Source organism: Tenrec ecaudatus, chromosome 3, assembly GCF_050624435.1.
Source record: "Tenrec ecaudatus isolate mTenEca1 chromosome 3, mTenEca1.hap1, whole genome shotgun sequence".
Classification (NCBI taxonomy): domain Eukaryota; kingdom Metazoa; phylum Chordata; class Mammalia; order Afrosoricida; family Tenrecidae; genus Tenrec; species Tenrec ecaudatus.
Genome location: NC_134532.1, coordinates 89943611 through 90015699, shown reverse-complemented (window position 1 = coordinate 90015699; position 72089 = coordinate 89943611). Strand labels below are relative to the sequence as shown.

Sequence of the window (72089 nt, the reverse complement as noted above, 5' to 3'; positions counted from 1 at the left end):
GAGTCATGCCCTAACTGCCTTGGTCAGAGGGTCCTGGATCAATCTGATAGGCTTCTCTGTCTAACAGTAATGTGCATATTCCAATCATGCTCCTGTTCCTGATTCTTTAGTCCCACCTGTAACTGTGACAGTTTTCTTTATCCTCTCATGTCCATTTTTTTGCTAAATGTTTCCCTCATCCCGATGATATATTGTTGTCTTTGTCTTGTTTACAGCCTTAAAACATGTTTACCTTGAGCCTTGGTGGTGTAGTGGATTGCAATCCACACGGTCAGCACCTTGAGTCCGCCAGCAAGTCCTCATGAGAACGACTGGGCTGTCTACTCTGGCATACAGTTATGGTCTTGGAAATCCACAGAGCTGCTATGACTCAGCACTCACTTGATGGCAGTGAATTTGGTTTTGTGTTTTTGTACCCCGTAACAATCAGCACTATTTTTCAAAAATATTTTTTCCAGAAGTGCTCACATTGTGTCACTGCATCGTCATATTTTGGTAGTTCTCCAAACTTTTCATAGTGCTATTAAACACTTAATATAGTATATTGAAAACACAACTTAAAAAAAAGTTTTATTAGCACTTCATCCACATGTCAAACAACTCAATTCAATCATATTGAGAAGAGTTGTATGATTATCACTACAGTCAATTATAGAACATTTTTTTCTTCCTGAACTCATGGTTATTCATTGTTTTCTAATTGTGGCAAAAATATACACAACAAAACATTCTGCAATTCAACAACTTCTACATGTATAACTCAGTGTCATTGATTATATTATTTCTGTTGTACAACCATTATTGATATTCTTTCTAAATTATTCCACCACCGTTAACATAGACCATGGTAACCATTGGACAAGTTTAGTTTTTTTTTTAAGTAGTTTTCTTGATATAGTATTCACATATCATACACTTTCTTTTTTTTTATATCATACACTTTCATGGTTAAATTGCTTTTGAAAAGAGTTTGTGTGTGTGTGTGTGTGTATAAACCACAATCAGTTCTAATGCTCCCTCCCAACACAAAAGTTTGTGTGACTTATTTTATTGTGATATTCCACTTTATTGTGGTGTTCTGGGTCTGAATCCACAGTGTCTTCAAGGTACAGATGTTTTTGATTTTCTTCCCCAGAGCCCCGATGAGTCCCAAGAGCTGCTCAAATAAAACCTCTCACCAGTTGTTTTCCTGCCTAACCTCTTTTCTTTTTATCCAAGCAATATGCCTACCCTGACCCTACACTCCAACAAGGGCTCTTTTGAACTTTTAATGCTACAGTTCTTATGAGAATCCCTCCCCATTCTTTTTGCCACATTTTTTCCATATAAAAATTCTTCTTAACAGTAACTTGAACAAATATGTACTTAATATCAAACACCTTTTCAGATATTTCCCAAAACAATGATTAAGGCAACCTTTGCCATTGAGAAATTCACAAATGGGGGAAAGGAAGAAAATCTCTTACACAACCTACTATGGTACATCACTACATCCCACATCCTGCCAAATCTTACTTTGTGGGAACATGGAATATAGAGCCATCAAGGACTACTACACAAGTCTTACATACATCACTAATTTCTAATTCTAAAAGCGTTGTCTTTTCTAGCTCTCAAAACAAGCTGGGGATGGTACTGGTATTCTTGGTTTCAGCCAATGAAGTTGAGATGCAACAAAATAAAAATAGAAGTTTTGGAGGTCCCTGATGGAGATTTAGAAGGAACCCTGGTGGCAGACTAGTGAAAGACTTTGTGGAAAAAACAAAATGGTTTCAATCCAGCAGCCACTCCTCTGGTGACAGCCTGCTCCCAACAAGTTCTAGTCTCAGGGCAGCTCTGCGGTGAATCAACATTGACTGGATAGCAACCTGTCAGATATGAGTTGGGCAGGTGGGTTTGAATTCTGGCCCTACTTCTGACTGAGTAAAATCTTGAGCAATTTCATTAATTGCACTAATATTCCATTTCCTTATGCAAAAGCATTACGTTAACAGTACCGACCCACATAGGATCACTGTGAAGATGAAATGAAAAAAGTCTATAAAGGTTTTCTCCATGGAACCTGGTAAATAAGAATTCAATGTTCATGGGCTCTCTATCCTCTTCTTAAAATCCACAGCCTTCACAAAGTTTCAGCCACGTGAGCCTTTCTCCCCCTTTCCAACCAACTTTTCTGGACAGTTATGCGTATTTCCATATCTCTGTAAAGCACCTGACTATCACTTATGCTTGTCTTGTCCTGAAACCCTTTCTCTTAGTGTTCCACTGTTGGCAAGATCTGAAGAAATGTCTGCTTGGTTAGATTGGTCCACCCTGCCCCCCTAGAGGCATAATGCAGCTTCTGGATACATTGCTTAAACATCAGCTTGACATATTGAGCTATTTCCATGTACACATATAGGAAAGGGCTACATTAGAAATAGCGCTGCATAAGGAGACCGAGATCAGGGTTCTTATTCCAATTCTGTTGTTACCATTAGGTGCCATTAAGTCAATTTCAACTCATAGTACCCCTATGAACAACAGAATGAAACACTGCCCTGTCCTATGCCATCCTCACAATTATGTTTGAGCCCATTGTTGCAGCCACTGTGTCATCCTACCTCACTGAGGATTTCCTCTTTTCCCCTGCAATTTACCAAACATGTTATCCTTTTTTGGGATCTAGTCTCTCCTAATAACACATCCAAATTTTGTGAGGCAAAGGCTCACCATCTGGCTGTACTTCTTCAAGACAGATGTTTTTATTCTTCTGGAAGTCCATGTACTATGAATATTCTTCACTAGCACTATATTCAAAAGCATCAATACTTCTTTGGTCTTTGAGGTAGGTAGTTTATTGTGCCAACCTGGCCGATAAGCACATATGCGGGTAATTGAAGGGTGGAGGGATAAATGGCTCGGTGAACCTCGCCTTTCTAGTTCTCAGATCTCTTGCTTTGTAATGATCGGACCAGGTTGCAGCTGCCTTAGCCAGTTTCCTGCTTCAGCTGGCAAGGCTCACTTTCTGCAAGACATGCCTGAGAAAAAGCCACATGGACCAATCATGATGTCCTTTTTCAGGAACTGGCCCATCTAGATGACGTGTTCAAAGTATGGTAGACAAAATCTTGCCATCTTTGCTTCCAAGGAGCATTCTGGTTGTACTTCTAAGACAGATTTGTTGGTACTTCTGGCAGTCCTTGGTATTTTCAAAATTCTTCAGCACTATAACTTAAAGACATCAATTCTTCTTCTTCATTCTTCTTTATTTGGTCCAGTTTTTACACACACACACACACACACACACAGACACACACACACACATATATAATGATTAAAAATACTAGGGCTTGAGTTAGATAAACCTTGGTCTTCAAAGTGACATCTTTGCTTTATACCACTTTAAAGATGCCTTTTGAACCAGACTTGTCCAACAGGATATGTTGACTGATTTCTTTCTTTCTTTTTAAAATCATTTTATTGGGGGCTCATACAACCCTTCTCACAACCCATACATCCATTGTGTCAAGCACATTTGAACATATGTTGCCATCATCATTTTCAAAGCATTTGCTTTCTACTTGAGCCCTTGGTATCAGCTCCTCATTTTTTCTTCCTCCCTCCTCCTCCCTCTCTCATGAACCCTTGATAATTTAGAAATTATTATTAATTTTTATGTCTTTCACTGTCTGATGTCTCCCTTTACCCCTTTTCTGTTGTCCATCCCCCTGGGAGGGGGATATAGGTAGGTCATTGTGATGAGTTACCTTTTTTTCCCTCACCTTACCCTTACCCTTCTGGCATGGCTATTCTCAATATTGGTTCCGAGGAGTTTATCTGTCCTAGATTCCATGTGTTTCCAACTGTTATACGTACCCATGTACATGCTCTGGCCAACTAGATTTGTAAGGTAGAATTAGGGTCACGATAGTGGTGGGGGGTGGGGGAGGATGCATTAAAGAACAGAGGAAAGCTGTATATTTTATCCATGCTATACTGCACCCTGACTCGCCTATCTTCTCCCCACAACCCTTCTGTAAGGAGATGTCCAATTGCTTACAGATTGGCTCTGGGCCTCCACTCCACACTCCCCCACTCATTCACATTATGATATTTTTGTTCTGGGTCTCTGATGCCTGGTACCTGATCCTATCAACACCTCATGATCACACAGGCTGGTGTGCTTCTTCCATGTGAGCTTTGTTGCTTCTCAGCTAGATGGCTGCTTATTATCTTCAAGCCTTTAAGACCCTAAATGCTATATCTTTCGGTAGCCAGGCACCATCAGCTTTCTTCATCACATTTGGTTATGCACCAACTTTGTCTTCAGTGAGTGTGTCGGGAAGATGAACATCTCAGAGTGCCAGATTATTAGAACAAAGTGTTCTTGTGTTGAAGGAGTACTTGAGTAGAGGCCTAATGTCCATCTGCTTTCTTAATACTAAACCCATAAATATATGTACATAGATCTATTTCCCCATAGTCATATATAAATATATTTACATATGCACATGCCTGTATTTAGATCTCTATAAATGCTCTTTGCCTCCTAGTTCTTCCCTCTATTTCCTTTTACTCTCCTCTTGTCCCACTATCGTGTTCAGCCTTTGGGTTTCAGTAATTCTTCTCAGTTACATTGCCCTTGATCAAGCTCTACTAGGCCTCCTACACCCTCCTCACCATCAGTTTTCAATCATTTGTTGTTTCCTTGTCCATGGGTTTGTTAACACCCACTTCCTTTCCCCCACCTCCCCCTCTCCCATGTCTCCCCAGAACAGTCATCCTGTTGTTCTTTCTTCTGGCTTGTTTATCCCGCCGATACCATCCAGATAGACATGCAGAGACAACAATATGCACAGACACAAGACCGAGCTAAACAAAGCCATAGTAGAACATAAAGCAATAGCTACAACAACAACAAAAAGCCAACAACAACGAGTGTTTTCCAGTCCAGTCTGATGAGGGCACCACCCCCTAGCACCACAGTCTATTTTTGATGTTCCCTGGGGACTCCATTGCTCTGCTCCCCTTGCTGCTCTGCTGCACGCCCTCAGCATCTCTCCTTGGTGTGGTGGGGTCAGGATGGGCACAGTTACTGCAGTGTGTCCCCAATGGGTCAGTGAGGAACGCTGTGTCCCGTGGTGGGGCCGGATTGTTCTCAGGGTTGATGGGCCAGGATGTGCTTCACACTTTTTTCTTCCTCCCTCGTTTGCTCCTGTGTGCTCTGATCAGACATGTCCCTCTCCCTGAGCTGCAGATTCAGTGCTGTCCTCTGAAATGAATTCTTCTGGGGGGGAGGGGCAGGTGTCCACCTAATAGTTGGGATTGGGCCTGGCCCCCCAGACCTCTCCACTGGTTCCCTACTCCACGCGGCATGTTGCATTCACATCTTGGAGCACCGGGTTGAAGTCTGGCCCCTCTTTCCCTGTGGAGATCTCAGCAACACCCTCCCCTGGGGTGGGTTAGGGCCCTGTGCCCCGGGCCACCCACAACTGACTGATTTCTTGACTGCTGCTTCCATGGGCATTGATTGTGGCTCCATTTAAAAGAAAATGCTTGATAATTCAATCTTTACTCCCGTTAAAGAGGCAGTGCTCCGTAACAGGCTGCTTTAACCTGTCTGTTTCATGCCACCGGATGTGAAAATGGAAGCCTACTCTGGGGTGGGGTGGGGTGGGGACATGAGCCTCACAAGCATCTGGGAAAATCTCTCATCTGTTGAATCTGGAAGAAAACATGCTGCTGCCTACTCCTGTTGGTGTTTGCCTTTGCTGGTGACAGAGCAGGGGCCCGCACAGCAGGGGGCCACTTAAGGAGCACAAGCCGTGGGGAAATAACAAAAGCCCTCCCTCCCCATTAGCCCCTCCCTCCCCATTAGCGGCTGGTTGCACTCAGAGGCAAGTCCTTTGGGGTCCCTCTTGACAGGATTCACATGCCATGTATAGAGGGTACAAAGAACTCCCCTCATCCCTGCATGTTAATTAAGGAGGACAGATGGCCCTGTGATTATTCAACCATATGTAGGTCAAGACTAAATGAATTAATAAGCAACTTAATTCTCAGCCGCCTCCAGAGCTTATGGGGCATCTATGGACACACAATTGCCGTAGTTTCCTGGGAAGCCAGTGTTGGGGAAAGGGAGAGAGTAAATCACCCTCCTCACACCCTGTGCTTCAGGCAGGGACTTTGCAGCCCTGCCAGCCCCTCTGGCTTCCAGGCGGGTGTGTGTTGCTCACATGAGCCTGACAGCAATAAACCCTGGTTTCCCAGTTACAAATTGCATCAGGTCTCCATTTTGAAAAGTTACACTTTCCTTAATGGACTTCACTGAAGGAAGAAACACAGGAAGTAGAGCCTGGAGTCATAATGAGACAGGCAACACTCAGGGCTCCTGAAGCAAAGAAGGCTCAGAGGAGCGGGAAGCCACTGCAGACAGCAACCTGGAGGGGGCAGTCATCACACCAGTATCATCAGAGCCGACCGCTGGTGCAGGGAAGGATGAGGGGTCAGCTGGCCCTGGGGCGGAGGGCAGGCAGTGTTCTGGATGGCAGCGATGCTGGAAACCAGTGTTGGCTGATGGAGGAACCAACCAGTGTGCACACCTTCCAGACCCCTCCGGGCATTTATACTGGGGAAACGGTCTCCCACCTGTGCACCCCACTTTCCCCCAGGGGTCACTGACTGGTACAGCTGCCCTGATCTTCCCTCTCCCCCTTTCTCCCACTGGCCTGAACTCCTGAAGAACCACACCATTCCCCTTCCTCCTCTTCTAAGTGGTGGGTCTCTGAGGAGAGCACCCACTGCCTGCCTTCATCCCCGCTGCTTGTGAGACTGGGCCAGTATGTATCATTCTCTAGGGAAAGGGTGGATCTGAAACACGCTAGTTGAATCCAGCACAGCTAGTAAGGGCGATTTGAAAAGTCCAGAAGACTTTATATATATATATATATATATATATATATATATATATATACACACACACACACAAACACACACACACATACTATACATATACACACATTATATATATATGTACACACACTATATACACTACACACCCACATATATACATTAGAGATACAATACTATTTGTTTTTATAGAGATTGAATTTACTCCAGCACACATTATCTTCTCATGGCATTTGGGAAATTAAAATAAGGCAAGAATTATTAATCCTCATTGCTTGTGAAGTTTGGAAACTTAAAACAATTTTTTTCTTACGGAAAAATAAAAACAAAAATACATACTTACAGTACAAAAGGATAAACTGTCAGTCGTTCTCCCACATAATCTCCACTTCTCCAGTTCTCTATAAAACCAGACCCACTGCCATCAAGTTGATTCTGACTTAAAGTGACCCTGTATCAGAGATTCTGAGATTGTAAATCTTTAGGGGAGCAAGTGCCTAATCTATCTCCAGGAGCAGCTGCCAGGTTTGAACTGCTGGCCTTGGGAGTTAGCAGTCCAATACTCCAGAGCGCCTCTCTGTAGGTAACCATTATTGTTACTTTCTTGTTTATCCTTCTAGGGCTATTTTATTCATATACAATCATTGTTGTTAAGTATTGTTAGGTTGTTTCCAACAGATAGCCACTCTTTCGTACAATGGAATGAAAACTGCCTGATCCGGCACCATCCTCGCAATGATTCTGTTTGAGTTGAGTGTTACAGCTCCTGAGTCAGTGTGTCTCCTGGAGGCTCTTCTTTCTGAATATCTTGAATTCAGACTTCTAGCCTTCTACACGGTGAGAAAAGAAATTTCTGTTGATCAAAGCTACCCTCTGTGGTATTTCTGCTAAAGTCACATTAGATAACTAAGACAGTAAATGAGATGAAGTCTAAGGAGTAGTCTACCTGTGCTTTTCCCCCAAGGCAGATGTGTTCATTTTGGCACACTATAGTGTTCTCAATAGTCTTCCCTCACACTACTACTCAAAGGTATCCATTCTTTGGCAGGCCTTAGCCGACGTGTGCAGCTTACGCGGGCATGCGAGGTGACTGAAAATGCAATAGCTTGGGTCAGTGTACCTTAGTCCTCAAAGGGGCATCTTAGAGAGCCGGAAGAGAAGGAGGTGCCAACACACACACACACACACACACACACACACACACACACACACCCCTCTCAAAACAAAACAACCCCATAACTTAAATAAACCAAGCTCCTGGAGCCCAAGCTCCCAGTGTCTCTATTTTCCTAAATAGAGTTTTCAAGAGATTCAAGAGGGAAACTCTGAGCTACATAAATAGTTAATCATATTTACATTGTGATCATAACCCAACACAGAAAATAAATCTTCCTAAGCCCGTACTCACGCAAATAAATGACCGTGGAAACAAATAAAAGGAGAAAATGAGATAAATCTGTGCAGAAGAATGCTAAATAACATATAAATACTCGACCCAAGTAGAGGGAGCATAAATCCCCTCTCCTTAAGTGTGAGTCACCCTTAGTGAGTACCTTCTGAAGAGTCCCATTCAAAAATCCAACTCACTGCTGTTGAGTAGGTGCTGACTCATAGCAAGCCTATAGGATAGGGTAGAGTTGTCCGTGTGACTTTCTGAGACTGCAACTCTTCACGGGCGTAGAAAGCCCCATCTTTCTCCCCTAGAGTGGCTAGTGGCTTGAACTGCCAACATTACATATCACAGCCCAACATGAACCACTATGCTACCAGCATTCCTTTACAAAGAGTATGTTCTTCATAGGGGACAATGGAAGTGGCACTTTACCTCCGTGATCTTCCCGTCTAGTTAGGAGCATGCGACTAAGTACCTGCTCAGTACTCTTCGACAGTGTCAGACAACAAAGACAACGACAACCACCAATTCATTTTAGGAGACAAGCCCTAATATTGCAAAGACAAAAGCTTTATAAGGAAGGAAAACTACAGACTGATAATACTCATGAACACAGAGTCAAAAATGTTTTAAAAAGTAAACAAATCTAACAACATATACAAAGAAATTATATCATTAACAAATGAGTCAAGGTGAAGATTAGCTTTGCTTAACATCTGCTTATTTTTCCACATTAATATATATCAACACATTAAGGAACAAAACTGTTAGGCAGATAGGCAGGGATGGGATGTCAATTGACGCATGCCCAGGACAGTCAAGCATAGAACAAAAGCCCAGGTGAGTATGGATGGGCGTTAAACCTGCATCAGCCCACCTGGGCCAGGTGATTGCAATTCAGTCAATAGGGTCAATCTGGGGTCATCCACCCCCCCCCCCCCCCTGCAGTCCTTGAAAAGGCAGGAGCCAGGAGGAGAGATAAAAGAAACTGGAGGAACTGGGGAGAGAACTTGGGAGAGAGATCTTTGCGTGACCCCAGCAATCTCTGCCAGGCCGCATGGTCATAGGAATCCTATGGGTGCCTCGTAAAACCTGAAGCTTCTTTTAACTCTCATTAAATTCACTTGCATCACGAGCCCGGCTTCGGCGTGAATTCTTTCTCATGCGGAGCCAAGGACCGAGATGTAACCCTAGCCCGGAGAGAGATATCTTACAAAACTATGTAATGGTCTCAATGGATGCAGAAACAGTAGCTGACAGAATTGAACATTCATTCATAATACCACTCCTCAGCAAATAGGGAACGAAAGAGGATGGCCTCCACCAGATAAAGGGGAGGGACCGGAGCAAACCTGAAAGACAGCCCTGCTTTCCATGTCATGTTGGGAATACGGTAAGGATGTATGCTCTCTGTACTTTGTCAGGGGAAGCCAGCCCCTAATACATCATTACGGGTCTGGTAGGCGCAATTGTACAGTGATAATAAGTAAAAATCATAGTAAAGTTATAGAGAGCATGAGAGATAGAAGTATTGAAATAAATGGAGTCAGACACATTTCATGGTAGCATGCTCACCTCAGCCCCGCGTGGAGGGAGAGAGCGATATTTAATGCTAGCCCAGGCTTTTTATCTTCTCTGGGGACATGCTAACCCCCTAATTACAGGTGAAGACATACGTCACAGGAAGGGGTTGTGCTATAGGTAATACAGTAATGGGAGGGGGTTATCTAGGGGTTTCCACGTAATAGGAAGAGGAGGGATTGGGGGTATACATGTGGCAAGATGGGTGGATCCTAGATTTAGGATGGCAACTTAACTTTTTGGGTGTCACAGTGCCGGTTTGGCCTGTTCCCTGGCGCAACTGATAGAGACCATTATTGGTAGGGTGTGAAAGCTTGGTCGCAGGCCTCAGGGAGAAATAGTTCATTGTCCCCAGCAGCAGGGAGCAAGGCCTACCCTGTAGTTTGGTGACTAACTGCCCTCAGGGAGGATGTCGGTAAGCGGCTGACCTCCCCCCACAGAACTTGAGCTGAACTTTGTACTTAAGGGCCATTCATGCCATCGAGTGGATGCTGGATTATATAGCCCCCTGGAGTTTCTGAGACACTTACTCTTCACAGAAGTAGAGAGCCCCGTGTTTCTCCTGTGGAGCAGCAGATGGTTTGAGCTGCTGACCTAGCACCTGGCAGCCCAACTGTGACCACTATGCCACCAGGGCTCCTGTACTGTAGGTCCCAGTCAGTGCAATAAAGCGAGGAAAACAAACAAGAATAATCCAGACTGGAAGAAGCATAACTGTATTTGTAGACGACATATTTGTTTACATAGGAAACACTAAGGCATCAGAGCAACGACAAGAACGACTTAGTACTGTATAATGAATTTACAAAGATTTCAATATATGTACAAGGTTAGTATAAAAATTGTAATGGTACAATTAAATGTTAATTCAAATATTTAAATGTATTATATATTTTAATGTAACATGAAAAACAAAGCAAAAAAATTTCAAACTACATTGAAAGATACAAACTATAAAATGTTGCTGAGAAAACTTAATGAAGATCTACATATAACATAAACTATATCATGTGATAGAGTAAAAGACTAAATATTGTTAAGATTATGATTTTTCTCAAATTGATTCAAATCAATCCCAGGTGAACTCAGAGAAGGCTTTTTGGAGAAGGTGAGATGATGACTGTAAAATTTCTGTAAAAATGTAATGGCAGAACAATTTTGAAAATTACTAAGATTTTATTTAGAGACCTTTAATAAAGCTATAGTAATTATGATAGTGTGGTATAAGCATAGGAAAGATGTAGATTAATGAAACAGAATAGAGAGTCCAGAAAGAGATCAATATATATATGTCCAATTAATCTTTGACAAAGTTACCATGGTATTTCAGTGGGTGAAAAACAGCCTTTTCAACAAATGGAACTGGTGCTACTGAACATGCCCAAGAAAAGCACAACAAAAATACAAAAAAAGTGCCCCACCTCACCCTGGTCTTCTACTAAACACTAAAGTAACTCAAAATATGCCAAAAAATTCATGTAAAACTTTCTATCCTCTGAAAGAAAACATCTGAGAATATCATCAAAATTTGGGGGCAAAAATTTCTTGGATAGGAGTCAAAAAGCATGAACCATAAAAGAAAATAATTTTTAAATTGGAATTGACAAGGTTAAATTTTTTGCAGGCTGGAAGATGCCATTAAGACAAAACAAAGAGACCACAAACTGGGAGAAGCATCTGCAATACATGAATCTAACAGCTGACTTGTATTCAACTTGTAAAAAAGACATCTCTTTTATTGCAGTGGTTCTCAACCTTTCTAATGCCGTGACCCTTTAATACAGCTCCTCATGTGGTGACCCCCCAACCATAAAGTTATTTTCATTGATACTTCATAACTGCAATTTTGTTACTGTTCTGAATCGGATGACCCCTGTGAAAGGGTCATTCGACCCCCAAAGGGGTTGCAACTGCTGTTATATTGGCTCATAATCCACATATCATATCATTCAATAGTTAACCATGATTGTGGTATCATTAATAGTAGGCCCAAACAAGAAACAACACAGATGAAAGAACAAACAAGTTGTAGCATATTTGTACAATGGAATACTAGTCAATAATAACAAGCAATAAACTATGAATCATGAAAATATATATTATGTTAAAACCAGATATGAATATATATATAAAGTTAAGAAAAGGCAGATCAGATGAGAAGCAGATCTCTCATTGAGGGAACTTTTTTTTATAAAGATCATTTTATTGGGGGCTCTTACATCTCATAACAATCCATACATTAATTGTAACAAGCTTATTTATACATATGTTGCCATCATTATTTTCAAAACATTTACATTATATTTGAGCCCTTGGTATCAGCTCGTCTTTTTACCCTCTCTCCTCCCCTCCCTCCTTTGTGACCTCTTGATAAACTATAAATTATTATTATTTTTATGTCTTACATTGACTGTAGTCTCCCTTCCCCCACAGTTTCTTCCCCCCCTCCTCTTCTTACCTTCCTTCTACCCTTCTGGTATGCTATTCCCATTTCTGTTCCTGAGAGGTTTATCTGACCTGGATTCTGTGCATCCTGAGCTATCTGTACCTGTGTACCTGAAAGGCAGGACTGGCTCATGATAGTGGGGCATGAGGGAGCCTGAAAGAACCAGTGTGTTTCATTGGAGCTATACTGCACCCTGGTTGACTCGTCCCTTCCTTGTGACCTTTCTATGAGAGGATGTCCCAATGTCTACAGATGGGTCTCTGTTCCCACCACACTCATTCTCAACAACATATTTTTTGTTTGTTTATTTAGGGTCTTCTGATGCCTGTTATCTGATCCTGTCGACACTTCATGATCACACAGGCTGATGTGCTTCTTCCATGTGAGTTTTGTTGCTTCTCTGTTAGATGGCTGCTTGTTTAACTTCAAGCCTTTAAAACCCCAGATGCTATATCTTTTTTTTTTTTTTTAACATTTTATTAGGGACTCATACAACTCTTATCACAATCCATACATACATCAATTGTATAAAGCACATCTGTACATGCTTTGCCCTAATCGTTTTCAAAGCATTTGCTCTCCACTTAAGCCCTTTGCATCAAGTCTAGATGCTATATCTTTTGATAGCTGGGCACCATTAACTTTCTTTACCACATTTACTTGCGGATGCATTTTGTCTTCAGGGATCCTGCTGGGAGGGTTGTTAGAACAAAGTGTTCTGGGTTGTTAGAACAAAGTGTTCTTCTGTTGATGGAGGGCTTGAGCTGAGGCCCAAAGTGTCCACTTCATCAATGTATTGCTGTATAAATATATGTACCTATGCCTATACCTCTATTTTTATGGATTAATATATTTACATAAGTGTATACCTATGTTTAAACCTCTATGCATAGCTTTACTTCCTGGATTTCCCCTCTGTTTCCTTTTACCTTTCTTCCTTCCCACCCTCACACTCTCCCTTCTTCTATCTCTTAGAATTCCTTTCAGCTAGATTGCTGTTGCTCCAACACCCTCCCAGGGTCTCTATATCCTTCTCATTGTTGGTTTTAATTCCCTAGTTGTTCCCCTGTCTATGGTGTTGTTTACTCATCACTCCCTTGGCTCGCCTACCTCCAGAACCTAAGTCCGTTGCTTTCTCCTCAGGCTTGCTTCCCATTCCTATCTTACATAGGTAGGCAAACAAACAATAATTCAGATAATACAAAATGAAAACAAAAAATTGAATAAAGTGCGGGAAAAAGATAGAAAACATATATAACATAATAATAACTAGCAAAAAAAAATCCCCTGAAAAAGCATAGCTAATTCCAGGTCTGTTTGCTGACCTTTCTGACTATGGCCCCACTGGTCCTTTGGGTCTGGGAACTGTCCTTCCTAGCCTGAAGTCTATTTTGGGGGCTCCTCAGGGGCTTTGTGGCTTTGCTTTGCTCCCGTTGCTGATCTGTTATGTGCCCTTCTTGGTTTGCCCCTCTGTGGGGGGTCAGACTGGACTCACTTCCTGCCGTGTGTCCCCAGGATTGTCCTCTGTCACATTATGCTCCTGTGAAGGGACATTATGTCTCCAGTTGTTGGCTTTACAGTCCTGGTTGAGGTTAAGGGTGATAAAAAATATTCTCTAGATTGTTGTGATGGTTTTATGGATATATATTTTTGTTAAACACCATGGAAACATGGCCTTAAAATTGATACATTTGTTGTATGTAAATTATATCTTCAAAAGTTGATTTAAACATATAGAGTTTTGAAATTCAAGAAAGAGGCAGTCTACTTGAGATAATGAAAAAGGAATTTGAATCATAAAAGCTTGGGTCTTTTGATTACTGAAAGCTGACATTTTGGTCCAAACAAGAGGCATGAAAGAATAAATTAGGAAAGAAGATCTGCTGGGCTTGGGAAGGTAGGAGAGATTAGATAGGAGAGAAAGATCGTGAACTATTAGTTGGGATCCCAAATGAAAGGTTCTATATCCTTTTTCTCCTAGCCAACCCATATCAGTTTATGGATGTAAGAATAGAGGGATCCAGCTGCCTTAAGAGATAGCATACCCATAGGCATTCCTGAAACCATCATGGCAGCAAAGATCAGAGGGGACTATGGAACCCAGTATTATTGGAAGCAACCAAGAATGGTCAAGAGTAGCTGATTAGATCCTGAGAAACAGAAGACCTAGAATGAGCGAATACCAGCACTGGGTGCATCATAGGCCGCGTGGATGGGGATAATAGTGTACAGTGAGTAACAGTGGAGACCCAAGCAAGAATTTCATGTTGTCAGATGTCAATGTAATGAGACTTAAAATTTCTGGATACCAAGATCTCACAGGAACTCTGCAACTTAAATGCCATTCAGGAAGAAGACAGTGGCTGGAGAAATTCTGAATTGATTAAATTCATGCTAAATCCAGTTCCTAAGATTGACTAAGGTTATGTTTTCTATGGAATCTTGGTGGCATAGTGGTTATGCATTGGGTTATGATCCGTAAGGTCAGCAGCTTGAAGCCACCAGCCCAATGCACGACAAGATTTTGTACTCCCGTATAGAGTTACAGTCTCAGAAATCCACAGGGGGCAGTTCTACCCTGAGCTCTGGGGCTGCCATGAATTGGAAGGGATTCAATGGCAGTGAGTTTGGTTTGGGTTTTAGGCTTTCAATCACCAAGTGTTAACTATTGCTGCACAACAAACCACCCCAAAAGTTAATAGTTAAAAAATTAGCACTATTCATTTGCTCATTAAAAAATCATTTTATTGGGGGCTCATACAACTCTTATCATAGTCCATACATACATCAATTGTGTCAAGCACATTTGTACATTTGTTGCCAGCATCATTCTCAAAATATTTTCTTTCTACTCGAGTCCTTGGTATCAGCTCCTCTCCCTCCCTGCCCCCCCTTCACAAACCCTTGATGATTTATAAATTATTATGAATATTTTGTCACGTGTTACATGTCCGACATTTCCCTTTACCTACTTTTCTGTTCTCTGTTCCCCAGGGAGAGGGTTATATGTAGATCCTTGTAATTGGTTCCCCCTTTCAACTCCACCCTCCCTTCACCCTCTCAGTATCACCATTCTCACTACTGGTCCTAAGGGGTTCATCGGTCCTGAATTCCCTGTGTTTCCAGTTCCTATCTGTACCAGTGTACATCCTCTGGTCTAGCCAGATTTGTAACGTAGATGTGGGATCATGATAGTGGGGGCGGGGGGGGGGGAAGCATTTAAGAACTAGAGGAAAGTTGTATGTTTCATCATTGCTACACTGCACTCTGACTGGCTTGTCTCCTTCTCCCGACCCTTCTGTAAGGAGATGTCCAGTTTCCTACAGATGGGCTTTGGGTCTCCACTCCGCACTCACTCACATTTACAATGATATGATTTTTTGTTCTTTGATGCTTGATACCTGATCCCTTTGACAGCTCGTGGTCACACAGGCTGGTGTGCTTCTTCCATGCGGCCTTTGTTGCTTCTCAGCTAGATGGCCGCTTGTTTATCTTCAAGTCTTTAAGACACCAGATGCTATATCTTTTGATAGTCAGGCATCATCAGTTTTCTTCACCATATTTGCTTATGCACCCACTTTGTCTTCAGTGATCATGTTGGGAAGGTGAGAATCATGGAATGCCAATTTAACAGAACAAAGTTTCTTGCATTGAGGGAGTACTTGCATTTGCTCATCATTTCTATGAATTGGCAGTTTGTCCAGAACTTAGCTGAAGCAGCTCTATGCTGGTTTTCCCTTGGGTTAGTCATGCAACTGGAATCATCTGGGCTCTTAACTAGGGTTGAGAATCCAAGATGGCCACACTCACATGTCTGGGCTTCAGCTGGGATGCTGGACACCAATATCTTTTTACAAGTCTTTGATCCTGCTCTTCTTCACACAGTGCCCTTTAAGCGGATAAGAACTCTGAGGACTCTTGTTGCGAAGACACAGAAATTGGCTGGCATTTCCACTGAATCCTTTAATCAGAGCAAGTCACAGGGCCGTCTCAGGTTCAAGGGAAAAAGAGATATATTTCACCCTCTAGTAGGAGGAGCTTCAGAGAATTTGGGGGCATTTAAAATCCACATTGGAAGGAAATTTCAAAATAAAGACTGAATTGAGTCATATGAAAGGAAAGGCAAATTGGTATATTATATTCCTGAATTTGAATTTGAACATGCTCCGTATGGTTGCGATGTGGCTGTGTGCACCAAAGTTTTTGATGCTATTGTGAAGCACGGTGCCAAGAGGACCCAGAGTATCCAGAGATGGACAGTGTCTGCCTGACTCTTTCCTGGTTATGTCAACAGCCTAGTGTATGTCCAAGCAAGAACCCCCTTTTAGAGAACCACCAACTTAGGTCCTGTTTTGTATGAGGGGATAAATAAAGAAAATGGCTTCTGAACAGGTTAGGGCCATAATTAGTCTGAGGTCTTAGTGTATAAGACCTTTGTGAAAAGATTTGTAACATCTTAGAGTCAATGCCTGAGAGTATGGAGTTTATACGCTAAATTTTTGTAATCTCACCAGGAAAATCAAAGTCAAGGTTCCCAGGAATAAAGGGAGGGCACAATCCTCATTTGGAAAATGCCCCCTTGATCTCTTTTCTCTTACAGTGGCTTCACTTTGTGCTCTGCTGGCAGATCAGATCTGCCCTGTGCTCCTCAGGATGGGATGAGTGGGCTTGGATTCCCTAATCTGCCCTTGGCCTCTCTGCTGCCGCCAGTTAGACAAATGCCTGCATGGCAAGCAAGGGTGGTTAGCAGCTGCAGCAATCACGTGATAGTATTCCCTCTTACCATTCAGCCAGATTTTAAGTGACACATTTATGGTGCAATCTGGGAGAAATGGAAAGGTCAATATTCTGGGGCCCCATGGAATGTTCCATCCTGTTACTTTAGATGCTGCCTTTGGATGAAGAAACCCAGCACCCATTTAGCCTTGTGAGACATTTGAAAACTCTCCCGAGGACTAAGATTCTTATTTCCTACAAGGTGTGGTACATGTTTGCCCCCCTTTGCGTTCCCACGAGGTGTGCTGAGTATCAGGTTATTCTTTCAAAGCGCAGTGTTTTCTGCTTGACCACAGGTTTGTGCTCAGTCTCCCACCACGGTCTGTCAGCCAAGCTGTGTGTCCATTTATTGAGCAGGCTGATTGTTGGGAAAACCTTTGCCACATAGACAGCAACAAGGCTTTGGCTCCTCCGGATACAATCACCAGCAACTTTTCTCTCATAACCTCTGGAACACAATTGCATCAGCTCAGACATGTGCATGGAAGGAAATATTAGTCCAAAGACCATCTGGTTAAATATGAGGAGTATTTCCCAGCTTGGTGGATGGAAAAATGCTACAATATCTTGGGAGGATCTTCCCTGGTCCTCGATTCCTAGAAGATTTAGAAGATGCTTTAGTTTTGACTCAGTTTCCTGAGGGTGCATTTGCCCTGGAAAAAGATGAGTGATTTTCCCCTCAGATCTTTTGGCGTTTATATTTCTAGGGTTAACCTAAGGATTAAAAGAAACAAAACAAACCAAAAAACCCCAATCGCTTTCCAGTCCATTCTGACTCACAATGACCGCGTGGGACAGTATAGATCGGCCCCCAGCCAACCTTGATTTTATGACAGTTCTTTCTGACCTTTCAAGCCCTTGTTAAAAGCGCTGCATCTCAGCAAACCCTTGGACACCAGGAATTTGGGCGAATAGCCTCCCTCATCGGGATAACATGTCTGGAGTTACCTTGTCCTTGTCCTGTTTAAGACTTCATACATGTTCTCTTAAAAAAGGAAAAGAAAACTAGACTAGACTCGCACCGCTCTGCCAGGTTTCCCAGGCAGTCAGGATTGTGAAAGCAGACGGCCACAGCTTTCCCCTGCGGAGCAGCTCTGGGCTTAAACTAATGACCTTTCACTGAGCAGCTGAGCCGGCGTACCGCTAGGATCCGTCTAAGGAGTCAGTGCTCTTTTAGGACAGACCCACCTCAGCAAAAATCACCAGAGAATTCATCCACTCCTATTGATGAGCAGATTCTGGCTGCTCCACCAGCACACTGTCCTGTGGTGACTTGCGTATTGCTTCAATGCTAGAAGCCATATGCCGCCAGTATTTCAAAACCCAGCAGGGCCCCTGGAGCTTCCAGACTAGGTAAAAAAAAAGTGGCAATCTACTTTAAAAGTCAGCCAATATAAACTCTACGGAAAACAAAACAGAACAACAAAAACCTCTGGGGATTTCAAACAGTACTTTTGAATAGACACACTATTAGAAGAGGAGTCATCTAGGTTGAAGGCACTCAAAAGACGCAGTGAGCACACGACGGATCCGAGCACACCAACAATTGTTACCTCGGCTCAGCTCAGGAACGAGCAAAGCTGTGCTCTGCTTGTACATGAAGTCGCTGCCATGAGTCGGGGCTACTTGATGTCAACCAACAGCAGTCACTGTTCTAGGGACGAGAGAGAGTTACGGCTTGATTTCTGCTGAGTGAGCCCAAACGAGAGAAGACCGAGATTGGTAACTGCAGTGTGATCAGGCCCTGACAGAGGGAGGGCACGGATGCCCAGGGAGAAAGGTGGCCCTGCCCACCCAGGTAGGCTAGCAGGCGTGGTGTTACTAAAGGCTTTCTGGAAGGAAGAATGCTTGCATTCAGTCTTGAAGGGAAAATAGGATTTAGCTAGGCAAAGGGAAAGAGAATTCCAGAAGAATGGAATGAGATGTTCAAAAGTAGAGGCAAGAGAGAGCATAGGTGACTACACTGGGTTGGGCATGTGGTCAGAGGAGAGGTGGGAAAGGCAGTCTGGGTCAAATTATGATGGGCTTTGAGCATACGCTAACAGGGTGCAGACTGTTACCCATGCCCCACCATGCTTCAAGGCAAAATTTATTTGTCATTAGAAATAAATATTTCACGATATATAATTATATATTGTTTTTGTGATTCATCACTATGCTTTCATTATGTCCACTTTGTAACAATGAAAATACATCCTGCATATCAGATATTTACATATGATTCATAACAGTAGCAAAATGACAGTTATGAAGTAGCAACGAAAATAATTTTATGGTTGGGGGTCACCACAATATGAGGAACTGTATGAAAGGGTCGCAGCATGAGGAAGGCTGAAAACCAATTTGAGAAAGCAGAAACTGTGAGGATGGAGGAAACCAGATCCCCAGGACGGAGTCGGAGGCTGAGAATTGCAGAGAACGAGAATTACCGGGAGTTATACTTGCTGATGGGTTGTTGTGGACGGGGAGAGAGCGGGGGTCCCTGGAGATGCAGGGGTGGGAAGGATGGGTTTCTGGCTTGAGAGCTGGAGGGCAACACGGTGGGCTGGAGGGAAAGGTGGGAGATGGGATGGGCTGCGCAGGGAAGCTGCCAGGTTCTCTGGAGCCCGGGAGTGGAGGTAGTGCTGAGGCTGAGGCGTGGGGTTGCAAACGGCAAAGTCAGCCATTCGAAGTCACTGGCTGCTCCTCTCGAGAACGATGGGGCTTTCCACTCTCCGAGAGAGGTACTCGGTCTGCGCGCAGAAAGAGCCATTAGTCCGAAGATAATGGCTGGCACAGGCAAGCGATCTTGGAGGAGTGTATGTTGCGGTTAGGTGCCTTCCCGTGGGTTCCGTACAAGAGAACGGAGTCCCCCGCCCCAGGTGCTGCACCATCCTCTTAGGCGCCCGGAAAGAAGAAGCCCTAGAATGGGCTCTTGCGGAGTGCAGTGGAGGGGGGCAGCCTGAGAGGTGGGTAATGCAGAGGATGCCTAGGATGGAGTCTTTGGAGAATGCAGGGGTGCGGCGTCAGGAGTGCAGAGGAACGTTTCGGAGAACCAGTCTACAAGTGGCAAAGTTCTAAGGGAGCTTCTTGCCGCAGCCTCCCGGGCTCTCTGCTTCGGAGCCCAGGGACCAAAGCAAACAGTTGCTGGAAGTGCGTCACGTCTTTTCAGGCATGAAAAGTGTGTATCCGTGAAGCGTTATCCTGACCTCTTTGGCAGGCTTCGTGGCGAGGTACTGGGCTGACCCGCAAGGGCCGCAGTTTGAAACCACCAACCAGCCTCTCTGCGGTAGAAAGACCAGGCCGTCTTCTCCGTAAAGAGCGACAGCCTTGGAAACGCACAGGGGCAGTTCTACCTGTGCTGGAGGGTCACTAGGAGTCGGGACTGTGGATGGCAGGGAGTTTGGTTTTGCATGAGTTTATCTCTTTACTATATTTAAAACGAAAACAACAAATCCTCACTGGTAGTTGCTTTTATTTTAAACATCTATTTTGCTAGCAGAGTTCCTGGGCAATGCAACTGGTTCGGGGTTTGGCCGTTAACTAAAAGGTTAGTAGTTCGAGTCTCCCCCCAGGTACCAGAGGAGACAAGCGTGCCGATCTACTGCCAAAAACTCAGCTTTGAACTCTCTGGACCACAGGTCCGCTTTCACACACATATGAATCAACTTGATGGCAATTGGTTGGTTAATTTGAAGTCAGAAACCACCCTCCCACTTAGCTTTAAAACATGAAATATGCTTTCTCCTGCTTTGACAAGGTTTGCTTCATTTATTTACTCAGCAAACATTTACTGAGTGTCTTCTTCATGCCAAAGCCTGTACCAAGTGTTGCGTTTACAAAGGCGTCGACAGAAGGCAGACTGAGTCTGGTTGGAAAGAACAGAGAAGCGCTCCTCCCGAAACGTCTCTGCTCTCTTCTGCTTCTTATAAGCTTTCCAGGTGTGGAAGACCCAAGCTGTGCGGGCCATCTCCAGCTTCCGCCAGTTCACCTGGGCAGTGGCTGTCAACAGCAGCAGCTGAGGCGGCAGCTCTCAAAGGAGAACCTCATCAGGAAGCAGAGCAGAATGTAAACCTTGTCCACCTTCAAGCGTTTTGTTATCATCCATCTGCCCCTGCCTTTCTTGGTAAACACAGGCAGCCTCACTCCAGGCAGCGAGGTGGAGTTGCTGAAGGAGGAGAAACTGGCAAGCCAGGGTTTGGTAGCCTTGCCCACGATGACTTTCTCTGGTCGGTCAGAGTCCTTAGTAAATGCAAGGGTGACTCAAAGTAGAACGGGCTTCCCAGGGTGGCAAGGGGCATGTCCCAGGTGATGGCAAGATTTTCTCTCCTCCCACTGGGACCCCTTAGGGACATCCATATAAATGACATTCACACAATGCTGTTAGCTAGTCAGAAAATGGCAAGGGGAGAAGAGGTGATGAGTGGAAGGAAGCTGGCAGGAATCTCAAACACCTAAGAGGGGTAGACAGGCACAAAGGACGCTTCAGGGCAGAAGAGAAGACATCTCCTATCAGTGGAAGAGATCGGACTTACTGGAGATCACAGGAAAGGCTGGGGAAGAAAGACAGGATACTCAGACAACCCCCACAATGACTGAAGAGACTCTATAGCTTTGGGTCTGGGACAAGAGCACAGCATGGAGTCTAGGGTGCTAGGGATAGAGGCCGGCATATGCATACCTGGAAGGAGGAGGGACACTACAGCGGAGCAGCCGATGGCGGAAGACCCTCCAGATAGCCAGCCTTTGGTGGGAAGCCCACCATTAGTCAATGTAAGGTCCACTATATGTTTTGCTAGCCAAGTCTTAGGCTAGCTAAAGGACCCTTTAGACTTCATTTCCAAGGCCTTCCCCTTCAATAAATTCACTCCTCTGTTCAAACCTTTTCTCTCATTTGAATTCTGTCTCTGGTCTGAAATCTTTTAACTAGGAGCAGAGAGTCTGGAAACTCTGAGCACCTCTCCCCGCCCCGCTGCCTCCTAACAATGCCTTTCAGTTCACCAGGTACTTTTCCAGGTTTCAGTAGGGTCCCTCCCTATGAGCTAGAAAACACTTGCCGGCATGGGTGCAGTCTTTTAGGTTTTAGTTCAGGAAATCATAAAAAAAGAGGTAAACTCAATGGATAAGTACAGTTTAGGTATTTCTTCTAGGTATTATTTGAAATCAATATATAGAAAATGAGATTTGCAACAGTCATACAGATTTTACCCAAAATAATAATGTACGAATTATCAAGGGTGAGGGAGGGAAGGCTGGAGGGTGGGGAAGGGAGGGGGGAAATGAGGAGCTGATACCAAGAGCTCAAGTCGAAAGAAAATGTTTTGAGAATGATGATGGCAACAAATGTTACAAATGTGTTTGACACAATGGGTGTATGTATAGATTGTGATAAGAGTTGTGTGAACACCCAATAAAATGATTAAAACAAGAGTTTACCAGTGAAAACTATGAAAATACTCCCAAAATATATAAGTGGAATAAACAAGCTTGCAAAATAGGGTACAGTAGGATGTTACTTATGTCAGAAACAAGGGAGGGGAAAGGATAGTTTCTCACACTTTAAAGTGTTTATTGTGTCCGATTCTTTTTCAAGTGCTTGACATAGATTAACTCATTTAATCAAACAATACTGTGACTCAGGTATGATTATCTCTATTTTTCACATTTGGCAAAGATCGTCCTGTCCAAAGCCACTCAGCTTTTCAGTGGGAGGATCAGGATTTGTATTCAGTCAGTTTGTAGACAGATTCTGGGTCTTGAGCTCTGCAATGGGAGTGGAGATGCTTAGAAAAAAGGTCAGAGAGATATGCACTGAGCAAAACCACGGTCAGAAACGAGGTGGGGCAGGCTAATTTAAATGTTCCATCCGCTGCAATGTTTGAGGATCCCTTCCCTGCATTGGAATGGCTTTATTATTTCTGTCATTTTATTTATAAATCATTTAAAAAAAGATTAAGAACAATCTTGAGGGCAATGGAAGGGATTCTGAATGAAACAACTAGATGTGCCCCCCACCTAAAGTTCACACTGACCTTGCTGTCCCTGAGTGTGGGGATGTAAATTATGTTCATTCTTCCTCTTGGTCAGCTAGTCTTATAACATCTGATGAAATCGTATTTCAGAGATTAGGTGAAAAGTTCAGATTTAATCTGGAGCAACATCGATAGATTATCTTTTGGGGCTGAAATGTCTGTTAGAGTTGAAAAGCTGAAGGCCTGCGGACCCTGTCACATCAAACAGAGAACTAAGTCAAGAAAGGAGTTATTTAATTTTAAAAGGCTATACAACTAAAAGAAAAAGAAAAAACCCCCCCAAACAAAACCCAAACTCATTCCTGTACAGATAATTAGGAAATAGCGGATGCTGATATGAACTAAGTTGTAGCAGCATGAGATGACATCAGCTGTAATTTGCTGTAAAAGACCCAGTCATTCGAGGAAAAACCTTTGCATGTTGTATTTGCAACATTCTGACGCAGGAGTTTGACCCCGCGACCTGGCAGTGAGTCGTCCATTGTCTGACACATTGTGCCACCAGGCAGTTCTGCTTTGCTACAGCACTGCTTGGAGTTGAATGAACTCGGTGGTAGTGAATTTGGTATGCGGTGCTGCAACTCGTAGGTTAGCAGTTTGAGACCCAGTTTCTCCCCTAGAGATGGGGCTTTGAAACACCTGTTAGAGAACTCTAGTCTTAGAGACTCACTGAGTCGAGCCAGTGGAATCCACTCCTATCATTTGCCTTAGTGTTAAGTGGGGTGTACAGTGACCAGACGACCCGATTTTTAACAATTTTTCCTGCGTCCCGCGGCATTTAAAAAAAAATTCCGATTTTTGGAAAGAATGCATGACGTTAGGGTGTATGGTTTTTGGCTGCCATGTGGCTATTTCACCAGGATATGAGTTTTATCAACGGTTACCAGCTGGTGTCCTGCTTTAGCAATGTTAAAATCTGGTGAGGTGACTTTGAATTACGAGGTGAAAAGTTAAAACAGTGTAAACACATCTGTGATATCTGTGAACTCGCTGTCACCTGGCATTTAAAATTTTGCTCCTTGTTAAATTATTAACTTTAATACACTGCATTTTTCCTTTACAGTGCATATGGTCAGCAGAGTAACAGTGTTTTTGCAATTTAAAACCTGTTCCTTCCCTCTATCAGATTATGTAAATGATTCCAGGAAAACTCCCACCTTCAAATGAGCCCAGATTTCAAATGAGCACTTCGGCAGTTGGATACTAATCAATGTGGGGTGGAGATGCTGAGTGTGGTAACGGGTGCCACGCACTTAGCGACCTTGATGATCTTACCTGTGAGATACTGTTTATTGACGAGTTGGAATCATCTCATTAGCAACAGGTTTAATGTTCTGCGTTCTGCACATGAGGAAACTTAGCTCAGGGAAATTCAGACACTCAAGGTCATCCGGAAGCAGCAGCTCCCTTTCATGGCTTATGCTCTTTCCATCAGACAGACTTGGAAACAAACTCCACTGCCTGCTCTTCTATTCCTTGGAGTGCCTGCGTGGCGCGAACAGTTGACATATTTGGGTGCTAATGGAAAGACCGGAGGTTTGGGTCAACTATAGGTACCTGGGAATAAAAGTCTGGTGACCGACTTTGAAAAATCAGCCATCATGCGGCAGGGAATTATATATGTAGAAGTTGTTGAATTGGAGAATGTTTTGCTGCATATATCTTTGCCATAACTAAAAAAAAAAAAACCCGAATGAGGACAAAGGGAATGTTCTAAAATTGACTGCGGTAATGATTGTACCATTCTCGATATTATTGAACTATTGAATTACAAAAGGTGAAGTGCCAATAAAACTATTGCTAGAGTCAATGAGAGTTAAGTGATTTTCATCTTCAAATGAGATTATTCCCATCCTACCTTGCTTTTCTCTCTCTCAGTGCTAGTACAAGGCAGGGCAAATCTCTCTTCCCACAAATAAGTCATTTCTTCCCAGGACAGTCTATCAGGCTGTGCATTTTCATTATACGTTTATTCTGTCAAGGCTTGTCTCTGCAGAGAAAATTTAAATGAGCTTCTCACTGTATCTTTCCTTTTTCCCAACTTCTCTCTCTCTCTCTCTTTCTCTCTCTCATGGGCTATCACCTGTTTGGGGGATGAAAGAATGGCCAGAAGCACTCTCTAGGTGGAATTTCAAAGGGATTGATGCGTGCTTTCTGTAACAAAAGGAAAATAAGTGGGGGCATTCCCCTCTCCACTTTCCTTTGGCTACTTCTCTAACCACCGATGCCGATTTCAGCCTGTGGCCACTACGCAGTAACTTTGGTATGAGGTTTGAGCAGGACTAGTCCACACCGGAGTTTAGCAGGAGGCGGTTAAGGGTATATTCTGGAAGTAGTAGTTGTGTATTGCAGACTGAAGAGTAGAATGGTGAAAATGTAGGCGCTGTAAGAGATACGGAGCCGCTGAAGCAGGAAAGCAACATGTCAAATGTGTTGATTGTCAACAGAAGTAAATTTGTAGAGAACAAGACAGGTAGAGGTAGGAAGACAACGCAGGCGATCGCAGCAGCAGCAGCTCTGTAACAGTGTGTTCACAGCGGCAAGCTCAGGTTAGGGGTGAGGCATTCATTTGGAGCTTCCCTGCAGCAGAGTGAGGTTCATTAAGAATGGATGGATCTGGGTCTGCAACTTTGGAGTATGAGATTAAATTATGCTCCCACAAACACAGAAAGGTCACAGAGAGAGGAAGATTAACTGCACAATGATGATTTTGGATCAATTCTTTTTTATCCATTTACTATAAAATGAGCATATAAGACTTTTATAACCAGGAAGTACATTTCAGTTTTCAGATTTCATTCATTTTCTAAATTTGTTCCCCTGCCTTTTAAAAACAAAATCAAATTGGGGTCTCATATGGATTATCCTTCAAGTTTGTTAAAAACTATATTGACAAAAACCAAAACAAAGTATATTGACATATGCAGATATTTGTCTTCTTAAATCAAATTCCTGTTTCAATTTAGTTGGGACTTGCAGGGATACAGTAGGTAGAAGAATCTCTCGCGCATAAACCCGCCTTTGCCCAAATGTTCTCGTCCCACTAGCGACGGTGGCAGAAGAAATGCAAAGCTGGTGCCTTGTCCCAGGGTCTCCTCAGTCTGACTGGCAAGAGGGTGGTGATGAGGCAAAAGCCTGACAATGACTGAACAAGAGGTTTTCTTGTCTAGAGTGTAAAGAAAAGTTGGGCAGTTTTCATTTGAACTTTGTCACACCTCAATAAACAGATCCTAATTTATGTGATCAGCATCATCTACCACAGGGGTCCTCAAACTTTTTAAACGGGGGCCAGTTCACTGGAGGGCGGGACTAGTTTAGGCGTAGTTTGAGGACCCTGCTCCACCAAGTTGAAAGCTGACATTAGTTGATCATATACAAAAGGGCCTCAAAAGGTTCATGACAAAATTCCATTACCTTTTTTGATTCCATTTTTCCATACTTTATGAATCCCCTTGGCAAACTTAAACTTTTACAAGCCATTTTTAATTTGAAAAATGGAATTCTTGGATTAAAAAAACAAACAAAACATACCAATCTCACTGCCATCGAGTTGATTCAACTCTAAGCAGTGGTATAGGAAAGCAGAACTGCCCCCACAGCATTCCCAAGGTCGTGTCTCCGTGAAAGGAGCATGGGTGGCGCAATGCGTCAAGCAATGGATGACTCACTGCCAGGTCGCAGGGTCAAACCCAGCAGCCACTGCTTGGAAGAAAAATAAATCTGCCCCAGTACAAATTCAGTTTTGGAAAATCTAAGCAGCAGCCCTATAGAGTTGAGTTGGAATTGACTCAATGGCAATGCCGCGGGTGGACAATCTTTATGGAAGTAGACTACCACATCTTTCTCCTATGGAGCTGCTGGTAGGAACGAACCACTAACCTTGTGGTTAGCAGTCCCACGCTAACTCAACAGCACCACCAAGGTTCCTTAAATTTGTTTACAGGAAGTCTAATGTACTATCAAATTCACTATATGATAAATGTTCCCTAAAAGATGGGTTAAGCAGGTATATTATAGAATTTTGCAAATCTCAGAAGTAGGCTACAGGTAGGAAAACATAAGCTTCTTTAGTACCATAGTCAAGGTTTTAAAATTTTGATCTGTAGCTCAATGAGCTCATTACCTAATGGCATACAGTTGCCAACTTACAGCTATTGTTGCTGACAGGTACCATCGAGTTGGTCCGGGCCCATAGAGACCCTATGCCTAACAGAATAAAACAACGGACTGCCTTTATTAGATTAAAACATAAAGGAAATGAAAATTAGTTATTTTTGAAGCCATACATTAGCTTTTCAAACGTGAAATCTCATTTTAAGTATTTCCAACAAATTTAGGATTGGGACTGAGCAACCCGAAGGAAATTTTTGGAGTGATACAAAACCAAACACAGGCTACTGAAATTTCTTTTCAGTAGAAAGTGGAAGTTAAATGTCTCAAATGTCCCACTTTTCACAATGGAACCTTACCTTTGCTATTAACCACCTCTCCTCCTTTCGGTATATTCTCTTGTCAAGGGTTCTACAATTTGCTGCAATGGCTACACAGAACTCACAAGTGGAAAATGGCTTATGCAGTTGTAGGGGCTTTTTTTTGTTTTGTTTTAAATGTTTTATTAGGGGCTCATACAACTCTTATCACAGTCCATACATATACATACATCAATTGTATAAAGCACATCTGTACATTCTTTGCCCTAATCATTTTCTTTTCTTTCTTTTTTTCCCCTTTTCTTTTTTTACATTTTATTAGGGACTCATACAACTCTTATCACAATCCATACATATACATACATCAATTGTATAAAGCACATCCATACATTCCCCGCCCCAATCATTCTCAAAGCATTTGCTCTCCACTTAAGCCCTTTGCATCAGGTTCTCTTTTTTTCCCCTCCCTCCCCGCTCCCCCCTCCTGTAGGGGCTTTTATGTCCCAATAAAAAATACAGATATCTCTCTGGAGGATCCTCCTTATCCCCCCAAGGCTGTGTGTGGAAGCTGGTGAAATGAGGTCAGGTGACAGATGGGAACCCAAGTCACGTGAACTGGAGGTCCAGCTGAGAAAGGCAAACCAGATGCAGGATCCAAAGGAAGCTCTCCCTTCTTGGCTTTTGCTGGTAGTGAGATTGCACCCCCTGCTTTTGAGATGGTTCACTTTATATTCAGCAGGATCGTAATCACTCACAGTCAGTCTCTTTCCCCATCATCTTACTCAGACCAATCAGGAAAGTCATTTCGTGGGAATAAGAAAGACTGAGGCTAGCAAAGCCATAAATAATGCACTTCACTGCACAGGCTCTTTGAACTTGGAACTGAAGCCACTCTCAGTGGTCACCTTTTAAACCCATATAACAGATTAACTTAGAAACAAAATCACCTGTAATACTGTGTTTCCTTAATCAACTATATGATACCAGTCAACATTTATCTAAAACAAAGAGAAGCTAAGGAGGGGGCAGGGAAACGAGATTAATGGGAATCATTAAGAATGGAAATAATGAGGTTGTTGATGAAAATGTAACCAATATAATGGAACAAGTTAACTAAAAATTGTTAAATGGTAACCATCTAATAAAAAGGCCCAACAATTTGCTATGTAAACTTTCACCTAAAATACAGTTAAAAACAAATAAAAGTAAACACAGAGAATCAGACTATTATTGTCTATGAGCATCATTCATTTTGGATGGGCAGTATCACTTGAATTAGTGCAATATTTCTCAAGTGTGCCTAATCCTAAGAATTCATTAAAGCGCTCCTAACAATTAACATTCTGAGGCTCATTCTAGTCAGACTCTGGCGAGGTCTGCGATCAGTTTAAACTGGGATCCCAAATTTTAAGCACCTCAAGTGGTTCAAACCAGGCAATATTGGCTAAAGGGAAAAAACAGGAGACAATGGCACTACCACAACTCCCATCCCCTTACATAAACACTGCCATCAAATTATCTGAGAATGACAAACACTTAACTGAAATCCATGAATTAGCTAAAGAACACTGTTTATTTCAAGTCCAAAACACAAATTACCCATTTTCCTTAACAGACTGCATAATTTTTACTGCATGAATACTTAGGGCTTCTATATTCACAAATGCAGATTTATAATATAATTTTAAGCCAAATGATTTATAATTGTCAGTTTACTACAGAGGACACAAACCTTTAACAAAGTTTCGTTTAGAAAATATTTCACATCAAGACACACAAGGCATTAACTGATACTCAATTTCTACAGTCTTCGGCGAAGATTTGGCTGAGGTTCATCATTTTCTACAAAACATTCCAAGATCAAATAGAATGTATTTTACATACTTTCATGTCATTATTATTGGAGCTAAATGTCCCCCTTTTTGGATGGCTTCAGCATATATGATGCCCATCCCCCATATGGCAGAAGAAATTTTTTCTTTAACTGGGGACAGGGTAATCTGACTCTACCAGACAACCTAAATAGTCAAATAATTGACAGAAATAGAGCTTTTAGGACTTTCAAAATAGTAATGGAAAAATTTAATGTCAATCAGTACAATAAACTTTACTGTTTTGTGTTCAATAACCATTGTCTTAATGACTATTATTTCTGATCAGTTGGCATAAAAGTAGTCAAAATATGTATATTTTAATGAATCAGTTCTTACCTGAATAACCTCAGATCTCGAGTGTTGCCCACAATGGAATTTCTTCCTAAAGTTACAATGGACATGGTACAATGTGTACAACTTGGTTCAGTGCCTGCTTTTCATGTCCAAGATTTTGGACCTTACCTTGAATCAAATGCACAAGCCTGACTACCATCTCCTCATGCACTGGATGACAGTTACGTAATATATATAAATTCCAACTCAAACTTATTTTGGTTTATTATACATGCTTTATTAAAATGGTACGTGTATTTACAGTATCTGCAGAAAGAGTCCCTTCAAAGGCACTCTCACACACACTCGGACACACGCATACTGACATCCACACCATGTCCCCATGTCCCCACACCTCTGAGACGTGAGGATCACGCTCCTAAAATCAGGCAGCTGTTGGGGGGAGAGTTGCTGATTTGTTTTTCAATTTTTTTGTAAAGAAAAAAAGCACGGGGGAATGCATTTGGCCATTATAATGCTATTTAAGTCTGTGTATATTAACATGGATGGCAGTAACACTGAATATCCCTCTTACATTCTATATACACAGAATGGTATCGAGGGTTTGCGGTCAACAGGATATTCCAAGTTCGGTCTCAATGCTGCTTGTAGTGACTTCTGAATTCATAGAGGGGCTTTCACTAAAAATAATTCAAGTCTATGTGAAATAAGGCACAATTAATATTGATTTGATCTAGGGTAAAGGAAAGGATAAAAACTGGTTCCAAATGATTTTACTATTGGAGAATTAGCTTTGACTTAAAGACACCTGAAATCCCTTCTCCTAATTTCCAAAGACTTCTTAGAAATAGTTTTTCTTTTCCCTGACAAAGCCCAAAGAGAAACGTTTGGGATTTCACATTTTATTATGTTTCGATCGCCTCAACTATTCCAAGTGATGTGCACACCTCTCCTCCACTTGGGTCTCCTCCCTCCTTGAGGCTAAAACAAAAACACAGCATGTGAAGTAAGAGTCTTTGCTGTTTTTGGTGAGGAGAGTTGTACCACTTGAAGAGTAGCAAATACATATCTGGTTGTCCTTGATAAAAAATAAAATAATGAGTGAAAGAAAAGTAAAAGTAACCTCGTGACTTTCTTGCCTTTAAAAAATCCGTCTCCTATTTTTATCTCAGAACGATGAAGCCCCACCAGACATTACAAACAACTGCAACAAACGAGGTTGGCAGTATAAATAACATCTAGTATTCAAATCTTCATAGTGATCTTGTACACAATCTGTTGAATGTTTTCCGCAGTAGGTGAACCATCCCCAAAGATGCTGGACATTCTGTGAAGAGAGTAAAGAATTGCAGTTCTGAAGGCCCCTGACTTTGGTTGTTTACAAAGTTCAATCCTGTTTATTGTGATCCTTGGTATCTTCTTCATCTGTATATTCTGATGGTTCTTCTCCTGGTTTTAGGAGTCTGCCTACATAATCGTATTTCTCTGAAAGATACATCAAAAGAAAACCAGTAGTGATTAATTTTGTTTGCCTCTTACTTGTAAAGGATAAGCTCTTCCTATTGTTCACTATGGCTAGTCTCCGTGCACACGTAATGCGCAAAGCAAAGGAACAGGGAGGTCTAAGGTCAGGAATTCTTTGTGACAAAGGGCTCTGGCGGCAGTGCTGGCTGAGTGCTGACCTGCTAACTGCACAGCAGGAGAAAGGTGAGACTGCCTGGCCTCATCTACTCCGAAAGTCCCTATGAGTTGGAATTGACTCCATTGGTTAGGGGTTCTTTGTAGGAGGGAGATGAACTGCTTTTAATCAAGGATACTGCATCGAAATCACTTGGAGACATTTAATGTGACAAAGGGTGTCCTCAAGGACAAACCTCAACGAAGAGTTGGAAATTCATTTGCTACTTGCTACCATATCTTCTTTGGAAGTTTCAGCGTATAGCCTTGTCCCACTGTTACTCTGTCTCTCATCAACCTATGTTCTTACATCTCTGTTACTCTGTCTCTCATCAACCTATGTTCTTACATCTCTGTTACTTTGTTTTTGTTTCCAAGGTGTCTAATTTAAAACACTGTATGTCCAAAGATCTGTTCTTCCTTGGTTGGAATTTAAGTCTGGATTAAGTGAATTAACTGACACATCAGGAGGAGCAGGTAAGAGAACTGTCTCTTAGACAACAAATACAAATGCCAAGAAAGCAGAGCAGTTGTTCCAAAGGGACCAGGGCCAGATAAACACGACAGGAGGTCAAAGACTGTGTCGAACAATGCCAGCATCACCGCCCCCATCTTTCAATTCCGTTTGTTCAAGAACTTTCTGAAGCTCCCTTGTTGTTGTCCAAAGTGACAAATAGAGGGTAACAAATATTAAGCTACAAGTTATAATAAAGGAGGATGACACTTTTTCATTACCACTTAAGAACAATTCAGAATAAATTATAATTATAGGATCAACACCAGTTATTAATTCAGTTAAAAACAAAACAAGCCAAATCTATAGCTTTAAGGACAAGTCTTATAAAACTAGTGTTTCATAAGCTTTTAAAAAAGTCTCTAATAGTTTCTAACAGGTCAATTTTTAAATACAGATTTTCAAAATGATCACATATAGCAAGCATTGACATTTAGCTACGTTTAAAACATCATCAAATTTTAATGACAATGAAAACTGGTGGTATCCTAAGGCTCTTCAACATTGTGAAATAGTTATGTATTTTGTCTGACCATGTGCTTTAACATTTTCAAAAGTTGTAATAAAATGAAGGTACCTTTAAACTGCATTTCCCATTCTCGAACACTCTCCATTTGTACGGCATTCAAATCTGACAGATCATCATATTCATCTCTAAGTGCATCTTTATCTAGGCAAAATGTTGCCAGTCCTCTGGAGGCATCCCTACCAGCAAATATTCCATAAGGACCCGCTGAAAAAAGAAATTATTTAGATTACCACATAATGTTTTTTTATTAGGAGCCCTAGTGACACAGTGGTTCAATGCTTGACTGCAAACAGAAAGGTCAGAGGTTCATATATACCACCAGCTGCCCCACGGGGGAATTAGGTATACCTCTTTTATTGCACTTTAGTTTATGCATTTCACAGATACTGTGTGTATTTCTTTGCAAATTCAAGATATGGGGCAACCCTGCATCAACCAAGTCAATTGGCACCATTTTCTTCTCAATGGACTGCACTCGTCTCCTGTCAATGCGTTACATTTTTGGAATTCCATATTTCAAACTTTTTCATAATGCTATTGCACTTAAACTACAGTCGCATGTCTACATGATTTTTACATGCACTGATAAACAAAAGCTCCCTCTATTGCTATATTTGCTTCTTTTGTCATGGTTTGGAACCAAATCTGCAATGAATATATATGCCTGTAAGAGAATCTCATAATGACTCATATTTGGTACAAATCCTTAATTTCAAAACGTGTGCAGACACAAGGTAGGATAATGAGAAATTTCTTAGAAATCTGCCTTTTGACCAGAACAGTTTTTTCATACAAATTTCAAGAATTTCAAATATCTTAAAGCTTGTATTTCAACATGAATCTCATAAGGCAGCTAAACAAAGAGGAAGTGGAAACTAAGTTCTGGAAGTAACTTTGATTAAGGTCAGAAAATATTTCACTAGGGTTCAGAGTGGCATCTCAACATAATTAATCAACAGAACACCCACTGAAAATGCACCATGAAAAGAACTGTGCACTTTAGTTTTCCTTCTTCTATTCTACCTAGGTTATAACTCTGCGAGAGCAGATTTTGCATAACCTGTGATTAGTTCAGTATCTAGCACCATGTTGATGTTCAGCAAATATTCGTTAAATGATTTGAACATAAATTACTCTACTCAGAAATACAGCTAGCATATCTAATCACCACACTATATTTATAATTAGTATATAAAATAAGACAAGCTATGAAATAAAACAATGGTTATAAAAATAATATTAATCTATAAATTATCAAGGGTTCATGAGGGAGGGAGAAAAGGTGGGGGACGGAGAAAAATCAAGGAGCTGATACCAAGGGCTTAAGTAGAAAGAAAATGTTTTGAAAAGGATGATGGCAACATATGTACAAATGTGCTTGACACAATGTATGTATGTATAGATTGTGATAAGAGCTATAAGTGCCCCCCAATAAAATGATTTAAAAAAACAAAAAAATACAATAGCATGAATAGTATAAGGAACATTCTCCTCTTCTAGACTTATTAGCTTACGAGTTGATGATTAGGATTTTGTCTAAAGATTAGGTACCACCCTTTTTAGAGAATAATGACATAATATATACATTGGTAGAAGTAAAACATTGTCCAAGTTTGTCTTTGTAAAATAGCAACGGTCTCGTTCAACTCTGTATCCTTAATGCTCTGCATAGTGCCTAGCACGAAGTAGACACCATAAATTCCTTACAAATGAATTAGCAGAATTCCCAAATAGATGAACTCCAGACTCTGACCCTTAACTTAGGCAAGATCTGCACTCCAGTTATACGATAAAAAGATTATTTGATTGTTTAAAACAGATAGTTTATCAATAAAATAATCTGATTTTCCACAATAGGAGTTGGTTATACAGTACATTAATTTAATAGAATACTATATAACACAATGCACAAAGTTTGTGGCAGATTAAAATGAAAAAAGTAATTCAGGATTCTGATGGGCTCTGAATAAAAATGAATATGCATGTGTATATTTGTATATGTATGAGAAACACAATACACAACAAACTATTAGCAGGGCAATCTTTATGGGAATGAACATTTTATTTGGTATTATTGATAAGGCCTGGTTATTTAAAAATGAGTTTTACAATAAAAACCTTCTAAGCATTAAAAGCCTAACTTTACTACTTGTTGGGTGAGTTTTAGCTTGTGGGTCTAAAAATTATTTGTTACATAAAGAAGGGAAATAATACCTCTTACTATCTTCAACTTATGCTGCAGAGAGGACCAAGTAGATTTTAGGCTATTTAAGGAGATTACATGCTAAAAATATCCAAAGTACATAAAATGACAAAAGAGAAAAAAAATGCTGTAAATTACCTACTTTATATACTCATGTATGGGCCAAGTTTTCCAGCACATTTTTTAACGCTGTTTTTGTGGTAAAATTCAGTGCCTCGGCTGATATTCAGGTTGACTTATACTCGAGTATATAGGTATATCAAACAGAAGTTAATGAGAGAAAATAACATTAAATCTATAATTATTGAAAAAATAATTACTGGCCTAATTACTGTCAGTAGTTAACAAAGTGGTCCTCAACAAAAGCTTAATATCCAGCTAACAAAAGAAAGTATTTCCTAATGAAAAGGAAACATGTGGAAAAACCCTGGAAATCCCTTCATTTAAAAATGTATAGAAAATGTCTTGTATCCAAATTCATATTTGAAAGCAAATTAGAAACTGAAATTGTGTGTCAAAGGGGTTTGTATACACTTTCAGAGAATTCAAACTTCACTTAAATAGACAAAAGTCTAATAATTTGTAGCACCATAAAGTTCATAAGACAGGAATAAAAACAGTTCACTGTATGATAGAATTAAAAAAATAGGTATTAAATAAATGGGTCCTAAAATGAAAATAGAAGCAATTGCCCCCCAAAAATATTTTATTTACTTTTCTCATTGGTAAACATTTTTCACATCATAACTTGGCTATCAAAAACCACCCTTTATTTAATGGCTACATATTTTTCCATTAAATGAATGCATCTATAATTTATTTGAACATGTTCCTATTAATGTAAACTTAGGCTATCATTTAGTACTTTAATCTTTCTTTTAAAAGAAAGTACCAAGGTCAACATTTACAACTTTCAAACTTTGCCCATTACCACTAATAACTTTCAAGTGTTGAACTAAGCAATTAAGAGAAAGAATTCAATAGTCTCAATTTACAGAGTAAAATCTAAAGTTTCTCACAGTCAATTGGAGTTATTTTAGGGAAAATGTTAATTTTCAAACTTAAGCATAAACAATGGGGGTGGGGAAGTAGTGCGGCTCTCTCCACCCTCCTCCCAAGTCCAGGCTTTGTAGCAATGGCTGCTCTGAGGAGACAGAAACAACAGAAATAAAAACCCTGCAAACATTATATAACTTTTAAATTATCACTGAGTCAATGTATTTCCCTTTTTTGAAGCATACACAAAGAAAAGAAATCAACTAGGGCTATGACAATCTACAAAGTGATACAGAACTTTTTCCCAGCAACCTCAATTTCCTCTCACAGTTCCACAAATTAGTGGTGACTATTTTTTGTCCTTCCCACTTGGCAAATGAAAAACACAGGAGAGTTTTTTTTGGGGTGATTTGCTTAAAATTCTGATTAAAGTGGAAGTACGATTTTTATTTTTTAGACTAATCCAAATAGTGTACCTTGAGTAAACACATATTCACTGCCATGTGCCAATGCTAATTCACAGCAACCCGATAGGGCAGAACTGCCCCTATGGGTTTCTGAGGCTGCAGTTCTTCACAGGAGCAGGAAGCCTCATCTTTCTCCAGGAGAATGGTCAATAGGTTTGAACTGCCGACCTTATGGTTAGGGGCCCAATGTGTAACTCACAAAGTCACCAGGGCTCCATGAGAAAATATATAATTAACCACAAACAGAAGCACGGAAAGAGGACTCTGACATCTAGAACATTTTGATGTTTGATGATGATTCCGACTCACAGTGACACTACAGGACAGGGTAGAGCTGTCCCTGTGGGGTTCCAAGACTAGGCGTTTATAGGAGTAGAAAGCCTAAAGCATTTTACTAATTACAAAATTTCAGGGGACTGGACATTATAGAATGCCCCTACAATATCAGAGTGTTAAAGAATTAACAAGAAGGCTCTAGCATTGACAAGTTTCTTAATATTCTGACACAAACCTCCCTGCCCTGCGAAGAAGGAAAATATATGTCTTGGAAGAAGTACAGCCAGAATAAAAGTGAAGACAGCTAGCCTCCATCTCAAGTACTTGGACATGCATGTTATCCAAAAAACCAAACTTAATGCCATCCAGTTGATATGACTCACAGTGACCCTATAGGACAGGGTAGAACTGCCCCTGTGCGTTTCTGAGATAGTACCTCTTCACTGGAGTAGAAAGCCCTATCTTTCTCGTGTGGAGTGGCTGGTGGTTTCTAACTGCTGACCCTGTCCAATGTGTAACCACAATACCACAAGGGTTCCTGGGTATATTATCAGGAGGAACCACTTCCTGGAGAAGGGCAGCATGCTTTGTGGAGGGTCAATGTAGGAAGATGGTCAGTGGCTGCAATAATCGGCTCACACATAGCAACAGTTGATGATGTTCACCACCAATACCAGGCAGTGTTTTAATCTGTGGTACATCTGGGTCGCTGTGAGTCAGAAATGACTTGACGGAATCTAACAATCACTCTGCAAAAGCCATTCCTCCAGGGTACTTCTGAGTATAAATCATAAAACACACTCATAAATTATATATAAAAACCCAGAAGAAATGATCATAAAAATAGCAATCAGTAGGGTTAGGGTTAGGTAAAAAATTAAAGAAAAAAATAGCAATCAGAAAATCCTCCATTTTTGAATGCACCAGTCTATTCTCTAATACAATTATCTGCCTACTTCCCTAATGAGTCTTCAACACTGAATGAATATACAAAGAGAGTAAAATTTTATAAAACGTTCTGTTTTGGTTGGCGACATTAGAGTGTGAGCTTCAGTCAATAGACAATTATCTGAGCCAAATTCTAGGCAAAACAATGTTAACTCGAATAAAAAGAATGATTCCATGATTCACATATTCCCCTACACCCTAAATCATATGAAAGAGCTTCAGATAGTTTATGGGAAAAATGCAAGAGGGAATCTTCCTACAAATCTTTTGCCCTATTGCATTGTCTTTGCCACATACTTAGAATTTTCTTCAGGTTTCTGAATAGGCCTTTTTGGGTAACAATTTACTTTGCCCTGTAAGACCATAAAGAATTAAACTTAGTAACTAGAGTAGGTAGTAGATGGGCTGCTCTGGAAAGGTGGACTTGATGTTTAATACTAAGAACATTCCCCTGCGGATATCATATGGCCCAAAGCTAAAACAATGTAAACATACCACATTACACCGTATGGGTTAGAATTCAGATTCAACGTTAGCGTTAGAGTTCACACAACGTCCAGTAACGATTTTTAAAGTTCAAAATTCAATAAGCTTAATTTACTATATCCTAAAAACCTTGCTTATTTTAATGTAAGCAGGTAGATGGTATAACATAGTCTAGGAAAGAGACTGACATTGCCTGATTGTGAAACAGCTTTAAAGAATGTAACGAACAAAGTTCCAGGAAGAAGTAATGAAATACATAAAAGATAATTTTGTGGTTTTCTAACATGATTGGGAGAATGAGGCTTCTTTCTGTTCCCATAAAGAGTTAGTTGCAGAAACCCAGAGTGGCAGCTGGTCCTACAGACTCACTTGGAGTTGGCATTGATTCAACGGCAGTGAGGTTTGTTTGAAGCACATCGTCATGTAGTGTATTTATGTAGAGGAGAGTTTCGTGACAAATAACTGTAGTAATTCCCACAATAGAGCCCAGAGACAAATTTAAATCCACTAAAGTTTATGAAAAGCCCAGTTCCCTGGTCTTGTTTGATAGTCTTTTATAACTCTGAAGATAAGTTTTTTGAAAATCTAGAAATTACTTTTGTATTGGGTAATTTTTTTCCCCGCCAAATTAACAAGTCAAGGAACAAATACAAAAATACATAAAAGTACTTATTGAAATTCAACTAATAAATGCTACTTCTATAGAGAAGGTCTCACTGCTCTTGAGTTGGTTCCAACAAAGAGACCCTACAGGACAGAAAAGAACTGCCCCTGTGGAGTGTCCGACTCTAAATCTCATGTAAGTATAGATCCCTAGGTAAAAAAATGTTCTCCCAAAGTGGCTGGTAGGTTTTAACTGCGGACTTTGAAGTTAGCAGCCTAATATGTAATCCACTGCACCACCAAGAAAGCTTTTCAAGAGATAGATCTAGGTTACCCTGGGCCCTAATTCTACCACTTACCCCTAATGTACAACACAGGGTAGATCTCCATTTACAAAGTCCTCATGGCTCTCTTGTAAAATGAGTAAATGCTTTTACCGGAATGTTTTAATTCTGTGAAGGCCTGAAAAGTCAACCTTGCTTCTAAAATTCACACCAGAAGGTTTTGACTCAAAGGTTCCAGCAACAATGTGGACTGAACTCATGCCCTTATCGTCTAGGTGCCTGGAAAGGATGGGGAAGGGAAGGCTTTAAAAAATTAAACAGTAGAGATAATACTTTTTAGTGTTGGGGAGAGAGAAGAGATTATTTTATAAATAGTACTGAGACTATGAGGTAGCCTGTTTAAAAAAAAATCAGATGATTTATCTTAAATTCTAAATGGAATTTCATAAACCTATGAAAGTATAAAAGAAATTACAGAAATTGTTTTTACAATCTTTAATTACAAAAGGTCATTAAGTATAAAACAAATCTTAGCTGTCATAAAAGAGCAATTTTAATGTACAAAACTAAACATTTCTGTATTTTATAATAAAAGGCAAAATAGCTCACACTACTGACTTTTGTTTTATAAAAAGTACTTAAACTTATAAGACCAATACCACAATTGAAAAACTGTGGGCCAAGGACATTTGAACAGACACCTCATAAAGGAAACAAAAGGACCCAAAAGCTTTTAGGCTATGCAACTTCACTGACGCAAAGGGAAATGCAATTAAGAATACTGAAATACCATTTTAATATATCACCAACAAAATCCTAGTTAAGGGTAGAATCATGGTAATAAAGGGGGGCAAAAATCTCAAATACAATCAGAGGGGACAAATTAACCCAAAACAGATTTCTTGCCAATATTAATAGAAGACAATGGCAAAATAAGACTGAAAATTTGAAGTACAATAAAAGTCAATCTACAATTTAATCTTAAACCTAAAATATTATCCCCAAGAGAGAAAACAAAGTTTTTTCTACCAATAAAATATTGTAGAACGTACTTATCTAAAAGGAAAATTGAATCCTAGGATAAGGAATAAGATGGAAGAAACAGCAATGTATAAAGTATGTGAAAAATATTTTGGTAAGCTAAATGAAGGCTATTTTTTTTAAGGTGGCAATACTGCAATTAATTTGCGAGTGAAATTTTAATAACATGGAAAATACTTTCTAACCAGGGCCTCAACATACAGTTCTAGGGGACATCATCCACATTTGTAGAGATAGTAATTTTATATGTTAAGAAAAATTTTGTCAAATGGGAGGGAGTAAAGACACTTCAAGCAACAGCATTTCCTAATTCACATAAAAAATGATGTCTGGCACATTGTTCAGAAGAATAGGATAGGGTGCATGGCAAAGGTAAGGAAATCACCCCAGAAATAACTAGCCTATCGTCATATCAACAGAGGTATGGCTAAGAGAAAAAAACAAAACAAAAAACAGAAAATGATAAATGCTGAGGAGGATGCGGGGAAATTGAAATCCTTATCCTGCTGGCGGAAATGCAAAGTGGTACAGTCACTGTAGGAAACCAGTGTGTGAGTCCTCGAAAGCTAAAAATGTCACTATAGTATGACCTAAAAGACGACACAGCATACACAAGATTTGAACGCAGACTCAAGACACCAATGTTCATGATAATCACAATAGCCCAAAGGTAGAAACAACTTAAAATGCCCATCAAGAGATGTGTGCAAAAACAAAATGTTTGCATGCATGCCACAGTATGGATCGAACTTGAAGACAGGCTGACTGACGTCAGTCAATCACAAAAGGGAAAATACCGGTCAACCTAACTTGTGCAAAATGACTTAAAAGGGCAAAAAATTTGATTAATTAATGGGTACCAGGGACAGGAAGGGGAGGGAAAAAGGGGATTAACATTGATGGAAAACTGCAATGATTAAGATAGAGTAAAACAGGCAATTATTATAAAGGTTGTCAATAAATTTTATACCTGTAAAATGTTCAACTGGCAAAAATTATGATATATTTCTTTTTTTAATTTATATTTTGTCATAAGAAATGTTAGTTGTTACCCAGTAAATTAATATCACAACTTATTCTTGGCCATGGCCCACAGTTGACAAGCATAGCTCTAAGTCACAGAATTGGACCTGAATTATATCTTTATTCCATTTTTTTCTTAAAAAAATCATTTTGGGGGGGGCTTATACAGCTCTTATCACAATACATCCATCCATCCGTTGTGGATAGATATATTTCTAATGACAAAAAAAAGAAAAAGAAAAACTAAGGCTACTGATGTACAACCAAATACTTCATGGAATTTGCTTTGGTTTGGAGATTTAGGGTCATGGTTTTATGGGATAACCTGGTTAATTAGCTAAATAATGTGTCTGGTGCTTCTGTTGTTAGCTTGTTGCATAGTACACAGGGCGTTAAAAGCTTGCATGTAGCCATTTAAATCACAACTGGTGTCCATCCACCTGGGACAGCAGAGGAAGTAGAGTTAGGAATAGGAAAAGGCTATGGAATGTGTTGAGGGCTGAGGTATGCCTGATCTAAGCCATGGACTTTTCAATTGTCTAATATGCCCATGAAAGTTGAACACTGACTGATTAAGGAAGACCAAAGAAGAATCAATGCATTTGAATTATCATGCTGGTGAAGACTGGTGAAAGTACCATGGGCTACCAAAAGAACAAACTGTACAAACAAACAAAAGTACAGTCAGAATCATCCTTGGAAGAAAGGATGGAGATTTTGTCTCATATACTTTGGACATGTTATCAAGAGAGACCAATCCCTAGAAAGGATAGTGTGTTTGGGAAAGGGGGGGAGGCAGTGAAAAAGCAGAAGACCCTTGACAAGATAGATACGCTGCTGCAACAATGGGCAATAGTAATTGTGAGGTGGGCATTGTTTCGCTCTGCTGTACAAAAGGTGGCTATGAGTGGGAAGTCATGGGCATGTGTGGCTAGTTGTCTCCATGAACTGTTTCCTTTGCCGGGATGTCAGTTATGAATGGTTCCGAGCTACCATTATTGAATGTTTTACCCCCAAATCCAGTAAGAATCTTGGCCAAATGGAAGACAATGGAGAACAGAATGTCACATTCTCATAAATTCTAGATACTTTCTGGACACATGGAGGGTGAATGAACTTCTGAAGCCATTACTCCGAAATCAGCATTAAATCTTAGACCAAAAATATCCCAGAGCCTCAGTTCAGGACAGGAGCGTGAGACTGGTTCACAACTCGAGGAATTTATCACTGCATTGCACATAGAGAAATTGCTGAATGGGTGTTCAAAGGGGAAACAAGGAATAAAAAGATAATGGGATTTCCCCATGAAAATTTTGAAGCTCCCTCATGTTTCACTGTGTATATTCGCAGCAACAATCCAATTAAAAAAGAAAAAGTCACTGGGAGTGAAAACCCTCCACCCCCCCCTCCACGCCTTCAGATAGGCCTGCCTACATCCTTTTGAAAGCTCTCAGCCTTGAAAACCCATGGAGAGGTTCTATTTTGCCCACCTCAGGTTGTCCTTCTCACCTGTAACTAAGACAAATCAAACAGAGGTGAAGTTCAAATTTGATAACACAATCTAGATGGCTTTAGTTTGTTCAGTACAGTTGTATAGTTAGCAAAGTACTAATGTTGGCTTAGAATAGTCTCACAACCAATCTTTGTACTGCTGGCTCTTTTAGACCCCTGTTTAAATGCCAACCCCTTTTCTTAGCAAGTAAATATAAATATGGTACCTTTCTTAATTATCTAATGTAAATAAGATTCTTATACTCTATTGTGTATCCTACTCATTTCTTTCATAGCATACTTATAAATTATAATTATGTATTGAAATACTGTACTTGTTTATTATATGACTTCAGTAGACATTAAACTACTTGAGGGCAGGGATGTGTCAGCTTTGAAGACTCAGTTCCCAATAATTGTAACTGATTTTTAAGGCTTTCCTATAATCCAGGAGCTGCCTTCTTAGTACTTAAAAATGTTAAAGATCCTGAAGCAGGATGTGAGCTTCAAAAGAGCATAGCAATTATTTAAACTTGCCTGTTATGGGCATATAGGGAAGAAGCTGCCGATACCAGATTGTAGAATTTAAAGAACTTGAATGATTAACCGTTACTAAATAGATTTCTCCCTTCTAATATCTCTGGTTTATATTTGTTTTAAGCTCTCTTTGGTGGTGTCGTGGTTACAATCTGGAATGCTAAGAGTTTGAAACCACCAGTTACTCTTTGGGAGAAAGAGGGAGCCATCTACTTCTTTAAAGATGATCATCTTTAATCTTTTAGGGGGCAGTTCTACCTTGTCCTACAGGGTTGCTATGAGTGGGTATTGATTTAATGGCAATGAGTTTGGTCTTCTAATTTTTGCTTTAACACGAACACAGGTCTTTCAAAGAGTACATGCAGTAAAAGGATGTTGAGCTTAGAGGAGTTAATCCTACTGTAAAAACTAGTAGAAATTTGAGTGGCATGTCAAATTGATCTTTTTATTGGTAGTTAATGGTAGAGTCCCTGGGTGATGCATTCAACGCATTCCACTGTCAACGTAAAGGCTGGTGGTCCAGGTTGACCAAAGGGTACCTTGAAAGAAAGGCGTGGCAATTTACTTCCAAAAAGAATCAACTCATGAAAATTTTACTGACACAAGTTGGATGGGTGGGTGGGAGGTGGTATTTGCTAAGAGTTGAAATCAAGTCAATAGCAATTGACTTTATGGGGGTAGGTATGGGCATTAATCTGAACGAACCTCAGCATCTGCTTCAACAGAAGCATGTATAAGAATTGGGGAGTCAACTTTTGGACATCTATGAAGGAATGTCAGGTTGGGCTGGGCCCATAGGAATATGCTACAACTGAAGTTTTACAAATTGTTAATTAAAAAGCAACACATTGAAGATAAAATTCAAAAGTGGAAAAATGTGAAAGGTGCAGGTAGTACTCCTTGTCCTATGCTACTAAGTCTTAGGAAAAGAGGTACTTCTTAAGTGATTTCTTTTCATTCAGTGAAGTTTAAATGGCAAGATAATAATTGAGAAAGTATGGCTTTGGGATTGTATACTGTGTTGGCAGTATTTCATTTTGATCATTTAAAAAAATTGCAGTACCTGTTGGGAGTCTTCATTTATGATCCTGTAAACATCTATAACTGTAATCATACTACGTTGTGATACAATGGGAAAGGATGGCTTGTTAAACCACTTCGATTTGGGTTTGAATTCTAGTTTTGCCACTTACTTACTATTGATTTTGGCAAAAATTGAATTTCTACATCCCTAAAATGGGTACATTACCTATTTTATAGGATCCTAAAGGAGCCTGGTGGTAGAATGGTTACAAGGTAGCTACTAACCTTAAAGGTCAGCAGCTTGAAAGATGTTCCTTTCGACAGTCTCAGAAACACACAGGGGCAGTTCTACTCTGCCCTAAAGGGTTGCCATGAGTCAAAATTGACTCAATGGCAGTGGGTTTGTTTTTTTGGTTATAGGATAGTAATAAAAAGTAAATGAGTTCCTTCCTCCTTCTACCCTGACCCGGAGAATCAATGCTATACAACTCTGGGAAGAGAGAAATATTCTATCAAGTATACTGTTCAGTAACAGGCACTTAAAAATAACTACAGGGGCAGAAACTTACTTTATAATTTTGATAAATTTACACATCCACATGTGGCACGTGTGACATGTGGCAGCACAAAGTCATGAACGAGTATCTTTGACTATTTAAATCCTTATTGAAATCAGAAGAGGACAAACGAAAAAGTCTCTTAAGTTTAACCCAGAATGCTGATGACTAGAACTGTGGATAGATTTTGTTAAATATACCTGGACTTGAATATCATATTGGTCTGTCTCAAACCAATTTACGTAAGATACCTAAATCTTAGATTTCCTATCTGTAGGCAAAGGAGTCCTGGGAGTGCAGCAGTAAGCAATCAGCTGCTGGTTCCTAGCAGATCCTCTTTGGGAAAACAATGTGGCAGTCTGCTTCGGTAGAGATTTACAGCCTTAGAAACCCTATGGAGCAGCTCTACTCTGTCCTATAGAGTGACTATGGTTGGAATAAACTCATCAGCCATGCGTAGGATGGGCACCTGTAGGATGGGAATACCTACCAACTTTATTGGGGCATTGTGGAAATGACAGACAAATGGATCCAATGAAGCAGGTGCTTCACAAATCTGGTTTCCTTCTCAGTCATTGTGACCATACTTTCTCCACAAGCTGGCCAAGTGCTTGAACTGTTACTAAATTTAATATCGACAAATGCACTTAATACCAACTGTTTGCCAATATGTGTTTACCTCACTAAATTATCAGTATTTAATTTAAGAAGCTGAAAACGAAAAACTGCAAATTTCTGCCATATTATAAAAAACCTCACAAAAATAATCTTGAACTCCAAATCCATTATTGTGTAATGAAAGTGTTAGTTAAGCATAGAAACCAGGTTTTCTAGTTTAGGGAATTCTTTCAAACTACTGAGAATTTTCAGATAGGATTCCTGTTTTTAATTTTTTCTACTACTAAATTACTTAATTTATTTGAGGATGAAAATGAAAATCAATCCCCAAACCAAACTTCTCTTTCACAGCCAGGTAATGGCTTCCAGACTTTCTTGGAAAGTGTGACTACATCCCAAGTCCATAAAATGCTCAGACTATTCAAAGTTCATTTAATAATATTATCAATATCTCTATTAGGCTGTTGATAAATACTTAGGAATACAATTGAACATCATCCTTAGGCTGTTGATCAGAACCTGCAACCTAGTGAAAGCTACTATAAGACTGACTTCTCTGTTAGAGGGGAAGCCTCCTCAATGCTCAAGCCACACATTACACCTATGACTCTTATCTTAATTTTTAAATGTGTCACATATCATTTGCTACCAGAGGCTGCCAAACTGTCTATGGCTGTCTCTAACAGCTATTTTCAGAGTAGCAAGGCCTAAATGGGCAAGCACTAATATGCTTTGACTACATCATTTAAAAAAAATTATTTGGGGCTCGTACAACTCTTATCACAATCTATACATACATACATACATAGTGTCAAGCACATTTGTACATTTGTTGCCATCATCATTTTCAAAACATTTTCTTTCTACTTGAGCCCTTGGTATCAGATCATTTTTTTCCCCTATCTCCCTGCTCACGCCTTGACTACATCTTTAGTGCCAGTTTAGACAAGAGAGTGCAAAAGCAGACGTTTTAGTTTGGTAAGTGCCACTAAAAAATTTAACCTGCACACAATTTCTAATTACTAAATGGATATTTTAATACCAATAGGGAAAAGTCTTTAAAAAGTATCATTTCATAAAATGTCAACCGCAGATTTGAAATCTCATGTCTATTAAACTGGTCATTTACAAGTATGCATTTCAATTAAGGAGGTACAAAATATTGTCAGTCCCTGGGCTTAACAAAATTAACTATTTAATTTGGCCTGTTTAAATACTGTACTTTGGCCCCCTTCTCTTATCCCACATGCTCTTAAGTCAATAAAAAGAAGTATTAATCATGTGTGCTGATAAGTCAGCAGATAACCTGGTGTTCATATTAATCTATGCAGAAGAACCTTTTAAATTACGACTTGGTTGGATTGAATATAGATATACACACACAGAAATACAAACAGCTCAGAAATCAATTAAGCACCTCAACACTAAGAACCTCCAATTTCTTATCTCTAGACCTAGCAACAAACAAACCAAAGTACTGAAAGTGGTAGTACAGATCTGTGTCAACAAATCTGTATTAACAGGAGGGTATGAGTTTGACTTTACACCGCCAATGCCCTTGAATTTAAGGTCTGCTTTTGAGTAAAAGGTCACATTAGACCCCCCAATTCTTATCATGCTGTCTTCTGTAGTCACTTAAAAAAAAAAGGCTTAGTACTAATTACTACACACAAAGAATGCAGGATGTTGTTCTGGGTTTCATAGTATACCAACAGGTTCTATGAATCGGAATCAAAGTTCACTAGAACATGAAATGTATGCTACACCTACACGGTAAAAAGGCTTCCAAATCAACTACCCAGCACAAAAGTTATCTGAAAGCAAAGTTCTAAAAATCCTGAACTTGCAGAAGTGGTGCATGGGGGTATTAACGTATAGTGCTTGTAGATTTTTCTCATGTTCAGCTAAATGAAAACACAGTAAGTCCTATCAACATGTATTTGGATATTTGCCTTCTTACTTTTCACCCCTTCCGCCCCCCCATTCCAAAAAAAAAAAAAAAGAAAAGAAAAGCGAGACAGGACAGACACGCCTGCTGGGTATAAGAGCTCCACCCCCAAAAACTCAGGGAGACTACAGTAGCCAGACTTTAAGAACTGCATTCAGGTCTGTCCTCATCCCACGTATACTGTTGTTAATCTTGGAAAGCTATTCGCGACTAAAACTGGTTCGAAAAAAAGAAAAAGAAAAAGCGTTCCAAGTGTTTTTGTGTGTTTCTACCTCACAGGTTGGGTCCTGGAACTGTGTGTTCCTAAACGTGGCTTTCTGGGAAGTACGTACTATACAGAAAGCGAAGATCACGGAGGAGTTGGGGGAGAAAGCAAAGCAAACTAAACCACAGGGCCTAGAATCTCGTGTCTTTACTTTAGAAATCTCCCCTCATTCCTGCCCGGACCCATCCTAAGAAGCAGAAAGCTCAGGAAAGGTTGGGGCGCCAGTGTGACTCGGGGCTATAAGGACTTTGAAGAATTCAGCACCAGAAAAGGCCAGAGGAGAAATGGGATGGGCGAAGGATGAGTCCAGAGTCCTGGGAGCGGGTGCCTGGGAAGCCACTGGGACCATGACTTGGAAGAAAAGCTGGAGGTGCCCGCGGCTGGGGGTGTGTGCGTGGGGCGGGCCGTCCCAGGTGCGGCAGTCAAGGCGCGGGGCTCAGGCGGCGGGGAAGGTTGGGCAAAGTACCCCGGTACCTAGGGGCCATCCCGTCAGAAGGGGGTCGTGCTTGAAACGGCAGGGGTCCTCCCCTCCCCTTTCTCCTCCTCACCGGGGCCGTAGAACTTGCTGCCTTTGGTCACGTCGAAGACTTTCCCATTGACCGCGAGCAGGATGCGCGGATTGCGGGACCCGTCGTACTGGCGCAGCTGTTCCAAGCTGAAGTCCCGCTTCTTCATACGAGGCAGAGAGGCGGCGGGGCTCTCCTCGCCCGCCCCGGCGCCGGCGCCCAGACCCCGTCGCCCCCAGCGCACCCACAGCCGGTAGGCCCCCAGCAGCACCAGCGTCACCAGCACCACGTTCAGCAGCATCTCCCCGCCCCCCGTCAGAAGCGCCAACGCCGCCGCCGCCCAGCCGCCCCCTTCGGCTGCCGCTCCCGCGCCGCCCGGGCTCTCGCTGCTGCCGTCGCTGCCGCTCTCGCTGCCACTCCCCAGGGTGCCTAGCTTCACGTCCCCATCACCCGCCGCCATCACTGCCCGCCAGCGCCTTCCCCCTCTTCCCCGCCCCCTGCCCTCCCCAACTCCACCGCCGGCCCCGCCCATGTGGGGGCCACCCAGCCAATAAGGTGAGGGGAGGGGGCGGGGTCCGGCCCGCACCCGATTGGATGTTGACGGGGTAACGTTGTCTGGGCTCTCTCCGTTCCCCTCCCTTCTTTTGCTGGCCGCGCTCGCGTGCTATGCCCCGCCCATCTCGCCCCACACTTCCCTGCTGTGGCGCGTCGCCTCTGCTTCAGGCCGTGGGGCGGGCCCGAAGAAAAGATGCCGAGCCGGCTGCGCGCGCGTGCGCCACCGCGCACGAGCTAGGCGAGACTACCGCGCGTGCGCGAAAACCGGAGCGCCACGCGCTCCTTTACGCTGCACCTCCTTCCGCAGACACGCTCCGCCCAGGCGGCTCGCTGTGCGCGTGCGCCTCGGGATCGCTGCCCTTCCCGGGCCTAGCTTCTCGCTCGCGAGCTCCCGCCGCTGCTTTGGCCCCGCCTCGGAGGTCCACGCGCCACGGGGCGGTTGCAGGGGCGGGCCCCGGCGGGAGCTCTTCTACGGCGCCGGCTCGTTGCCACTGCGGGCCCTGTGGGACGGTGGGCGCCCTGGTCCCGGCGTCCTCGTGTCGTCAGGAAGCCGGAGCGTGGGCGCGCACACGGAAGGCTGCCGCCCAGAAGTTTTGGACACTGGGTGGAGACTTCCTGGCACGACGAGAATGGGTGGAGCCCGAATTGGGGTTCTTGGGCATCAGGAGGAAAGGAGAGCGAGTGGCGTTACCGTTCAGCCATTCCCTGGTGGTTTTGGCCTGGCCACGTGCAGTTTTCTTTAGATTTCAGACTTCTGAACGCGTTCTTTCTTGACTCATCTTCTGCAGCGGCAGGGAAGTGGGAAGGATGAGGTGGTCCTATTCGCGCATTCTCTTCTGCTTGACTCAGCCTTTAACCTCTCGCCCAAATGTCACCTCTGGATCAGGGAGGACTTAGGGGACACTCCTTCCGCACGTAGTTGACGTGCTTCATCTGCCCATGTTTGTTCCCATTTTGTCGAGGGGACTTATCAGACCTACCTGATGTGATGCATGAATGTCGGTGCATCAGGGAAAGGATCGTTTTCCTTTAATCCTGATGAACCAATGGGATAGAGCCCTGGTGCCGCATTGGTTACGCTTTGGCTGAGGTTATTAGTTCGAAACCACCAGCTGCTCCGCATGGGAAAGGTGAGATTTTCTACTCCCGTATTGATTTGTAATCTCAAACCCAGAAGGGCAGTCCTCCCCTGCCCTATAGGGTCACCATGAATCAGAACTGATGGCAGTATTTTTCTAGTTGAAGATTCCGAAGTGAGGATAGAAAACTTTCCTAGAGAGGTTATCTAGCACCCAAGTGTTTAAAGATATGGAGAGAGCTTGGGGTAAGAGGATGGGGCGGGGGCGGGGAATTGGAGTTTGTAGGCTGCCATATTTGTGCAACAAGTGAAGAGTCAACTAGTGGAATTGGAGCAGAGGTCGGCAAATTTGTTAGGGCCCAAACAAAAAACCAAACTCACTTCTGACTTAGAGTGATCTTGTTGGTTGGGTGGAATTATCCTGGGGGTTTCTGAGGCTATAAATATTTGGGGAGCAGAAAGCATCTCTCACTGCTGTTCTTGTGGTTAGCAGCCCACACTTAATTTCACTATGCTACCAGTACACCTTATAAGGGGCCAGATGGCAATATTTTAGGTTCTGCAAGCCTTAGGCCCCTGCCAGCAATTCAACTCTGTTGTAGTGTGGAAGCGACTATGTTGCTAGCTGCTTTCCATTTGGCCAGAATCATGGTGACCCTATATGCACAATGGGATCGAGCCATTGTGATCCACAGGGTTTTCTTTGGCCGATTTTTTGAAGTAGACTGCAGTAGATAATACTTAAGGAGCATGGCAGTGTTCCAGCAAAACTATTTGTGAACACTGAATTTAGAAATCAAAGTAATATCCACTATCATGAAATAATATTCTCATTTCCTCCAAACATTTAAAAATGTAAAACCTATTCATAGTTCCAGGGAGGCACAGAAACAGGCTGTTGACCTCTATATTACAGCTAGTTTCTTGAGGTAGAGTGAACAGAGCTTCCTTAGGTATAACTAAGGTGGCCATATAATCTATCCTTTAATCTAGCTCACTTAGACATGGAATTGGGGCCATATTAATTACAAGGCAGATAGTAATCTTTTTGTCTCAGGGAAAACCTGAATCAATAGTTACCCAAAGGTTGAGAGCTAGTTAAAGTAAGAATTGCTTTCTCACTGCCATCAAGTCAATTCCAACTCCTGAGACTTGACAAAAAAGGGGGTGTGCCAACAATGCAAAGGAAATTGGAGAGAAGGTGGTTTTGGGGGAAATCAGTTCCAGGTATCATATAGGTGGGATAACACCGACAGGAGAAAGCATCCCAAAGACCCTATAACAGGCAACTTGTTGTACCTTACTATCTAGAATAGAAATGAGTCACTAGCTTATCTCTGAAGCTGTAAATGACAAGTGTGTGTGGGGGGCAGGACTTCAATGATTGCTTACTGCTTGTCAGGCTTTGGTGCAGTTCTCAGGTAGTTTTCTGTGCATTGCTGGATATTTCACATCCCTGGTCCTTTCACTAAATGCCATTAGCACATTATAGGCACTGTTACACTGAAATAAATCTCTTCTTCCATACTACCCCTTCACCCCAACACACATACTCTCTAGAGGACCACTGTTTTAAACCAACCAGGAGTTACCGTGGAGCTGGAGTGTGTGTGTGTGTGTGTGTGTGTGTGTGTGCGCGTGCGTGCGCATGAGAGAGACAGACTGGTTTAGAGGGAAGAGAGAACTTGAACAATATTGGAGTTAAATTGTCCAGGAAGTAGGATGAGGATATTGGGTCTGCCATGGACAGTAAAAGTTTAAACCATTTTATTTTAGAACCTTTATAAAATGGATGTCTCACTTTGTCCACACTTGAATTCTCTCTTTTTTAAGCGTTCTGAGCAGCTTATTATCCTGATCCTCCTGACCTGGCCTAGAAGACTTACTCCCTTTTTATCTTCCCTAAGTAACACCCAAGAAGCCCTAGCGAGATAGTGGACTGTCGGTTAGACTGCTTAACTGCAAGATTAGCACTATTTAGCCCTTAAAAAAAAACCCAGCTCACTGCTGTTGAGTCAATTCAAACTCCTTTAGACCCTATAGGACTGAGTATAGTCGCTCAGTGGAGTTACCAAAGCTGTACACATGGAAACCGATTGCCCCGTCCTCTTACTGTGGAGTGCCTGTGGCAACCTTTAGTAGCCATGCCTTTGACCATTGAGCTACCAGTACTAATTTTAAGTGCTGATCAGTGAGTTCTGACTCAGCGATCATATGTACATCAGCTGGAACACTGCTCAGTCCTGCACTAACCTCACAGTCATTACCGTGTTTGAGCCCATTGTTGCAGCCACTGTGTCAATGCATGACGTCCTCCAGGGACCAGTATCTTCTGATAACATGTTTAAAGTACGAGAGATGACGTCTTGCTATCTTTGCTTTTGAGGAACATTCTAGGTGTACTTCTTCCCAGACTGATTTGTTCATGCTGACCCAAAACCCCCACAACAACAAAAACCAACTATATTGCCATCAAGTTGATTTCAGTATCTGAGATGTGATTCTTTATGAGAGCAGACAGCCTCATCGTTCTCCTGAGGAGTGGCTGCCTCTTAACCTACAGTGTCATTAGGAATCATTATTCTTGCAATCCAGGGTGTATTTCTGACTTCACACAGTCTGCTCTATTCTGCTGCTTACCATGACAGTCCATGTTCTATTTAATATTCTTTGCCACATCATAATTTTTTACCACATCATAATTCAAGGGAATTAAAAAAAGTTTTATTCATGGTCTGACCTTTCATTCATATGAAGCAATTAGAAACACCATGTCGTGGGTCAGGCATACTTTAATCTTCAAAGTGACATCAGATCTGTCCAGTGCAATAAGTTGTTTGCTTTTTGGATTGCTGTCTGCATGGGTGTTGATTATGGATCCAAGTAAATGAAATCCTTGACAGCTTCAATATTTTTTCATAATGTATTGGTCCAGTTGTGAGGATTTTTGTTTTCTTTACATTAAGACGAGTCTACTGTATTGAAACCTGTCGGTGCTTTGAGCTTCATCAGTAAGTTCTTCAAGTCCACTTGCACTTTCAGCAAGCAAGGATGCTCCTTCTGCATCTCACAGGCTTTTAATGAGTCTTCCTTCAAGTCTGATGCTGTGTTCTTTATAGAATCTAGTTTCTTAGATTACTTACACAGCGTACAGATTACTGAATAAATATGATGACAGGGTAAAACTCTGAAGTTCACTTTTTCTGCGTTTAAACCACACAGTATCTTTAGTCTATTCAAACAACTGCCTCTTTAGCTTTGGTTTTTATTGATGTTGAAAGGCTACCCTGGGTTAAGTGCTTGTTTGTTAACTAGAAGATTGGCTGAGTCCATGAGCTAACAACCTATTTCTCAAGGATAACAGCTGCTGAAAGCATAGTTCTACTCTGACCTACTTGGGGTTACCATGGATCACAATTGATGGCAACTGTTTTCAAAGTGATTTTTTTTTGGTTACATTTTTTTCTTTTTAATTACATTTCTCCTTATCACGTCTGGACCCATTCTCCCAATTTGCTTTGTTCATTCCCCACTCCAAGATGCACTCCTGCCATTTTCCGTTTCCTGCAGGAAAGGGAGTGGTCTTCCCTTCCCTTTCTGACCATCCAGGTTCTTTCACCTTCTAATTCTTTCTCCAATTTTACCTCCTTCCTGAAGCCTCTGGCTTTATTGGCCCACATTAACTCCTTTCTGCCCTGAATGCTGTGGATGCATTGACTGTATCGCCCAGTTTTCCTTTTATTTTATATCTCTCTTGACTGTTTTGCCTCTCGACTTCTCCTTTTGCCTGCCAAATGTTTTTACTGACTCATTTCCACCTTCCTTTTTATATTTTTACTCGGACTCGTCTATAAATATCTGTTATGTACGTTGTCTTTTCTCTTCATTATCCTTTCTTCTTTGAGATCTCGTCTACTTATTGTTCGTCATATCTATGAGAGACCTGCTTCTCTAGCCCCAACTCTTTTTTTCTGGGAGCGTTAGCACTGTCTAACAAATATTTCCAGTTCTTCTCCCGGGCATGTAGCAGACTTGTATTTCCCAACTTGCTGAACTCAGACACGACCAACGAACGTGATTGGGAGTGTTTGCATCACTTCCAAAGAGCTGGCACATGGGTTGCCAACCTTGTTTCCTTTTGCTACAGGCACATAGAATGTTCTAGTTTTCCATTGTTGCTTAACAGATCACCCCAAATCATAGTGACTTAAAACAATAAACAGTATGATTTAGCTTATGGTTTTGTGGGTCAGTCAGGCTCAGTGAACAGTGGTCTGATATCCTGTGGGTTTCTCTTGTCTCTCCATCCAGGTATGGGCTGGGACTGGGGTAATTTGGAAGCCCAATTAGTACGCTAAATGGCTTAGTGGCCCTCTCCCACGTTGTCTCAGGGCCTTTTCTTTATGCCCGACTCCTTCAACAGAGTAGCCAGACTCGGAGATGGTTTCTCACAAGTGAAAAAAGCTTGTTTTAGAAGTTGTAGGATGCAATTGACAGATTCTTTTAGTTAAAGTCATCACAGGGCCAGCCAAGTTTCAAGTGCATGGGAACTGAACTCCACGGCTCCAGCCGGTTGAGGGTGGCCCTTTCTAGTCCACCCTCAGCAGTGTTTCAGATGGTGACAGCTTCTAGCCAGGGTCTGCGAGTGAGGACTTGATGGAAAAGAGCTCCTACCTAACAGCAGAGCATATGTGTGAGCTATGTCTCTGCTGTTCTAAGTAATTGAAATATGTGGGGTTTCTTGCTGTCAAATGAAACTCGGCTTATATGGGATCGTATGGAAATTCATACTGGAAAGCAGAACACTGTTGTAACAGAAACCTAAAATATGTGACAGTGACATATATGAATATGTTTCACATGTTAGTTATTGGTTGTCAGGCAGTATCTGACTATGATTCACTTAATGAATTTCCCCTGAACCTAGCTAGGAACTCTCCATCTTGAAAATAAATGTTTCTTAAATAAGAGAGACTGTTTCTTTTCTATTTCCTTATCTTAGGGGAAAATGCTTCTGTCCCACAAGAGATGTTTCGTAAAGGTTGGAGGGCACTCTATCACTAAGAACAGTCTGCACTCCAGCGTTGCCGTCTGGTTTCCTGATGTGTGAACTTGGTACTTGCAACCTACATTCTTCTCTCCTTACTCTTGGGAGAGACGCCACCCACAGAAAGCATGTGTTCTGCTCTGTACTCCGTACCACACATTTTACTCCAGGGTCTGCTTTAAGTTTTCTCAATTTTACTTCAGAGTGACAAGTGACATAAAAAGCTGCATGTGATTTGTGAGCTGTTTGCTGACCCCTGGATTAGAACAACCGAATTAAATCAGCTCCAGTGCTAGTCTGTAGCTAATACTAAGGCTGTTGTCCACAACCTGTTCTATTGCCTTCTCTTATGTCCAGTCACCTTGTCCAACAGAAACTTCAAAAGGGAGCCAAATTATATCATTAAAATATTTAGTTAAAAGCCAACAAGATTATACCTCCAATTTGATTATGACCCCTTCCAAGATGAGTTTCCCAGGGATGAGGTAGAAAGTTCAGAGACTTTACTATAGCACCTATACCTTCAGTGATCTATAAATGAGGGCGAGTTCTGAGTAGGGTAATGTCATAAGAGCTGATTTCTTATGTTAGGGCTATAATGAAGTTTGAGCTCGAAATTCATCCTCATCTCTGGTTTATATATGACCCTGGTTCACTTTAGAGTCATAATTTCATTGGAGAACAATATGGATCATCCCCATGGGCCTATGGTAATTCTATCGATAGTCTCAATAATTTAGCCGATGGATAGGATTTGAAACACTGTTGAGAAAAGGAAAGTATACATGTTAAGGACAGCTTTTCAAGCCAGAATACTTGGGTTGTTGATTTGTCCAGATTTGGAGGTGACTGGACACTTTTTACACAAACAGTGAGCATTGGAGATAAAGCAAAATGTTCAATAATATTCCCAAAGGAAAACCCATGCCTGCTGGATTAACACATGTCAAAAAGCAAAGAGCATGAAAGTAGTAAATGTATGGTGCTCTCGAGCTGCCGTTCACTGGGCACCCTCAAAGCAGGGGATCAAAACCAATGTCTAATGCCCTACAAATCCGTAACCTTGGGACAGTAGTCATCTGCTCCTCACGCTAGGGTGTTTCAGCCTTAAGACCCAGGGTAGTATTTCAGTTCTTGCATCTACTACAGATGAGGATAAAGTACAGTTCACTTTGTGGAGTTTCCAAATTGGATCCTTTTGGTGTAGCCTGTGAAGGAAGTTGTAGATCTCAACAGGAAGGAGTCTGAAGTCCCAGTTGCTCTACCACAAGGCCTGAGTCACCAGGAACTTGGTAGACACTAGGTAACAAATGTCCAATTAGGAGTATAATCCTAGGCATATTCTTTTTTGGGGGTGTGTGTGTGTGTGTGTGTCTATATAATTAATGGTGTTTTTTCCATTTAGCTATTACCTTTGTTATTCCCACCAGATGGCCTTCACTTTCCTGATTGGTCTGAGTGAGAACATGGGAGAAGATACTAATTGAATTACAAATGTCATTTGTGATTGTTCATAGGGTTAATTGTGATTGTCATTCTGCTGGATCTAAAAAGAGCCGTTTCTGAAACAGGAAGAAATAAGAGAGAAAATACAGCAGTGGAGTGCAACTTTTGAACTTCTGTGATCCAAGAGACAGAGTTGATGCAATAGCAGAACCAGAAGTCAGAGTTTGAGACAGAATATTGAACTTTCTAGCCCACAGAGCTAGAAAAGCTGAGTGCCTTTGGGCAGGAGGCTGGTCTGTGGGGTAGTGTGCCTCTGGACACTTAATTGGGGGAATTGGGTTTGCTGACCCATAGAGCTGGAGCTGAGTGCTCCTGGTGGAGTGGCATGTCCTTTGGGCATTTATTAGTAGATCTGAAAGAGCTTTGTAGCAGGGAAGAGGCCAGGCCAAGTCACAGAAGGCCAGAGGGCCTGCCTGGGTGATAGGAAAGAAACTGCCCTGATGAATAACTGTATCCTGAATACCTGAATTACAACCTGTTAAATGTCCCTAATAACATTCATAATTGTGAGCAACATCTGTGAGTTCTGTGTGGCCATTACAATGAAGTATTGAACCCAGACACAGATGTAGAGTGAAGTGGAGGGATGGTTGACATCAGAATAGGATAAAAAGAGATAAATGTAAGAGGCCTGTCTAACTTGTGCTTTGTGGCAATCAGTCTTGGGAAGCAGAAGCGATCAGGTTTCCGCAGGTAACAACTGCCTTTTTTCTGCCTGTAGGAAACCCCAGCTTCTTTTCTGGTTAAGAATAATAAAGAAAACTGTAAATTAAACTCCAGGACCCGGGGAGAAATATCCCAAGCAATTTTCTTTTTCTCTCTCTTTCATAGAGCCCAGGCAATGTCTTATTGCAATTGGTATAAAATCCAAATTCCTCATGACAGCTTATATGCTTTATATAACCTCTCCTTGAACTGCTTTTAAATCACCTTCTTGTTCATTATGCTTCAGCCATTATTGATTTTCTACCTTTCCCCCCGTTCAAACAATGATCTTAAATTATTTACTGTTAACTTTTTGATGTGGAAGCATAAAAACCAAGGAAGAAGCCAGATATTTTCCAGTACAAGTTCAATTGATCAGATGGTGGAAAAATCGTAAACTCGGCCTGACAGACTGCTAATGAGTCTGAGGAAATGTGGCCCTGCATGCCATCCCTTGGACCAGGGCTCGTTAGAGGCCCAGCTTGATTCTCCAATGTCTTTTCTCGGAGTTTTCCTGATCTTATTACCAGTTTTCATTCGAATCCATTGGGGAGTGGGCTGATGCTGCTTTTGTTTCTTGGCCAGGAATCTTTTGATCCTGAAAGTCTTGTGTGATGGCGTGAAGATGGAAAACCATCACACGGAGGCCAGCGGAGAAATGGAGAGAGGGCGATTTCTATCTTTCCCGAATCCTCAAAACTGGTTCCTTACACGTTTTGCATCGGCTGTTCGCTTTACGTGGGATTCTCTACTCTCAGATTCTCTCATGGTTGAATCATTTTCATCCCTTTGGTCTCAGTTCAAATCTCTGTCCATCAGAGAAAACTTTTCCTAACCACTTTCTAAAGACTCCCACTTTCAGCCATAGTAATTCCCCATCCTGCTTAATTTTCTAGGTAGGATTTAGTCCTATTTCAAATGTATCTTATTTTTAAAAACATTTATTTCATTTTCTTCCTCTAACTCCCATGAGAATGTGATTTTTCATGATGGTAAGGCTTCCATCTCCCTTGTTTCATGCTATATCCTCAAAGCTTGGGGAGCAAAGACTGGCATTTGGTGGGGGAGATTATTAAATAATTGCTAAATGAGTAAATTAACCAAGGTCCAGGTCAATGCAGGAATCACTCAAGTTCAATTCAAACCTCAGCTTGCAATATTAAAAGACTCCATGGGCAAAATATTGAATGATAGAGGAAGCATGAAAAGAAGATGGAATATGCAGAGTCACTGTATAAAAGAGAACTTGTTGACATTCAACCATGTCAAAGAGATCATGTGATCAAGAACCGATGATGGTACAGAAGGAAGCAATCCAAGCTGCACTGAAGACATTAATGAAAATTTATCTCCAGCAATTGGCAATAACAATTGTGTTAGGCAGGGTTCTCTAGAAAAACGAAACCAGGACCCTTAAGATTTCATATATATATGATAGGTTTATACAGCAAGAATGAATCTAACAGCTAATTAGTCCACACAGCAGTACAGAAGTTTCAGTTCAATTCACTTCCGTGGAACAATTAATATACTGGAAATCCTTCAACTCACGTGGGCTGCTGGGTCAAAGGTCAAGGAAGCAGACAGTAGAGTCCTCCCTGGGGCAAGGCAAGCAGAGTCTGCCCACAGGCAGCAAGCATCTTAGTGAAGCAGATCTGGATGGGATAACTAACACAAGTAATACAAGGTATCAGGATCCACTAGCCTCAAGCTCAAGTGATGTATGCACCAGCAGTGTGGCAAAGCAGGTCTCTAAGGAGCCTCAAGGTCTAGTGACACAATCCACAGGTTGATCAACAGGTAGTGTAGCTCACAGATTGAGGCAGAGAACTAGCAGCACGCATGATCGATCAGCAGAGACCAAGAGAGAGGAGAGCAGGCCTCACAGAGCCATTTATCTCTTTGCCCTCCAATGAAACTGTGGCCTGATTGATCCCACATGTTCCGATGGCCAGGTTAGCACAATAAACCTAACTCTCATACCAATAGAAATGTTTCAACAAGCTCACGAAGCACTGGAAGCACTTACTAGTCTAAGCCAAGAAGTTTGGAAGACAGCTGCCTCGCCAACTGACTGAAAGAGGTCCATATTTGTACCCATTCCAAAGAAAAGTGACCCCCAAATAATGTGGAATTTATCAAATAATATCATTAACATCACACACAAGAAAAATTTTGCTGATGATCATTCAGCTACAGTTGCAGTGGTGCATTTAAAGGGAACTATCAGAGGTGACCAAAAATAGCACAATTTTCATCAGGTCCACTGTAGCAAATTTTCTCAGTGCAAATGTGTTAGTCTTTTATAGCAAATTTTCCCAGTGCAATGTCTTATTTGATTTTTGACTGTTATTTCCATGGGTGGTGAGTGTGGATCCAAGTAGAACGAAATCTTTGATCACTTCGATCTTTTCTCTGTTTCTTATGATTTTGCTTCCAGGTCCAGTTATGAGATTTTAATTTTCTTTACATTATGGTGTAATTCATACTGAAGGTTGCAGTTTTTCAAGTCCTCTTCCCTTCTACAATGCAAGGCTTGCTGGCTGCTTGTTTCAGACTGTAAATGTGTCTTCCTCCAACGTTGTTGCCACATTCTTTACATAGTCAAGCTCATGAATAATTAGTGCAACCTGCAGATTGAATAAGTGTGGTGAAAGGCTACAACGCTGGCACCTTCATTTAATTTACTTTTATTTATTTATTTGTTAACTTTTTTCCTTTCTTCATTTTAAAACATGCTTATAAACTCAAAATCAAAAACAAACCCACCGCTATTGAGTTGATTCTAAATCATAGTGACCATGCATATATAAATAGGACAGAGAATCAAGTCATACATGTTTTTGGAAAATGGAGTACAATAAAGGTGAATGGGTTAGATGGCTTATATATGTGGCATTTATTCAGCCAACATTTTAGATTCCTGACTATGTTTTATATCCAGTACTAAGTACTTAAGGATCAATAAAGAATAATACTAAGCATCAGCCCTTGAGGATTTGCAGCCTAGTTGGAGAGGCAGATAGTAAACTGTCAATTATAAGTCAGCATCAGGAGTCTTCATCTCAGGCTACTCCCAGGGTGACCTGGAGGGTCTGCAAGAGGTTTAGGGTGTTCCCTGGAGAGGACAAGCTTGAACTGAGCCGAATAGAACAAGGCGAGGCTCAGGATAAGGCCACTGCTAGTGGCAGATGCTAAAGCCTGAGCAAAAATCTGCAACGTGGAGAGAACAGAGCTTTCTAAGAACTACAAGTAGTTCACTCACTATGACTGGAAAATAAGAGTTTGAGATTGGACCGAGTGGATTGAGAAGGCTGGAGAGTGAGCTCACCGATGCAAGTTTGAACTTTATTTCTGCAAAGATTTAAGGGGAGGAACTGAGAATTTTTGCTTTGGTAAGAGGAGAGTTCATCATTCAGATTGCTAAAGTACAGCCAAACTCTGTATGCCTTTCTTCCAAAGAACTTTCATGTACATCCGGATAAAGTCCATACACCTTGCACATACTCCTGGAACTCTTTACTCACTTCTAGCCTCATATGCCATTGCTTTTCGTCATGCACTCTGTGCTCCAAATGCATCAAACCCCTTAGTGTCCAGATTCATTCCTCTGTTGTTAAACAAACGGTTGTATGTCTCAATCCCAGCTAGCACCACTGCATACCCCACTTCTGAAAATGTTACTTTTCTTCCAAACCTCAGAAATAACACCTGTTTTTTTGTAAGATGGCAAACAACTCAAATATGTGCAAAGGAAAAGTCGAAACTTTCTCCTTTTGTCTCAGCCTATAGAGCATTTGATAAATACATATTGCCAAACTAGATTTATTTTACAAAATTCTTTGTTCCCCTTCCTCTCTTAAGAGATGATCATGGACATCATTCTGGATGCTGAGCCCTGAGTTTTATTTCATTTACTCTACAACTACCATGTGAGATTGGTGCTGTTCTCCCCAATGGGTAGATGAGGAACAGTACAGAGATGCGATTAGTTTTCCCAAAGTTGCACAAGTAGTGATTGTGAGACAAGCAATCTGAACTTGGACAATCTAGCTCTAGAATCCACAACATTTATGACCCCCCCAAATAATCCTATTTAAAAAACATTTTAATACCTGTGCAGTATTCATGTACTCACTGCCATTGAGTTGATTCTGTCTTAGAGTGACACAATGATTCTCCTGTGGTTAAAGACTGAAGTTCATACTAAAAATTTCAGGTGGGAACAAAAAGACAGAGGTGGTTTTTTTCTTTTTGCCATTACTTAAAATGCCTCAAGATGTTATTCTAAAGTAGGGCTTGCGGTCAAGAGCATGCTTATTTTTTATGTTCTAAGGATTATGTAAGACTCTTACATTCCCAAGAAATAGCTGTTACCCTTTATTCTCACCAGCCTTGGAGGATAATTTTAACTTTGCTTTTATTGTTTCCAGCATGATCATAAAAAAAACCAGTTTAAAAATGTGTTTTGTTTTTTGAGAACACACCAACAGTTTGTGAAATCAACAGTTTCTGCTTGTATAATTAGTGACACGGATGACATCCTTTAAATGGTGTAACCATACTCATCCTCCATTTCCAAGTGATGGCATCATCATTGCAATCAGTTCTGGAAAATTTTCTTCCTTCTTTCCTCATCATTAGCTCTCCCTTTCCCTCTAACCTCCCTTCCCATTTCCCAACAAGCCATGAATCCAGTTACTGTGTCTACAGTTTACCTATCTTGGATTTCATATATGAAAAACCATACAAAAGCAAAATGAAACAACATAACAAAATAAACCAGAGGTGGGGAAAACTCAATCAAGAAAAAAAAAGCAGGAAATATGAAAAACTAGAACAAATTTAAGATGGGTCAAAAGGGAGATCAAATGATCAGGTATTTCATTTTACATCTGCCATCAGCGAGTTTCCAATATTCTCTGTCTGATAGCCAGGCTATTTACATCCCTTGATTTTGGTCAGAGGGGATACACCAGAGGCTTAATCCATGTAGGGAGGAAACCTGCAAATGGATTTTGGATTCCCATGTCATGCATAGCCTTCTTGGGGATTTATAAGGTAAACTCTGATACCACTCCCTCCTTCGGATTTGGATTTTAATATTTATCATCCTTGGATCACACAGGCGGGTGTGCTTCTCCCATGTGGATTTAAGTGACATCTCACATAGCTGCTTGTTTGAAGACAAGCCCTTAGTACCCGAGACATTATTCTTTCTGAAAGCTATGCATCATCCACTTTCTTTGCCACACGTTGCTCTAGCAACCATATCATCAGTGTTCCCTTCTTGAGAGTGAGCATCCAGCAGGGCCATGTCGTAAAAACGAATTGTTCTTAGATTGAGTCTAAAATATATTCACATATCTGTGGTTTATACATGTCTCTGGTGCACTTTGGAGATATCATTGTCATTTTATGACAGGGAACATTATCAATTATCCCCCGGGACATAATATAATTCTATTTATAGTGTCATCAATTTAGTCAATGGTATAGAATTTAACGCATTGTTGAAAAAAGGAAATTATATCAGTTTAGACCAGGTCTGAACCACATTCCAATACATAGGGCATTTTAATTTTGATTTGCATGTTTATAGACTACTGGTAAAATTGAGAATTTTTCTGCATGTTTTGGGTATGCTTGTATTTCCATTTCTGTGTGTCTGTTTTCATCCTTTCTGTTCATTTTTTGGTTGGTTTTTGTTTGACTTAATTCTTTTGAAGGGAATATATATGATAGTAGTAATATACTGATATATTGTAATATTTTGTCCTCATCTTTGTTCATTCACCTCTTTATTTTGTTACAACATTTTTACCTTATAGAAATGTTTGATTTTTATGTGGTCCAGTTTCTAGGTGCGTTCTCTCATGGCTTCTAGAATTCTTGAAATTGAGAATTCTAGACATCTGACTTCATTAAAGATCGGGTCAGCTGGCCAACAATCCTCCTGGAAGATGCTTCATGAACTTGAATCAATTGCCTCAACCTTTAAAACGTTTGTTTCTGCCCTTCAGTTTGCCTCTGAGGATCTATCCTTTCTTGCATTGGAAATAGCTTGCCACTAATAAAAATATTTTTGCACCCCTTTGCGCTTGTCCTTTGTGTGTTGATTTTCTGTTTTTCTTATTTGTCTCTAGGTACAATCACCCCCAAGATTTTCTATTTGTGTGTGTGTGTGTGTGTTTGCACCTTCAGCCTGAATTCTTTAAGCTTTTTTAGGGGCAGTTCATAGGAAAGATATGCCCTTGTTACAAAACCTGTGGGTAGTGATGAAACATTGGTAATGGGGAGGCTCTGGACTTGTGAATGAGCTTGATTCTGCCTTTGATTAAACCCAAACCAAACTCACTACCAACTTATAGGCACCCTATAAGCCAGGGGAGCACTGTTCCTGTTAGTGTCCAAGACCATGAATCTTTACTAGAGTAGAAAGCCTCATCTTTCTCCTGCAGAGTGGCTGGTGGTTTTGAACTGTGGATCTTGTGTTTAGCTGCCTAACATATAACCATCGTGCCACCAGGGTTCCAGCTCTATAATCCCAGGAAAGTTGTTTTAAGTCTCAGGGCCCTTTTACATAAAATGGGAATAATAGTGACACTATTTTGCAGCTACTTTAGACAGGGCAAGCGAGGGCCTTGGCAGTTAATTTAGATATTTGCCTTCTATTTAGAAGGATTTCAAAAATATTTGAATGAGGCCAGGTCTTCACAAATTACCTTGGTATCCATTTTGGCAAAACTAACTCTTTCCACTTGCTGTCAGCCCATAAAAGAAGGATGTGACTTGTTGGCCTACAAACTGAATCCTTTCCAGAGTTTCTGGAATGCACAGCCCATTACTTCATTATTGAGAAGAGAAACATTTAAACTCTTAGTGGAAATTAAATTTGAGGCCATGCTTATACACAAAACATGGCTTAGAATCAAGGATCCAAAATAGATCAAGTGTGGGTGAGGGGTAGATTGAACACTGGGGAAAAGAGTCTGGTTGCATTTTGGCAAATTTCAAAATGTGTGTAGAATTTGTTCTGTCTTCCTTAGTGAACTTAGAGACAATCATATTAATCCAGACGTAGGGTTATCTGTCAGGTCCACCCCGCTGGCTCCAGGCTGCTGCAAATGAAACCAGTGTGTGAAAGCGGTTTGTTGAATTGCTCCATTGATAATATTCTTGGAAGTTAACCGATTTTAGGGGGTTGGGAGCTACATACTGGGGCTGAGAAGTTAAATAAGAGATGTAGGTCTCAGGAGAACTTACACTTGGCTCTGTAAAACGCTTCATTATTTTCTGCCCACTTCTACATGCGAGGCAGCAATAAGCAAGGGGAAGGAGGGTCACACAATTCCTTGCTGAAAAATCTTTCCATCTTTCATGTCAGGCTTTGAAGGGCTCCGACTATGCAGAGGTTAGAATCAAAAAACATTTGAATGTGACATGCAAGATGCTGAACAGGATGGTGTGTGTGTGTGTGTGTGTGAGAGAGAGAGAGAGAGAGAGAGAGAGAGAGAGAGAGAGAGAGAGAGAGAGAGAGAGAGAGAGAGAGAGAGAGATAGAGAGAGAGAAAGAGAAGGGAATGTTAGGTAGGTTAAGTGTTCTGTCCCAAAGTAGCAGAGGTTGAAAACACAAATAAACAAGTACCTTGGAGGCCAGGAAGATCAAGTGGTCTTGCACAGAATAAGCCTGGTAAATAGTGGCAAATGATTGTATCCCTGGAGTCCTTGGGTGTGCAAATGGCTGAACACTCGGCTGCCAACTGAAAGCTTGAAGGTTAAAATCCACCCAAAAATGCTTCAGAAGAAAACATGACAATCAACTTCCAAAATATTAGTCATTGCAAATCCTGCAGAACATAGATCTACTGCGACACACAGGATCACCTGGAGCTGGTTCCACTCAAGGCTATTTTTGTTCTAAACTGACATTGGAAGGGGTGGGGATTATGGAAAATTACAGTGGGCAGCCAGAATGTGTCTTAGAGGCAAAGATGATGACACTTTGTTTCATTCACTTTGGACATGTAATCAGGAGAGAACAGTTCCCGGAAAAGGACACCATACTTGGTCCAGTAGATGGGCATCAAAAAAAGGGGAAGACCCTGGACAAGATGGATTGACTTAGTGGCTGCAACAACGGGTCCAGCTATAAGAATGATTGTTAGGATGGTGCAGGATTGGGCAGTGTTGACTCAACAGCATCGAATAAGAACAAGAGTGTGCAAACCCTACTTCAAGGGAGCAGTGCATGTAATGATTTAGCAGTGGATCTGAAACTATGGTCTCTGGATCAGCAACTTCAGAGTCATTTGAAAACTTGTTAGAAACGCAATGTTTCAGCTCCAATCTGAGCTCTCCAACTCACTGCCATTGAGTTGATTCCAACTCAGTGACCCTGTAAGGCAGGGTAGAAGTGCCCCTGTGGATTTCCAAGACATTAATTCTGTTTAAAAAAATCATTTTATTGGGGGCTCGTACAACTCATCACTATCCATCCGTCCATCCATGTGTCAAGCACATTTGTCCATTTGTTGACCTCATCATTCTCAAGACATTTGCTTTCTACTTGAGCCCTTGGTATCAGCTCCTCATTTTGCTTCCTCCCTCCCCCACCCTTTCTCCTTTATGAACTGTTGATAAATTATAGATTATTATTATTTTCATGTCTTACACCAACCATTTTCTCCCTTTACCCACTTTTCTGTTGTTTGTTTCCCTGGGGGTGGTGGTGGTGGTTCTATGTTGATCATTTTGATCAGTTTCCCTTTTCTCCCCCCACTTTCCCTCTACTCTCCTGGTATGGTTACTCTCATTATTGGTCCTGAGGGGTTTAATGGTCCTAGATTCCCTGTGTTGTGAGCGCTTATCTGTACCAGTGTATATGCTGTGGTCTATCCAGATTTATAAGGTAGAATTGGGGTCATGATAGTGGGGGGAGGAACCATTAAAGACCTAGAAGAAAGTTGTATATTTCATTGGTGCTATACTGCACCATGGCTGGCTCATCTTCTCCTTGTGACCCCTCTGTAAGGGGATGTCCAATTGCCTACAGATGAGCTTCGAGCCCCTACTCCACCTGCCCCCTCATTCACATAGATATGATTTTTGTTCTAGGTCCTTGATGCCTGACACCTGATCCCATTGACACTTCATGATCACACAGGCTGGTGTGCTTCTTCCATGTGGGCTTTGTTGCTTCTCAGCTAGATGGCTGCTTGTTTTTCTTCAAGCCTTTAAGAGCCCAGACACTATATCTTTTGATAGCCAAGCACCATCAGTTTTCTTCGCCACATTTGCTTATTTACCCATTTCATCTTCAGAGATCGTGTCAGGGAAAGTGAGCATCCTAGAATGCCGGGTTATTAGAACAAATTGTTCTTGTGTTGAGGGAGTATTTGAGTAGAGGCCCAATGTCTGTCTGCTGTCTTAATGCTTAACATGTAAGTATATGCACATAGATCTATTTCCCTATCATATATAAATATATTTACATATGTACATTCCTGTATTTAAACCACTATAAATGTCCTTTGCCTCCTAGTTCTTATCTATTTCCTTTTACTTTCCTCTTGTCCTACTATCATATTCAGCCTTCATTCAGGTTTCAATAATTCCTCTCAGCTACATTGCCCATGATCGAGCCCCATCAGGCATCCTACGCTTCCCCCTCACCATTGATTTTAGATCACTTGTTGTTCCCTTGTCCCTGGGTTTGTTGACACCTCTTTTCATATCTCCCTCCTCCCCCTCTTCCCTGTCCCCCTGGAACTGTCTGTCCATTGTTTTCTCCTCTGTATTGGTTATCCCTGTCTATCTTATATAGATAGACAGGGAGAAATAATAATAAGCACAAAAACAAGAGAAAACAAAATAAAAGAACAAAAGAAACCAAAATAACAACAACAACAACAAAATCCAGGGACAAAAAAAGAAGCATCTATAAATAGTTCAAGGTCTGTTTGTTCATCTTTATGATTTTTTTCTGGTCTAGTCTGACGGGGCCCTGGCTCCAAAGTCTACTTTTGATAAACTCCGGGAACTTCTTTGCTTTGTTCCCCTTGCTACTCTGTTGCATATCTTTAGCATTTTGCCCTGGTGTGGTGGGGTCAGATTGGGCACAATTCCTGCACTGTCTCCAGTGTTGTCCCCTGTAGTGCTATGGGCCAGTGAGGAAAGTTGTGTCTCCTGTTGGGGTCAGCCCTATGGTCCTCTCTGTCCATTGGTTGCTCTGAGTAGGAATATTGTTCTCAGGGTTTGGTGGGCTAGGATGTGTTCCACTCTCTCCTTCCCTCTTCATTAAGGTGACCAGATTTTAACATTGGTAAAGTGGGACACCATTGACGGGGGGTGTGGGGGGGAGGGCGGGAGGGTTTCCTGATTAAAAAACAAAATCTTGATTAAGAATTCTAACAGCTGATCAACAATGCGAACTTTGATAAGCAGTTCTCGATAATCAGTTGTCAACAGTTATTGTTATTATTAAAGTTTAACATTATAAAATTAACAAAAATAATATAAAACTCATATCCTGGCAAAATAGCCACATGGCAGCCAAAAACCGTATATTCCCTTCACGTTCTCTTACCGTTTCCTAGTTTGTCGTGCATTCTTTCCAAAAATCGGGACATTTTTAAAACGCTGCGGGACGCGGGACTAATTGTTAAAAATCAGGACTGTCCCGCCAAAAGCGGGACGTCTCCTCACCTTACTCTTCATGTGCTCTGATCAGACACACCCCTCTCCCTGAGCTGTAGCTTCAGTCCTGTCCTCTGAAGTGCATTCTTCTGGGCGTGGGTGTAGGGGAGTGTAACCTAGTTGGGTTTGGCGGTGGGCCTGCTGATCGCTCTATTGGTTCCCTGCTTCATGCCGGTATGTTGCACTCACGTCTTGGCACACAGGTTGAAGTCTGGTGCCTCTCTCCTTCTGCTGTGGAGATGTGAACAACACCCTCCCCTTGGGTGGGTGAGTGCCCTATTCCCTCACTACCCATGTCTTTTTAAAATTTGTTTTTATTTCTTTTCTCCTCCTTTTTAGTTGTCTACGGTATGTATCCCTGGATTGGGACTGGCCCCTGCCATAGTACTTGGACCTCACCTCAGAAATGTATGCATATCGTAGCTTGTCCCTTATGCCCGTGTTGCATTTTTAAGCTTACATCAGTGGACTCATATTGTATTTGTCCTTTTGTGCTTGGCTTACTTCACTTAGCGTAATTTCCTCCAGTTCTTACATGCAGCGATGAGCTTCCTGCATTCATCACTGCTTTTTAAGGATGACTAGTACTCCGCTGTATGTATGTACCACAGTATTTAAATCCATTCGTCCATTGCTGGAAATTTGGGTCGTTTCCAACTCCTTGCAATTGTGAACTGTGCCACCATAAATGTTGGGGCACAGATATCTGGCTGTGGTTTGTTTCTAGACTCTTCTGTGTTTATGCCCAGTAGGGGAATTTCTGGGTCATATGGTAGCTCAATTTCCATCTGTTTTAGATATCGTCAAATCAATTTCCATAGTGGCTGTACATTCCTACAGGTCCATGAGCAGTGGACGATAGATCCTATCTCACCACAGCCCCTCCAATACTTGTTATTCTCTGATTTTTTGAATTGAGCTACCTTTGAGGGTATAAGGTAGTATCTCATAGCTGTTTTAATTTGCATTTCTCCTATGGCTAATGATCACAAACATCTAATCACATGTTTATTGGCCATTGGGATTTCTGTCCTTGTGAAACTTCTGTTCAGGTCCTTTGCCCACCTCCTCAGTGGGCAATTAGTTTTTTTCTTTTTGGAAGCTAGCAGAGTATTGTAGATTTAGTAATAAGGCTGTTTTATTACCCTCTTGATGAATTCTTTAAATGTACACAAGTGTTTTATCTCAGTATATCCTACCTGTCAATTTGCGCCCCCTCTGTGTTGTGTCCTTCCCTATTTCAGATAGCCTATGTATTTCCTGTGACAAAGTTCTCAGGTTGGTCCCACTTCCCTCATTGATGGCCCTAATAGTTTGGGGTTTTACCTCAAGGTGTGTGATCCATCTAGCATTTATTTTTGTGTATGGAGTGAGATAAATGTCTTGCTTCACTTTTCTGCAGGTAGATATTCATTTTTTCCAGCACCTTTGTTGAAGAGGGCATCCATTTCCCATTTTATATTTTTGGGGGGCTCTTATAAAAAATCAGTTTTCTATATGCTGATATTTTTATTTCTGGGTTTTCAGTTCTTTTCCATTGGACTGAGTATCTGTCATTATACCGATACCACACTGTTTCGACCACTGTGGCTGTATAATAGGTGCTAAAGTCAGGTAAAGCCAGCCCTCCCACTGTGTCCTTCTTCTTGAGGAGTTCTCTGCTAATTCTGGGCTTCTTCCCCATCCATATGAAGTTGGTAATCAGCTTTTCCAATTATTTGAATAAAGATGATGGTGCTTGTATCTGGATTTCATTAAATTTATATAGTGCCTTGGGCAGAACTGATATCTTTACTACATTGAGTCTTCCAATCCACGAGTATGTGATATTCTTCCATTTGTCGAGGTCTCTTTGGTTTCTTGTAATAGTGTTCTGTAGTTTTCCTTGTACAAATCTTTTGTTTTTTAAGTCAGGTATATCCCTAGATATTTCAATTTGTGCTTGGCTATTGTGAAGGGTACTACTTTTTGATCCCTTCTTCTGTGGACTTGTCCGATGTGCATAGCAGTCCGATAAACTTCTGTTTGTTGATCTTGTATCTTGCCATTCTGCCATATTCCTCTATTGCTTCCAGCACTCCCTTTGTGGAGCTTTTGGGATTTTTCATATGTAAAATAATATCATCTGTTATTAATGATAGTTTCACTTCTTCCTTCCCCAGACGAATACCTTTGGTGTCTTTTCTTTGCCTTATGTTGTTAGCTAGGACCTCTAGTACAATGTTAAATAAGAGTGGGGATAAGGGGGATCCTTTTCTGGTCCCCCTTTTCAGTGGGATTGTTTTCTTCTTTTCTCCATTGACGACCACGTTGGTTGTGGGTTTTTCATACATAGCTTGTATTATATTGAGGAATTTTCCTTCCATTCCTATCTTCTTGAGTGTCTTAAACAGGAATTGGTGTTGAATGTTGTCAAATGCTTTTTCCACACCTATCGATATTATCGTGTAGTTTTTATATTTTTTATGTCAATGTGGCGAATAATACTAATGGTCTTTCATATGTTGAACAATCCTTGAATCCCTGGTATGAGTCTCACTTGGTCATGGTGAATTATTTGTTTTATACACTTTTGCATTCTATTGGCCAGTATTTTTGCAGTAATGTTCATTAGGGATATTGGTCTGTAGTTCTCAATTCTTGTGGGATCCTTGCCCACCTTAGGTATCAGAGTTATACTAGATTCATAGAAAGAGTTTGGGAGTTTGCATCTTTTTCTATGTCCTGGAAGGGTTTGTGTAGGATTGGTGTCAGTTCTTCCCTGAATGCTTGGTAGAATTCTCTGTGACGCCATCTGGTCCTGGGGATTTTTTTTGTTGGTACTCCCTTGATAAACTTGTCTATTTTTTCTATTGCTATGGGTCTGCGGTGATTCTTGAAGTTCATCTGGGATAGTCTAGGGAGGCATTGCTTTTCCAAGTATTTGTCCTTGTCTAAGACTTTAACTTTTTATGGGACTAGAAAGCCCTGCCTTTCTCTCACAAGGTGGTTTTGAATGACTGACCTTGAGGTTAGCATCCCAGAATGAATCCACTATCCCACCAGGAGCCCTGGTAGTGTAGTAGTTATGCATTGTGCTGCTAAACAAAAGGTCCATAGTTCAAAACCATCAGGTTATCTGTGGGAGAAAGACAGTGTTTTCTACTTAAATGAAGAGCTAGGCTCAGAAACCCACAGGGGCAGTTCTACCCTGTCCTGTAGGGTTGCTCTGAGTCAGAATTAATTCAGTGATAGTGAGTGATTGAACCAAGATCTACCGACCCAGAAACTTTAACGGCAGAGTCCTGAAGTCTATATTTTAACACACCTTCTCTGTGATGGTGATGCTTCCTAAAGGTTGCGTACCACTGTTCTAGCACAGGATTGCCTTATGGGAGTTTGGACTCAATGTTGCTAAATCTTTTGATTTTTCAAGAGAAACTAGACATTGAAATTGTCTGATTTTTTACTTTTTAGCAATTGTAGAGAATATATATATATATGTATGTTTGTGTATATATCTATCTATATAAAATGTTGTGTGAGTTAAGGATTTTCCTATGTAGGCTGACTGCAGGCCAAAGAAAATCCATGTGTTCCTCTTAGTCCATAATCCTCCAGTTTCAACTCAAAGCAGGCAAATCCCAGCACTGTAGGTGGACTAGAGGATGATGATGATGATGTGTGTGTGTGTTGAACACTGATGTTTGGGAGAGAATGGATTTAAAAAGCCGCACAGATTCTAATGCTCCCCCAACTCAGTGCTTCCTCACTTTCATTCCCTGATGAAAATCCTGGCATTGTGACTTACCATTCTTCTTGCTAGTATAGAGCCTCCCTTAGGTATGTTGTAAAAAAGAACGATGTGTGATGTAGTGGTGTCTGATCTCTTCCAGCTAGTCCTGGCAAAGGAAAAATCAAAGTCTACACCAGCATCCCCTAAGGTTTCTATGAAGCTGAGGTCACACATGCCTCACTCTCCAACTGTCCGACCAATTCTGACAACTCTCCCTCTCATAGCGCTGTCTACTTTTCATCTGGATTTGTAAATTCATTGTAATGGCCATGATTATGGGGTTTATTATTATTTGCCTTGCGCACAGGCAAATATCTCTCTGGTCTTTCGTCCCTCAACTGCATAACCTGCTGGCCTCTGCGCTGCTTGTGCAATATTACAAAGCTCTTCTAAGACTGCCAATAGAATGCCAAAGGGCAGGCCACTGCACCATAAGGCTCAGTCCAAGATGCTCAGGCCTAGTTCCATGGGTCGGCAAATGTAGCTCCCCCAATTAAGTGCCTGGAGGCATCTGATTCGGCAACTCAGCTTCCTGCCTGAAAGCACTCTGCTTTTTTTTGGGGTGGGTGGGTGGGTGGGTGGGTGGGGTGGGGGAGAAGACAAGCTTGTAGTTAGTTCAAAGACTGTTTGTTGGTCTTTAGGAGTGTTTTCCAGTCCAGACTGTTGCGGCACCATGCCCTGGTCCCAAAGTCCACCTGTAGCATTCCCTGGGGACCTCACCGCAACATTCCCTTGCTGTTCTGTTGCACGCCCTTAGTGTTTTGCCTCGGTGTGGTGGGATCAGATCAGTTAAAATTCCCGCACTGTATCTCCAGTATTGTCTTCTGTAGGGCTATAGGTCAGTGAGGGACGCAATGTCTCATAGTGGGCCCAGTCATGTGGTCCTCTCTGTGGACTGGTTTCTCTAATCAGAAACAGCGTCCTGAAGGCCTGGTGGTCCAGGATGTGCTCCACTCTCTCCTCCTCCCCCTTCATCTGCTCCTGTGTGCTCCGATCAGATATGTCCCTCTCCCAGAGCTGCAGATTCAATGTTGTCCT

The 72089-nt window shown here is 41.4% G+C and overlaps 1 protein-coding gene across 1 annotated transcript; it reads right to left on the bottom strand.

Moving 5' to 3' along the window:
• Positions 1-29948: 29948 nt before the first annotated feature.
• Positions 29949-48163, bottom strand: PGRMC2 (progesterone receptor membrane component 2). Its single transcript, XM_075543810.1, has 3 exons — positions 47731-48163; positions 32465-32620; positions 29949-31181 (listed from the first exon to the last, which is right to left on the bottom strand). The coding sequence occupies exons 1-3, from the start codon at positions 48146-48148 to the stop codon at positions 31084-31086; spliced, it is 672 nt and encodes a 223-aa protein (XP_075399925.1). The 5' UTR covers positions 48149-48163; the 3' UTR covers positions 29949-31083.
• Positions 48164-72089: the final 23926 nt, after the last annotated feature.

Coding starts and splice junctions, on each gene's coding strand:
- PGRMC2 (XM_075543810.1), bottom strand. CDS start 48,148: ATGGCGGCGGGTGATGGGGACGTGAAGCTAGGCACCCTGGGGAGTGGC. Junction 32,621..47,730: donor CAGCAAGTTCTACGGCCCCG/GTGAGGAGGAGA, acceptor TTCTTTTTTCAG/CGGGTCCTTATGGAATATTT. Junction 31,182..32,464: donor ATGGGAAATGCAGTTTAAAG/GTACCTTCATTT, acceptor TGTATCTTTCAG/AGAAATACGATTATGTAGGC.